The sequence below is a fragment of the Leptodactylus fuscus genome, chromosome 6 (assembly GCF_031893055.1).
Source record: "Leptodactylus fuscus isolate aLepFus1 chromosome 6, aLepFus1.hap2, whole genome shotgun sequence".
Lineage (NCBI taxonomy): Eukaryota > Metazoa > Chordata > Amphibia > Anura > Leptodactylidae > Leptodactylus > Leptodactylus fuscus.
In genome coordinates, this window is record NC_134270.1 from 14,811,846 (window position 1) to 14,883,934 (window position 72,089).

The 72,089-nt window shown below is 46.4% G+C and overlaps 1 protein-coding gene across 1 annotated transcript; it reads left to right on the plus strand.

The window, feature by feature from the left end:
* The first annotated feature begins 16,998 nt into the window (after positions 1-16,998).
* Positions 16,999-49,688, plus strand: ASPSCR1 (ASPSCR1 tether for SLC2A4, UBX domain containing). Its single transcript, XM_075279398.1, has 16 exons — positions 16,999-17,125; positions 20,825-20,880; positions 21,693-21,807; positions 24,095-24,198; positions 24,671-24,731; positions 27,546-27,619; positions 27,707-28,217; positions 29,347-29,486; positions 29,861-29,942; positions 33,614-33,680; positions 33,762-33,824; positions 35,105-35,157; positions 46,114-46,165; positions 49,050-49,119; positions 49,203-49,384; positions 49,500-49,688. The coding sequence occupies exons 1-16, from the start codon at positions 17,036-17,038 to the stop codon at positions 49,508-49,510; spliced, it is 1,731 nt and encodes a 576-aa protein (XP_075135499.1). The 5' UTR covers positions 16,999-17,035; the 3' UTR covers positions 49,511-49,688.
* Positions 49,689-72,089: the final 22,401 nt, after the last annotated feature.

Below are 72,089 nucleotides of genomic sequence, written 5' to 3' on the forward strand. Positions count from 1 at the left end.
AGCTACACAGGGTAATATCCAGCCAGTGACATTCCAGATGAGGACTATAGAAGGAGAGACAATCCTAGGAAGATCTCTATAGCCTGGTGCTGATCCTGAAGAAGTCCACCTTTGGGGGGCTGTGGTGGGTGTTAAGGCGACCTGTCCCTCTCTCCAGTGACCAGGACAATGCTCAAGTAATGTGGATGGAGCTGGAGGTGATGACTGGAGAAGCAGGAGAACCACAGTGAGCCTCACACACAGCACATCTACACATTTACAAACTGCAAGAAGGGAGGAGGAGGGGGCTTTAAATTAACCCTTTGTGACCTCCCCCTCCTGCCATTTCCTCATTATGGAGCCGCTAAAGTCATCAGGGTGCAGCCACTTATTGGTTTTTTGCGGGTAAATGGGAAGTAATTTGAGAGGAGATGAAAAAGTTTCAAAGGACTGAAGAGCTGGAGATTAGATCAGGGAGTCCCACATCCGTCCCGGGGATGGAGGGGAGGACTGCACAGGGTGGAGGGAGAGGAATACTGCTATAGTAGTACAGGAGGGTGCCATGTGGTCATATACACTGGGTGCTGGAGGATGAGGGTGCCATGTGATCATATATACTGGGGTGCTGGAGGAGGATGAGGGTGCCATGTGGTCATATACACTGGGGTGCTGGAGGAGGATGAGGGTGCCATGTGGTCATATACACTGGGGTGCTGGATGAGGATGAGGGTGCCATGTGGCCATATACACTGGGGTGCTGGAGGAGGGTGCCATGTGGTCATATACACTGGGGTGCTGGAGGATGAGGGTGCCATGTGGTCTATATACACTGGGGTGCTGGAGGAGGGTGCCATGTGGTCATATACACTGGGGTGCTGGAGGAGGATGAGGGTGCCATGTGGTCATATACACTGGGGTGCTGGAGGAGGATGAGGGTGCCATGTGGTCATATACACTGGGGTGCTGGAGGATGAGGGTGCCATGTGGCCATATACACTGGGGTGCTGGAGGAGGGTGCCATGTGGTCATATACACTGGGGTGCTGGAGGATGAGGGTGCCATGTGGCCATATATACTGGGGTGCTGGAGGAGGATGAGGGTGCCATGTGGTCATATACACTGGGGTGCTGGAGGATGAGGGTGCCATGTGGTCATATACACTGGGGTGCTGGAGGATGAGGGTGCCATGTGGCCATATACACTGGGGTGCTGGAGGAGGGTGCCATGTGGTCATATACACTGGGGTGCTGGAGGAGGATGAGGGTGCCATGTGGTCATATACACTGGGGTGCTGGAGGATGAGGGTGCCATGTGGTCATATACACTGGGGTGCTGGAGGATGAGGGTGACATGTGGCCATATACACTGGGGTGCTGGAGGAGGATGAGGGTGCCATTTGGTCATATACACTGGGGTGCTGGAGGATGAGGGTGCCATGTGGCCATATATACTGGGGTGCTGGAGGAGGATGAGGGTGCCATGTGGTCATATACACTGGGGTGCTGGAGGAGGATGAGGGTGCCATGTGGTCATATACACTGGGGTGCTGGAGGATGAAGGTGCCATGTGGTCATATACACTGGGGTGCTGGAGGATGAGGGTGTCATGTGGTCATATACACTGGGGTGCTGGAAGAGGATGAGGGTGCCATGTGGTCATATACACTGGGTGCTGGAGGATGAGGGTGCCATGTGGTCATATACACTGGGGTTCTGGAGGAAGAGGGTGCCATGTGGTCAAATACACTGGGTGCTGGAGGATGAGGGTGCCATGCGGTCAGATACACTGGGTGCTGGAGGATGAGGGTGCCATGTGGTCATATACACTGGGGTGCTGGAGGAGGATGAGGGTGCCATGTAGTCATATACACTGGGTGCTGGAGGATGAAGGTGCCATGTGGTCATATACACTGGGGTGCTGGAGGAGGATGAGGGTGTCATGTAGTCATATACACTGGGTGCTGGAGGAGGATGAGGGTGCCATGTAGTCATATACACTGGGTGCTGGAGGAGGATGAGGGTGCCGTGTGGCCATATACACTGGGGTGCTGGAGGAGGATGAGGGTGCCATGTGGTCATATACACTGGGGTGCTGGAGGAGGATGAGGGTGCCATGTGGTCATATACACTGGGTGCTGGAGGAGGATGAGGGTTCCGTGTGGCCATATACACTGGGGTGCTGGAGGAGGATGAGGGTGCCATGTGGTCATATACACTGGGTGCTGGAGGAGGATGAGGGTGCCGTGTGGCCATATACACTGGGGTGCTGGAGGAGGATGAGGGTGCCATGTGATCATATACACTGGGGTGCTGGAGGAGGATGAGGGTGCCATGTGGTCATATACACTGGGGTGCTGGAGGATGAGGGTGCCATGTGCTCCTATACACCGGGGTGCTGGAGGATGAGGGTGCCATGCGGTCAGATACACTGGGGTGCTGGAGGAGGATGAGGGTGCCATGTGGTCATATACACTGGGGTGCTGGAGGATGAGTTTGTCATGTGGTCATATACACTGGGGTGCTGGAGGAGGATGAGGGTGCCATGTGGTCATATACACTGGGGTGCTGGAGGATGAGGGTGCCATGTGATCATATACACTGGGGTGCTGGAGGATGAGGGTGCCATGTGGTCATATACACTGGGGTGCTGGAGGAGGATGAGGGTGCCATGTGGTCATATACACTGGGGTGCTGGAGGAAGATGAGGGTGCCATGTGATCATATACATTGGGCTGCTGGAGGAGGATGAGGGTGCCATGTGATCATATACACTGGGGTGCTGGAGGAGGATGAGGGTGCCATGTGGTCATATACACTGGGGTGCTGGAGGAGGATGAGGGTGCCATGTGGTCATATACACTGGGTGCTGGAGGATGAGGGTGCCATGTAGTCAAATACACTGGGGTGCTGGAGGATGAGGGTGCCATGTGATCATATACACTGGGGTGCTGGAGGAGGATGAGGGTGCAATGTGGTCATATACACTGGGGTGCTGGAGGAGGATGAGGGTGCCATGTGATCATATACATTGGGGTGCTGGAGGAGGATGAGGGTGCCATGTGGTCATATACACTGGGGTGCTGGAGGAAGATGAGGGTGCCATGTGGTCATATACACTGGGGTGCTGGAGGAGGATGAGGGTGCCATGTGGTTATATACACTGGGTGCTGGAGGATGAGGGTGCCATGTGGTCATATACACTGGGGTGCTGGAGGAGGATGAGGGTGCCATGTAGTCATATACACTGGGTGCTGGAGGATGAAGGTGCCATGTGGTCATATACACTGGGGTGCTGGAGGAGGATGAGGGTGTCATGTAGTCATATACACTGGGTGCTGGAGGAGGATGAGGGTGCCATGTAGTCATATACACTGGGTGCTGGAGGAGGATGAGGGTGCCGTGTGGCCATATACACTGGGGTGCTGGAGGAGGATGAGGGTGCCATGTGGTCATATACACTGGGGTGCTGGAGGAGGATGAGGGTGCCATGTGGTCATATACACTGGGTGCTGGAGGAGGATGAGGGTTCCGTGTGGCCATATACACTGGGGTGCTGGAGGAGGATGAGGGTGCCATGTGGTCATATACACTGGGTGCTGGAGGAGGATGAGGGTGCCGTGTGGCCATATACACTGGGGTGCTGGAGGAGGATGAGGGTGCCATGTGATCATATACACTGGGGTGCTGGAGGAGGATGAGGGTGCCATGTGGTCATATACACTGGGGTGCTGGAGGATGAGGGTGCCATGTGCTCCTATACACCGGGGTGCTGGAGGATGAGGGTGCCATGCGGTCAGATACACTGGGGTGCTGGAGGAGGATGAGGGTGCCATGTGGTCATATACACTGGGGTGCTGGAGGATGAGTTTGTCATGTGGTCATATACACTGGGGTGCTGGAGGAGGATGAGGGTGCCATGTGGTCATATACACTGGGGTGCTGGAGGATGAGGGTGCCATGTGATCATATACACTGGGGTGCTGGAGGATGAGGGTGCCATGTGGTCATATACACTGGGGTGCTGGAGGAGGATGAGGGTGCCATGTGGTCATATACACTGGGGTGCTGGAGGAAGATGAGGGTGCCATGTGATCATATACATTGGGCTGCTGGAGGAGGATGAGGGTGCCATGTGATCATATACACTGGGGTGCTGGAGGAGGATGAGGGTGCCATGTGGTCATATACACTGGGGTGCTGGAGGAGGATGAGGGTGCCATGTGGTCATATACACTGGGTGCTGGAGGATGAGGGTGCCATGTAGTCAAATACACTGGGGTGCTGGAGGATGAGGGTGCCATGTGATCATATACACTGGGGTGCTGGAGGAGGATGAGGGTGCAATGTGGTCATATACACTGGGGTGCTGGAGGAGGATGAGGGTGCCATGTGATCATATACATTGGGGTGCTGGAGGAGGATGAGGGTGCCATGTGGTCATATACACTGGGGTGCTGGAGGAAGATGAGGGTGCCATGTGGTCATATACACTGGGGTGCTGGAGGAGGATGAGGGTGCCATGTGGTTATATACACTGGGTGCTGGAGGATGAGGGTGCCATGTGGTCATATACACTGGGGTGCTGGAGGATGAGGGTGCCATGTGGTCACATACACTGGGTGCTGGAGGATGAAGGTGCCATGTGGTCATATACACTGGGGTGCTGGAGGAGGATGAGGGTGCCATGTAGTCATATACACTGGGTGTTGGAGGATGAGGGTGCCATGTGGTCATATACACTGGGTGCTGGAGGAGGATGAGGGTGCCATGTGGCCATATACACTGGGGTGCTGGAGGAGGATGAGGGTGCCATTTGGTCATATACACTGGGGTGCTGGAGGATGAGGGTGCCATGTGCTCCTATACACCGGGGTGCTGGAGAATGAGGGTGCCATGTGGTCATATACACTGGGGTGCTGGAGGATGAGGGTGCCATGTGATCATATACACTGGGGTGCTGGAGGAGGATGAGGGTGTCATGTGGTCATATACACTGGGGTGCTGGATGAGGATGAGGGTGCCATGTGGTCATATACACTGGGGTGCTGGAGGATGAGGGTGCCATGTGCTCCTATACACCGGGGTGCTGGAGAATGAGGGTGCCATGTGGTCATATACACTGGGGTGCTGGAGGATGAGGGTGCCATGTGATCATATACACTGGGGTGCTGGAGGAGGATTAGGGTGCCATGTGGTCATATACACTGGGGTGCTGGATGAGGATGAGGGTGCCATGTGGTCATATACACTGGGGTGCTGGAGGATGAGGGTGCCATGTGGTCATATACACTGGGGTGCTGGAGGATGAGGGTGCCATGTGGTCATATACACTGGGGTGCTGGAGGATGAGGGTGCCATGCGGTCAGATACACTGGGGTGCTGGATGAGGATGAGGGTGCCATGTGGTCATATACACTGGGGTGCTGGAGGATGAGGGTGCCATGTGCTCCTATACACCGGGGTGCTGGAGAATGAGGGTGCCATGTGGTCATATACACTGGGGTGCTGGAGGATGAGGGTGCCATGTGGTCATATACATTGGGGTGCTGGAGGATGAGGGTGCCATGTGGTCATATACACTGGGGTGCTGGAGGAGGATGAGGGTGCCATGTGGTCATATACACTGGGGTGCTGGAGGATGAGGGTGCCATGTGGTCATATACACTGGGGTGCTGGAGGATGAGGGTGCCATGTGGTCATATACACTGGGGTGCTGGAGGATGAGGGTGCCATGCGGTCAGATACACTGGGGTGCTGGAGGAGGATGAGGGTGCCATGTGGTCATATACACTGGGGTGCTGGAGGATGAGGGTGCCATGCGGTCAGATACACTGGGGTGCTGGAGGAGGATGAGGGTGCCATGTGGTCATATACACTGGGGTGCTGGAGGAGTATGATGGTGCCATGTGGTCATATACACTGGGGTGCTGGAGGAGGATGAAGGTGCCATGTGGTCATATACACTGGGGTGCTGGAGGAGGATGAGGGTGCCATGTGGTCATATACATTGGGGTGCTGGAGGATGAGGGTGCCATGTGGTCATATACACTGGGTGCTGGAGGAGTATGACAGTGCCGTGTGGTCACATACATTGGGGTGCTGGAGGATGAGGGTGCCATGTGACCATACACACTGGGTGCTGGAGGAGGATGAGGGTGCCATGTGGTCATATACACTGGGGTGCTGGAGGATGAGGGTGCCATGTGGTCATATACACTGGGGTGCTGGAGGAGGATGAGGGTGCCATGTGGTCAGATACACTGGGGTGCTGGAGGATGAGGGTGCCATGCGGTCAGATACGCTGGGGTGCTGGAGGAGGATGAGGGTGCCATGTGGTCATATACACTGGGGTGCTGGAGGATGAGGGTACCATGTGATCATATATACTGGGGTGCTGGAGGAGGATGAGGTTGCCATGTGACCATACACACTGGGTGCTGGAGGAGGATGAGGGTGCCATGTGGTCATATACACTGGGGTGCTGGAGGATGAGGGTGCCAAGTGGTCATATACACTGGGGTGCTGGAGGATGAGGGTGCCATGTGGTCATATATACTGGGGTGCTGGAGGAGGAGGGTGCCATGTGGTCATATATACTGGGGTTCAGGAGGATGAGGGTGCCATGTGGTCATATACACTGGGGTGCTGGAGGAGGATGAGGGTGCCATTTGGTCATACATACTGGGGTGCTGGAGGATGAGGGTGCCATGTGGTCATATAAACTGGGGTGCTGGAGGAGGATGAGGGTGCCATGTGGTCATATACACTGGGGTGCTGGAGGAGGATGAGGGTGCCATGTAGTCATATACACTGGGGTGCTGGAGGATGAGGGTGCCATGTGGTCATATACACTGGGGTGCTGGAGGATGAGGGTGCCATGTGGTCATATACACTGGGGTGCTGGAGGATGAGGGTGCCATGCGGTCAGATACACTGGGGTGCTGGAGGAGGATGAGGGTGCCATGTGGTCATATACACTGGGGTGCTGGAGGATGAGGGTGCCATGCGGTCAGATACACTGGGGTGCTGGAGGAGGATGAGGGTGCCATGTGGTCATATACACTGGGGTGCTGGAGGAGTATGATGGTGCCATGTGGTCATATACACTGGGGTGCTGGAGGAGGATGAAGGTGCCATGTGGTCATATACACTGGGGTGCTGGAGGAGGATGAGGGTGCCATGTGGTCATATACATTGGGGTGCTGGAGGATGAGGGTGCCATGTGGTCATATACACTGGGTGCTGGAGGAGTATGACAGTGCCGTGTGGTCACATACATTGGGGTGCTGGAGGATGAGGGTGCCATGTGACCATACACACTGGGTGCTGGAGGAGGATGAGGGTGCCATGTGGTCATATACACTGGGGTGCTGGAGGATGAGGGTGCCATGTGGTCATATACACTGGGGTGCTGGAGGAGGATGAGGGTGCCATGTGGTCAGATACACTGGGGTGCTGGAGGATGAGGGTGCCATGCGGTCAGATACACTGGGGTGCTGGAGGAGGATGAGGGTGCCATGTGGTCATATACACTGGGGTGCTGGAGGATGAGGGTACCATGTGATCATATATACTGGGGTGCTGGAGGAGGATGAGGTTGCCATGTGACCATACACACTGGGTGCTGGAGGAGGATGAGGGTGCCATGTGGTCATATACACTGGGGTGCTGGAGGATGAGGGTGCCAAGTGGTCATATACACTGGGGTGCTGGAGGATGAGGGTGCCATGTGGTCATATATACTGGGGTGCTGGAGGAGGAGGGTGCCATGTGGTCATATATACTGGGGTTCAGGAGGATGAGGGTGCCATGTGGTCATATACACTGGGGTGCTGGAGGAGGATGAGGGTGCCATTTGGTCATACATACTGGGGTGCTGGAGGATGAGGGTGCCATGTGGTCATATAAACTGGGGTGCTGGAGGAGGATGAGGGTGCCATGTGGTCATATACACTGGGGTGCTGGAGGAGGATGAGGGTGCCATGTAGTCATATACACTGGGGTGCTGGAGGATGAGGGTGCCATGTGGTCATATACACTGGGGTGCTGGAGGATGAGGGTGCCATGTGGTCATATACACTGGGGTGCTGGAGGATGAGGGTGCCATGCGGTCAGATACACTGGGGTGCTGGAGGAGGATGAGGGTGCCATGTGGTCATATACACTGGGGTGCTGGAGGATGAGGGTGCCATGCGGTCAGATACACTGGGGTGCTGGAGGAGGATGAGGGTGCCATGTGGTCATATACACTGGGGTGCTGGAGGAGTATGATGGTGCCATGTGGTCATATACACTGGGGTGCTGGAGGAGGATGAAGGTGCCATGTGGTCATATACACTGGGGTGCTGGAGGAGGATGAGGGTGCCATGTGGTCATATACATTGGGGTGCTGGAGGATGAGGGTGCCATGTGGTCATATACACTGGGTGCTGGAGGAGTATGACAGTGCCGTGTGGTCACATACATTGGGGTGCTGGAGGATGAGGGTGCCATGTGACCATACACACTGGGTGCTGGAGGAGGATGAGGGTGCCATGTGGTCATATACACTGGGGTGCTGGAGGATGAGGGTGCCATGTGGTCATATACACTGGGGTGCTGGAGGAGGATGAGGGTGCCATGTGGTCAGATACACTGGGGTGCTGGAGGATGAGGGTGCCATGCGGTCAGATACACTGGGGTGCTGGAGGAGGATGAGGGTGCCATGTGGTCATATACACTGGGGTGCTGGAGGATGAGGGTACCATGTGATCATATATACTGGGGTGCTGGAGGAGGATGAGGTTGCCATGTGACCATACACACTGGGTGCTGGAGGAGGATGAGGGTGCCATGTGGTCATATACACTGGGGTGCTGGAGGATGAGGGTGCCAAGTGGTCATATACACTGGGGTGCTGGAGGATGAGGGTGCCATGTGGTCATATATACTGGGGTGCTGGAGGAGGAGGGTGCCATGTGGTCATATATACTGGGGTTCAGGAGGATGAGGGTGCCATGTGGTCATATACACTGGGGTGCTGGAGGAGGATGAGGGTGCCATTTGGTCATACATACTGGGGTGCTGGAGGATGAGGGTGCCATGTGGTCATATAAACTGGGGTGCTGGAGGAGGATGAGGGTGCCATGTGGTCATATACACTGGGGTTCAGGAGGATGAGGGTGCCATGTGGTCATATACACTGGGGTGCTGGAGGAGGATGAGGGTGCCATGTGGTCATATACACTGGGGTGCTGGAGGAGGATGAGGGTGCCATGTGGTCATATACACTGGGGTTCTGGAGGATGAGGGTGCCATGTGGTCATATACACTGGGGTGCTGGAGGAGGATGAGGGTGCCATGTGGTCATATACACTGGGGTTCTGGAGGATGAGGGTGCCATGTGGTCATATACACCAGGGTGCTGGAGGAGGAGGGTGCCATGTGGTCATATACACTGGGGTGCTGGAGGATGAGGGTGCCTTGCGGTCAGATACACTGGGGTGCTGGAGGAGGATGAGGGTGCCATGTGGTCATATACACTGGGGTGCTGGAGGATGAGGGTGCCATGTGGTCATATACACTGGGGTGCTGGAGGAGGATGAGGGTGCCATGTGGTGATATACACTGTGGTGCTGGAGGATGAGGGTGTCGTGTGGTCATATACACTGGGGTGTTGGAGGATGAGGGTGCCATGTGGTCATATACACTGGGGTGCTGGAGGAGGATGAGGGTGCCATGTGGTCATATACACTGGGGTGTTGGAGGATGAGGGTGCCATGTGGTCATATACACTGGGGTGTTGGAGGATGAGGGTGCCATGTGGTCATATACACTGGGTGCTGGAGGATGAGGGTGCCATGTGGTCATAAATATAGTGGTGCTGGAGGATGAGGGTGCCATGTGAACATATACACTGGGGTGCTGGAGGAGGATGAGGGTGCCAAGTGGTCATATACATTGCCAGGCAGTGCCAGTCATATACCTTCATGGCTGTCAACAGCTATTTCTTCTAACCGCCCGGCATACACGTGCATGCTCAGTTTAGGAAGGATGAATGTGTTTTTAATCATGAGCGGGGAGATGCAATGTCAGACACCTCTGCCTGTGGTTTATCTCCCGTGAGAACAAAGGAACTGCATGATGAAATTTCACGTGCCTGATCCTTCGTTCGCCTGACATCATCTGTCAGGGAAAAGTTGGGACATTGGTAAACATTAGACGCTTAGCCATACCGGCTGCAGTACCCCGACATCACCACTATACAGTGGACAGAGCCATCTGCCTCCTACATCCGTCCTCTGTATAAGTTCTGGTTGAAACAGTTGGTAAATGGGTGTGATGGATATCAGGCCCCCCAAAATCTGATATTAATGCTCTATTCTAAGGGCAAGTCAATATACCTATGCCCCTAATACTTAAAGTGTAGCTCCAGCTGTTCATAAATGATTCTATAAGAAACTTTGTAATATATCTTATTAAAGAAATCTGTTTCCTTCTCCACTTATCAGACTGTTACTTTTTACCTAAAAATCTATGGAGAGGGGAGGGGGGAGTACACACAGTAACACAGGAGTCTATGATCAGGAACTTGGCCAGTGACTCTCGGGTGTTCATGGCCATCGGTTCAACAGCTTGTGATGTGTAATAACCAAGGGCGCACATTTCACATTGGAAACCACCAAATGCATCAGAATTTCATATGTTTTATCTCAGGAAGGACACTAACTTTTCATGGTGTGCCGTAGAAAGGGGTGACCTGGCCCCAAATGCACCTTTTTTCTATGCAGTGTCCAGTTGTCAGACCTGTGGAGAGGTCAATAGTATGAAACATGCATTTGGGGCCAGACCATCCCATAAAGGGGCTCTATCATTGGGCAAAGTCATTTTTAGCTAAGCACATACTTGCCTAGTCTTTAGAAAGGTTATTCCATGCCTACCTTTTGTATGTAAATCGCCTCAGTAGTTTTTGAATGAGCCCGTTTTTACTTTTTTCCCAATGATGGAGCCCCTTTAAGAAAGGCTACTTATCCCCTACCTTTAGAATTCTTCTCCGTGCTGCCGTTCCGTAGATATCCCGTTTTTCTCGGCATGTTAATGAGTCTCCTGACAGCACAGGGGGCGTTCCCTGTGCTGCTTGAAAACTCTCCAGCACTGCCTCCATCTTCTACAGCCATGCCTCTCTGACGCGTCCTCTGCCTTGTCTGCTTCCGGCGATCCTGTCTTCAGGATGTAAATCTGGCGCATGCGCTGTTGGGTCTGCCATCGGCCACTTACAGGAACAGTACGCTTGGCCACAGTAATATGGCCGAACAGACATGTGGAGTCGGCTCTGTCTGAAGCTCGATGGCAGAGTCAACGGCGCATGCGCCGGATTTACATCCTGAAGACAGGATCACCGGAAGCAGACAACGCAGAAGACACGGCGGAGCGAGACAAAAGGTGTCGGAAACGTATCGTGGTTTTACCTGCAGCCATGTCAGAGACAGCCAAGAGTCTGTGGACTGTGTGTGAGGGACTGAGGAAGGTAGAGCGGTCACAACTGCAGAGAGGATACGGGTGTGACCAAACCAAATTCCTGCCAATAAGAGATGGACATGAGAGAGGGTTTGTGTCTCGTAGAGTCCGCGACTGAGCTGATAGAGACTGTCCTAGACTGAGGTGGTGCTGAAGAACAAGCACAATGTCACAGACCAGCAACGTACCGCAAGTCTTAGTGTAAGCCAACCTCTGCCCTCATGTAAGAATAGTCTGAAACCAATCTAAAAAAAGTCGTAATCTAAAAACCAATCTAAAAAACAGTCGCTAGAACTTCCGAGAACTTTGTAACCACCAAACTCGTTGCCTCCTTGTGAATAAAGTTCTTCAACACACAGTTGTGTCTGCCTGAGGATCACTAGATCCCAATTGTTACAGGGTACAACCCATTCCAATCTATGGAGGGATCCTTTTACTATTCCAATATCCATAGGGTCATAGTTAGTCAAGATTAAAGGGGTTGTCCCATCACAAGGATCCTATCTATACTGCTTGTTAATGTGGATGTAAGACTTTTCCTAAATACATTGCTTCAGCAAAACTGCTTTGTTTGTCCACTATCTTACTTTATTCAATTCTTTGTGGCCACAGCCCTGACCTAGCTGCTCATGAGTCAAGTGATGTATCTGCTGCTGTCAGGGGGGAGGGAGGAGGGGCTAAGTGCACGGGAGCGAGCCTTTGTTTGTGGCTATTCCTGTGTCTACACCACGTGACCTAGCTTCCTACTATCAGATAGGGGAGAGGAGCTGCGTTTATTTCTGACCTGTCTTCTGTTCTCCCAGTTATCAGGCTAGCTAATACAATTGTGTTCATTATGGCAGAGACAGGCAGTCTCTGTATGTAACACAGAATGGAGTTGCTGCTGCCTGTACTTCATAGTCCAATATGAGTGGGCGGAGCTACACACTAATTGGGGGCGGAGCTAAACGGCAGGTTGCATGTGAAACCTCGCCCACCAAATGATGTAAGAAACCAGGAAGAAAGAAGATTTTATAGCAGTGAAGACAGGTGAGTATGCGACGTGGGAATACCCATTTAAAGTCACCAATATCCAACATGTGATCACTGAGATCGGTGATTATTTGTACACATCACTGGTACCCAACGTTTGACCACTGAGGCCTGTGATTGGCTGGGGCAATCGACTGAGCTTCTGAACTGGTGGCCAAGGGGGTGGCAGAACTGGAGTGAATGGGAGACCTGCCCCCTGGTTAATAGGTGAATATTGCCCCCTAGGGTTTTAGTTATCCTCACCAGAAAATGACCTATTTTTTAAATCATGTTCGATGTTAAACATATTTTTAAAGAATAATTGGTGAGGGTTAATCCTAAGAATTATGCAGTTCTGACCCTGACCACTAAGCCGAATAATATGCGGCTAATTCCTATTTTCTGTAGGAGGTTTCTTTGCAGCAGTCACCTCACTTACAGCACACTATCAATAATATGCGGCTAATTCCTATTTTCTTTGCAGCGGTCACCTCACTTACAGCACACTGATGATCCTAACTATCAAGTTAGATGTAGATAAGACACAGAATCCACCAGTCACAATAGTTCATGTCACATCTTATCTACTTCCCTCTCTGCAGGTCACAGAACATGCCCAGAAAACTCTCCCATACAACTCAGAAGGGTCTGCTCCAGAACATCGTGTCTATGGCCGTCTCCGGGAAACAAGAAATTGTAGATTGTGTTAGGCTTAGTGGCAAGAGTTGGAATTGCAAGATTTTTAGGATTAGCCTCTTAACTATTTTGGGGGTGTCTAATATTTTTTTAAGGCAGCTTCTTTGCTTGGACATGGGCAATGTCACCCTAGCCAACATAGCCAAACACCAAACATATGTCCCACCACCAGGGCTTATGGCAGATGTTTGTAGTTTGTCTGTGACACAGTATCTAAAAAGACACCGATTTCTGCAATATTATCATTGATGGGGGCGCCAACTCACAAAACTCCCAGCAAGCTGTACCCCTAAAGTAATACCACAACACTCCTGGTATACCTGGGCTGTTTATACCACTGGCGCCCCCTTCTTCAAGAATCCGAATGTGGAGGAAAATCCCTTCACAGAATTCTCCCTTGGAATCGTAGACGGTCCACCCACAATTTTGAGACATGAGCAACACATACGAGGCTCCGATGATGTCCTGTCATAGACGTATTCCCTGCTTCACTCCAACCCAAGATTTAGGTCAACATGAAACCCAGTCATTTGCTGAAAGCTTGACGGATCGGAGGAGTAAGGTAGAAAGAATTCATCTTTGCTAATTTATTGGCTGTCACTATAACCAAAACCAGAAACGTGAACCTCCATAATGTATCCCGCAGCTCGCGCAGATCACATATCACAGGCCTTGATCTTCAGGAAGATGAATCAGGATTATTTCACTAAATCCCTGCACAAAGACTTAGCGTCTCACATGGATGAGTGGAAATATGTAAGGCACCCTGATGACTGTTTCCTCTACTATTCATCTGTCTGGTGGAGCTGTCCCGTTCATATTCCTCGGAAGCCTGGAGAGGGCGCTAGTATCGCGGATTAAACCAACAGATATAGGGAACTAAAAGGGATCCTATCATTAGATTCCCTTTTTTCTGAATAACACGTAGGAATAGCTATTCGTCTCCTACCTTTAGATGTCTTCTCCGCGCCGCCGTTCGGTAAAAATCCTGGTTTTCTTTGGTATGCAAATGAGTTCTCTCGCAGCACTGGGGGCGGACCCCAGCGCTCAAACAGCACCGGGGGCATCCCCAATGCTGCCAGAGAACTCTCCAGTGCCGCCTCTATCTTCTTCAGGAACTGCACATACCCGGGCCACAAGAAAATGGCCACTTACACTAGCTTACTCTGTAAGCGGCCATTTTCTTGCGGCCCGGCATGCGCAGCTGGCTCTGCCCGAGGCCTAGAAGATTGAAACCCAGGACGGAAGAAGACACAGGGAGAGGGAGGTCCAGAAGAAGAAGAGGCGTCGCTGGAGAGTTCTCTGGCAGCATTGGGGACGCCCCCGGTGCTGTTTGAGCGCTAGGGACCGCCCCCAGTGCTGTGAGAGAACTCATTTGCATACCGAAGGAAACTGGGATTTCCACCAAACGGCGGCGCGGAGAACACATCTAAAGGTAGGAGAAGAATAGTCTTACTTAAGGCTATTCCTACGTGTGATCGAGAAAAAAAATATGATCCCTTTAAACAGTGCACAGAGCTGGGAGTAGACAGCTCCATCCACTATGTCATGGCCAATGCCAGCAGAGACGGACTTATGTCTTGGGGCTAGCTTTATCAAACCCCCTCCCCTTCTTTAAAGTATCCGCCCCCATTTCTAGGTAAAAAATTCTCCCTTTTCTTGGCCCCACACAATATCCCCCCCCCAATACAGTATACAGATGCCCTTTTTAGTCCCGATACATTATAATGCCCTCTTTATTGGCCTGCACACAGTATACTGCCTCTTTTTTTTTTTTGCCTGTATATAGTATATTGCACCCCTTTTTGGATTATTCCTCCACCATCCCGTCCAGGCCCGCCTCTGCTTTGATCTCCAGGGGGCGCTGCTCAGTATGCTCTGATGCTGAAGAATAGCTTGAGGTCCTCCAGAATCGGGGCATACTGCTCAGTGCCCCCTAAAGGCTGAAGCCCTCACAGTAAAACATAAGCTCCATGTTGGAATAATCCCATAGGCAGCAACTGATTAAAAAACAAAACAAAAATCCATGTAACACAACCCAGTAGGTGGAGCTGTCTACCATTAGATGCATTCGCTGTATATTAACCCCTTCCCCACATCTTCTGTACGTGAACAGTAGATGTCGCACAGATCACCTGCTCAGGGCTCCATCATATCCCCTTACTATACAGTGTACTGAGCCAGGAGCAGATAGCCCTGTACACACTACGGTGGCCCAGCGGCATTACTGCATCTCATATCCTATTGGTGTCAATATACTAGCTGCAAGTGGCATTTTTGTGCTGCCCTCGCCACTTTTCTGATAGTGAGCGGGACATGGACATCATCCAAGGTGGATTCTTGCTCATGCCATAGGCAGCCTTTAATACAAGCCAATGGATTTTACAATAACCCCATGTCCGAACCAAAACATGTGGTAGGAGGGGAAATCAAAATGGCTGAACTTACTTTTTTTTTGCTGTTTTGTCTCCGTCCAAAAATTTTACAAAAGTGATTAAAACATCAGACGATCCCCAAAATGGTGTAAGTAGTAACTACAGCTTCCCCCGCAAAAAACGACACCTTATACAGTTCCCTACAGAACATCGGGACCCAAAGAACTTTTGCAATGTGTGGAGGAGATTCATGAGATCTCAATCACGTTGCTGGTTCTGTAAAACATAGCGTTCTTCTCCATGGCGTCTCCGCAGACAATAATGCTGCATTTCTACCACGTGGGGTCTGCGCTTAGCTTTGGTATTGCAGAATACAGGTAAAATGCTAGTTTTGCTATACAGTGAAAAGTATATAATAACACCCATGATTGGTGCAAAAATACAGTAGCTTCTCTCTAATTCTACCCCATTCTACATTTGTTAGAGCTTCCCAGTACATTGTACAGGAGTTAAATTGATACCATTACAAAATAAGCCCCCTCCTTACAGCTCTGTCAGCAGCAAAAATAAAAATGTTATGGCTTTTGGAAGGCGGAGAGTGAAAAAATGAAAATGCAAAATGAGAAATTGCTGTGGAAGGAAAGGGGTGATATGTGGGTCCAGGGTACCATAACCTATCTATCTGCAGGGCTGGGGTGATATGCTGGGTCTGGTGACAGTAACCTATCTATCTGCAGGGCTGGGGTGATATGCTGGTTCTGGTGACACTAACCTATCTATCTGCAGGACTGGGGTGATATGCTGGTTCTGGTGACAGTAACCTATCTATCTGCAGGGCTGGGGTGATATGCTGGTTCTGGTGACTATAACCTATCTATCTGCAGGGCTGGGGTGATATGCTGGTTCTGGTGACACTAACCTATCTATCTGCAGGACTGGGGTGATATGCTGGGTCTGGTGACAGTAACCTATCTATCTGCAGGGCTGGGGTGATATGCTGGGTCTGGTGACAGTAACCTATCTATCTGCAGGGCTGGGGTGATATGCTGGGTCTGGTGACAGTAACCTATCTATCTGCAGGGCTGGGGTGATATGCTGGTTCTGGTGTCAGTAACCTATCTATCTGCAGGGCTGGGGTGATATGCTGGTTCTGGTGACAGTAACCTATCTATCTGCAGGGCTGGGGTGATATTTTGGGGTCTGGTGACTATTCCAGGTCTCCATATTTACCAGTACCTGTCTCTATTCTGTGCATTATTTATGACATCACACTTACAGAGGTCAGCTCTCTCGGGTACATACATACATTACATAGTGGTAATAAGAGATATATAAGGAGTAGTTATAGACTGAGGGCTGACAACTCCCCGCCATACACCCCTCAGCTCTAGGCAGACACTAATTCTCCTCAGAACAGGTTTTGTTCTGCCGATCGGGTTTCAATAAAGTTGGTTGAAAGATTCTCCGACGTCAGGCAAAATGGCAGCCAGCGGAGCTGTCGTGTCGGTTTTGGCTCCTAACGGGCGGCGGCAGACAGTGAAAGTGACCGCGGGGACCCCACTTCTCCAGGTGAGCCCCCGGCGGCACACACCCCCCGGCACACCCGCCCTCATCCCTGACAGGGGCTGCCAAACCCTACAGTCACCTGGCAGAAGCAGAGAGGGGGTCACGTGATGACAATGAGCGTCACGTGACCCGAGTTTCTCGTTATTTCTTGTCATTCTGTCAGATTTGACGTCTTCTGTGTAGAAGGACTACAACTCCCAGCGTGCCCTAGAGGGTGTGCCGGGGGGCGGGGCGTGCTGGGACGTGTAGTGCTAAGAGATGGAGGCCTGTGTGCAGTCTGTCACATGTAGCTGTGTCATGGTGTGCTCTGTAGCCTGAGAGCTATGGAGGGGGTTGTGGTGATGACTAGTAGTGTAATAGTGTGTCAGTGTAGTAGTAGTGTAGTTGTGTATTAACCCCTTCCCGCCGATGGCATTTTTTGCTTTTCATTTTTCGTTTTTGACTCCCCTCCTTCTAAACCCCATAACTTTTTTATTTCTCCGCTCCCAGAGCCATAAGAGGTCTTAATTTTTGCGGGACAAATTTTTCCTCATGATGCCAATAATTATTGTATATAATGTACTGGGAAGCTGGAAAAATGGGGTGGATTTGAAGAAAAAGTACATTATTGCGACTTTCTTACGGGCTTTGGTTTTACGGCGTTCACTGTGCACCCAAAATGACCTGTCCCCTGTATTCTGTGTTTCGGTACGATTCCAGGGATACCAAATTTATATGGTTTTATTTACAGTTTAACCCCTTAAAATAAATCCTAAACTGTGTTAAAAAATTTTTTTCTAAAAGTCGCCATATTCTGACAGCCGTAACTTTTTTATACGTGCGTGTATGGGGATGTATAGGGCGTCTTTTTTTGCGGGGCCGGGTGTACTTTTTAGTTCTACCGTTTTCAGGAAATGCTATTGCTTTGATTACTTCTTATTCTAATTTTTATCAGAATCAAAACAGTGAAAAAACGGTGGTTTGGCACTTTTGACTATTTTTCCTGCTACGGCGTTTACCGAACAGGAAAAATATTTTTATAGATTTGTAGAGCGGGCGATTTCGGACACGGGGATACCTAACGTGTATGTGTTTCACAGTGTTTAACTACTTTTATATGTGTTCTAGGGAAAGGGGGGTGATTTGAATTTTTAATACTTTTTTAAGTTTTTTTATTTTTTTTTTTACTTATTTTTTTTGCATTTATTAGACCCCCTAGGGGGTTTTGAACCCCAGGGGGTCTGATCACTAATGCAATGCATTACAATACTAATACATTGCAAAAAATCATCATTTATTTTGCAGGCTGCATAGATCAACCTGCAAAAGAAAGAGAGACATGGAAACATGACATCGGTCCTAGAGCTTGCTCCAGGCGCCGGCGATCACGGGCAAAATGGTGGCGCCTATGCGCCGCCGGGGAAATGGCGCCTCGATCGGAGGTATTAGCGCTGGCTGTCTACTGTGTAACACAGTAAACTTAAGAGAACATTAAAAAGAGAAATGAATAAATGACTTATCACTAGCTTAAAAAAAAAAAAAAAAAAAAATATTATACTGAAATTCTACATTAAAAGAAATGTCATCGGGTAAATACATCTTTGTTGACCAAGTAGGAGGTAGCATGGATGCACCAGTTAGTGAGAAACGCAACTGAAATAAAGACACATGGTGGCCGCTATAGTTAAACACCCGACATGCGCTGTCCTAGTATGGCGGATGTCGGGAAAGGGTTAATAGTGTAGTAGTAGTGTAAGAGTGTATTAAAGAGGACCGTAGCTCTTTACAGTCTGTCAGGAACGTTCTTCTGCACAGCACCGCCTATCGCGCTGTACAGTGAGAGCCGGGAGTAACGCCCCCTCCCTCTGCTCACAGTGCACGTACATAGACGAGTATTATAAGGAGGGAACGCCCTTCTGACTGTAAAGCCCTACGGTACCGGGACCGATAGCGCTTTACCCGGGGCACAGATCGGGAAAGCCGACAGTGCACTCAATTCAGAGCGCAGTCGGCTTTCCAGCTGTATATGGAACTGCATGTGCCCCAAATCATGAACGGTCCTCTTTAATAATGTAATAGTATAGTAGTAGTGGTGTAATAGTGTAGAGAGTGTTATAGTGTATTAGTAGTGTATAGGTGCGGTAGTGTATGTTCACACGAAATTTTTTGCAAGATGAAAAAATCTGCTTCAGGAATTAGGAAGCTTTTTTTGCCCCATTTTTTTACATAATGCGTTTTTTGAGGCGTTTTTAGCCTTTCGTTTTTTTTTTGTTTTTTTTTGGCCCACCATACTGTATGGACTTGGAAACTTCTGTTTAAAGAAAAAACGCTAGCAGTTTTTGCAAAAACCGCTTCAAACACAGCTTGCGATATGCACGGGCTGTCTTTTTCCCATAGGAATGCATTGACCAGCGTTGATTGGCCGAATGCCATACAGAGTACAGCATTCGGCCAATCAACGCTGCTTCTGCCGGAGGCTCGTCTGTGAGGAGGTGGAGTTTAAGATTGGACCAAAATGGAGACTGCTGTGGACCGATCTTAGACTCCGCCTCCTCCGGCAGAACCAGCGTTGATTGGCCGAATGCTGTACTCTGTATGGCATTCGGCCAATCAACGCTGGTCAATGCATTCCTATGCCGAAATGTAGCAGTGCTGGCCGTGCGCTCAGCTCGACTACTCCAGAGATGAAGCAGAGCTGAGTGTGCAGCAGGGTTCACATCTCCGGTGTAGCTCAGCTGAGCGCATGGCCAGCACTGCTACATCTCAGCATAGGAATGCATTGACCAGCGTTGATTGGCCGAATGCCATACAGAGTACAGCATTCGGCCAATCAACGCTGGTTCTGCCGGAGGAGGCGGAGTCTAAGATCGGTCCACAGCAGTCTCCATTCAGGTCCGATCTTAGATTCCGCCTCCTCCGGCAGAAGCAGCGTTGATTGGCCGAATGCTGTACACTGTATGGCATTCGGCCAATAAATGCTGGTCAATGCATTCCTATGGGAAAAAGTCAGCTCCCGCATATCGCAAGCTGACAGGGATCCCAACATAATACAGTGACTTGGGCTTGTTAGATGCCCCCAGACCTGCTTCCCCTACTGTCCCAGTTGCATTCCAGGTTGTTGGCATCATTTCCTGGGGTGTGATAGTGGACTTGGTGACCCTCCTGAGTCAAATAGTGGTTTCCCCCTAAACGAGTATTTATTCCCCATAGACTATAATGGTGTTCAATGTTCGATTGAACAGTCGAGTATTGAGCGGCTACTCAAATCGAATTTTGAACTTTGAACATTTCACTGTTCTCTCCTCTCTAGTTAGTATCTGATAGTCCAGACAACTATGAAGTTTCCCTAAGAGTACGAAGATGGCAAACCCGGGGTCTTCACTAGGCCCTGAGCTGCTGTGACACCCCTGCAGCGCCCCCTCACTCATATGTTGTGGTTATTGACCGTAGCATCTGAGGGGTTAAACCCATGGGTGTTATCCCTGATCCTGGACATTGCATATGGCCGCCTGCTGTATAATAGGGTAAAGGTATCTGATAAACCTCATCCCATATACCCTTAGCATATTACATGTGTATACATTAAATGTCATCAAGTGGAACTGGATCATTCCCTTTAAATGGGGTGCTGTTTGTGGCAGTCTGTGTTCATAGATATATATATATACAGTCATATTCTATACGCTGTGGATTTGCTCACTTTTGATGTGAATCTCTTTCCAGGTGCTGGAAGAAGTCTGCAAGAAACAGAATTTTAATCCCAGAGAATATAATCTAAGGTGAGTGTAAGGTCCGGTTGTTTTATTGTCCATCTCTAGTCTGCACTCTCCTGTCGTACGGTCTAATATTATCGCGGTACGGCGGCACGGAGTAAGGGACAAATGTAAGACGAGTATGACTACACGGGAATGAGTGTCCACGTTTGCATCGGAGCTGTAGAAACAATACACAAGGACATTTGTAATACAGACCTATTGACAATATGAAGGATTCCAGATTCTTCATTTTAGATGCACAATTGACCTTGGGGTCCAGTTGTTGGGGACCCCCCCTCCAGTCATGATAATGAGGGTCTCGTGCCCACTGCTGGAGCTCAGTTGCCGCCGAGTGCTTTGGCCCCATTGTTCACAAGATGGGCTGGACCACTGCCAGCCATAAAGTGATGCGTATCCTAGTGATATTCTTCACTTTAGAAGACGCGCACACCCCTTTAATTAATGAAATGGCCATTAGTCTAATTTAAAGGGGTTGTCTGCTTTAGAAATCCCTACTCAGGACTTGGTTCTGCTCGGACCCTCACCCTGGAGGACATGGTTGTGTAATACAGGTGGTCCTGCCCATCCTCAGACATCTTGCTAGCGGTCCCAGCAGACGATTCTAGGAAAAAAGACTTTAAAAAGCTTTTATTAAGAAAATAAGGGCAGAAGATGCGGCCTTACAAGGTGCGCGGTCACACGGCATGAAAGGAATTCCTTTCCCGTCACCATATGTTCCTTGTCTGTATTCCTCACAGGGTCTCGCTCTATCCGTCTGTGTTTGGATCATTTAGTCTGCAGTCATTAATAACGGGAGCGATTTTGTTCATCCCCAGGTTTCAGAGGACGGTGCTGGATCTCTCCCTGCAGTGGCGATTCGCCAACCTTCCCAATAATGCCAAATTGGAGATGGTGAGCTGCTCGCAACAGCGCGCCGGAGCAGAGAGCACGGTGAGACGTCTTCTAGCCGCTTCCAGGAATTGTGTCTTTATTTGCAGGTGATGAGGAATAGTTGTGGTTAAAGCGCACGTTGCATTTACAAGCACTTCCCTGGTCTGACACGGTTCTGTGCTGCGGCACGTGCGCACCCCGCAGAGCGCCTTTCCTTGATGTGCTGCCCGCCTGGTATCACACATGGATATGAGATCATCATGGATCTAAGAATAGCATGACGGAACTAATCACTCCTGAAATGTTATTCCTCTCCAGGTTCTGTATTGCACTTGGCGACATTTCTGCTTCTGTAAAGGCTGCCGGTGCTCGTGCTAATGGCGGACTGCTGCGGGCTGCTATGTACGGGCATTGAGCGTGAGCAGGCACCATGATATACGCTAGGTTCGGATTCGGATTTCCGTTCTTTGGTCCTGCTTGGGGACCCCAAAATATGGAAATCCTATCTGCTTATAAAGCCGTTAACCACGGAACCACTTTACATATTCTGAGCATAATGGGGGACAGAGTCTCCAAACGGTAACTCAAAGCTGGAGTGACCACAGCTTTACTTAGGCTGTGTTCACATAATGCACAGGGACATTGACTAAATGTATCCATAGGACCCATTTACCTCTTGGACGTCACGTCAGAGTGGTATATGGTGCAAAAAAGTGCTGCAGACAGAGGGCGCCACTGGAAATGCAGCCTGTGTGGTATACTTTATTTATTTATTTGCTTTAATTGGCTTTTCTAAGACTTTAATACTGATGACCGTTCCTAGATTATCAGTATCAGATCACTGGGGCTCTAATTCTTGGCACCCCTGCTGACCAGCTCTTTGAATGTCCCTCTCCATTACAACAGAATCTCCTGACTATATGACTAGTATTAGGATTAACACTAACTGTAACAAGCAATTGTATTGGTTCTTTAGTCCTCCAAGATCTTAAAGGGGTATTCCCATGACGCTTGTTCACTAACCTGCAGGCTGTTGTGCTCTCTTCACTTCCTGCTTTTCTCAGCACATTGGTGGGCGGGATTTCACTTGCACGGGATTGGTTGTAAATGAATTACCACAGTGTGAAGCTGATGTAGCAGAGCTGGATTTGAGTCAGTTTGCATTACATACAGAGGTAAGGGACTCCCTATCTCGGCCCTTATCAGCCAAATTCAATTAAACCGACGGATAAGAGCTCAGAAATCCCGGAGCTCTCACCTCCCCTATTTGAGAAGCTCCGCTACTTATCAGACACAAACAGCTCAGAGCTGCTCCCAGCCCCTCCCCCTCTGAGAGCAGGCAGCTAGATCACTTCACAAATGAGCAGATAATCCCAAGGGCCATAGAAACGAGTGTAAACAATGAAGTGAATAAATTAAGATAGCGGCCAAACAAAGCAGTTTTGATAAAACAATGCATTTAGGAAAAGTCTTAAATCCACATAAACTATCAGTATAGATAGGATCCTTGTGATGGGACAACCCCTTTAAAGGCTTTGCCTGCTGTCTCTTCTTTTCACTTCCTGTATTCCTTATCAAACAGTCAAAGCCGCCTCCCCTGAGCTCGCCGAAAAGGACACTATGAAGTATCTCAATACTTGTTATGATAACTAGAAATCTAATATAAATGCTGATCAAATAATATACAGGTGCTTGTAGGGAATGGACTCAGTGTTATCTGTGTGTTTACATAGAGACATAACCGACAGGGCTTTATCAGCAAAGTGCAATTAGCTATAGATAACAGTGAGAGCAGCGAGTGATGTCTTATCACACAGGTCCGACTTTATGGAAACGCTGTGTAAACAATGGGAGGAATAATTCCACATAGCAGGCAAACAAAGCAGCATTATAGTTAGGAAAACTCTTCAATTTACATAAACTATCAGAATATAAAGTCCATTTTTTTTTATTAATGACCTATCCTCATGTATAAGAGATCCATGGCGTTCTGATATCTGCGACCCCCACTGATCAGCTGTGTGCAAGGGCCACGGTGTGCGATGCAAAACCTCTTCATTGTTTACATTGTTCGCCTCCATGGGATGTCATTGCAGCCTCATCCTATAGAAGTGAATGGGACAAGACTGTAATTACATTGCAAGGTCACTATGAAACAAAGGTTTTGTGATGTCTTGGACCTCAAGGTTGTGAAGCCGGTAGGACAAACCTCTGACTCCTCTTTATTTTTTTTTTTCGAGGGAACAACTTCACAGTCCTCTAACCCCACTGATATCTTATTGGTGACCTATCCCGCGGAATGAATCGTTGAATGTCTAACCTCCATTTCTTGTAACCCCTGTCCTAGAAAGTTCGAGTAGCGTTGCAGCTGGAGGAAGGGGCAAGATTACAGGGCGAGTTCCTCTGCAACCAAAGCCTATGGGAAGTCCTGGGCCATTTTACACAGACTAGGTAAGAGCAGAATCCGTCGCTGTACTGTAATGTCCAGAGGAACAAGACTGTCACCATAACACTACAACCTTGCAGCGCTGGAGTCCTGGGTTCGTATCCTGCCATGGACAACATCTGTAAGGAGTTTGTATGTTCTCCTGGGTTTCTTTCGGGTACTCCGGTTGCCTGATGGGTTCTCTTTAATGAGGTCGTCCCTCAGATTAGGTGATCATGTGATCACTGGTGGTTCACCGATCATAGAATTGATTTCCTTTATTCATATGGCCCAGCGTATTGCGTAACACTGTAGGGATTGTCATCCGAATGTTACACAACGTGACGGAAGAGACGACTCCAGGGTTTATAGAAAGGAGTTTCCTCCAGGTTCTGTCCTGTCCGGGAGGTAGGATGGTTCTGGCGGGCGGCTCCGTACATGAGACAACCGTCTGCTTTTTAGGTTTAGTGTTAGTGAAGTTGTTTGTGTTTTTTTCAGGGCGTCTTTGGAAGGGATCGCTCCTGGAAGCGTCGCCGTGTGCATTTATATGCGGGATGAGGTAAGGAATCGCACAAGCAGGAGAATACAGACCCAGACAGCTCATTAACCACCAGTGATTCATTTACTCCTGTGTTTCCAGCTCGCACCTCTCTCTGTGTCCTCCAAACAGAGGGACTGATGTGCGGCGGTGGCCAGAGACAGTCCCATCAACAGGCTTTGATGTTCTAATAAAAGGGCATCATTAAAATGGGCTTAAAAGGAACACGGATGACTTCATTATATAGTTGGCACTGGACGGTGTGTGCCCAACGCCTCTTAACTGGCCATAGCGCAAGTTAGATCAGATGGGGAAAGCTGCTTGTTGGACATTCGGGTTATTACTGGAAAGCTGTAAAGCGTCCCTCCGATTATAAAACCACCTTACATAAGAGAATAGTACAGGTGGATGTAGGAAACATTGTCGTATATCTATATTAAAGAATTCTATCTGTTCCTTCTCCATTTATCAGGCTGCTCCCCTCCTCCTCCTCCTCCTTATCTTTACTCAGACTGTTTATATGTAAAAGAAAATACCTCTCCATACTCACATACAGAGGCCTATGGAGAAGGGAAGGGTGAGGAAGTTGTTAATTGACTTAAAGGGATCCTATCATTGGATATCCCTTTTTTCCTGACTAACATGTAGGAATAGCCTCCCTTTAAATGTCTTCTCCGCGCCGCCGTTCGGTAGAAATCCGGGTTTTCGTCTGCATGCAAATGAGTTCTCTTGCAGCACTGGGGGCGGTCCCCAATGCTGCGAGAGAAATCTCCAGCCACGCCTCCATCTTCTTCTGGTATTACCTCTCCCTGTGTCTTCTTCCGTGCTTGGTTTCAATCTTCTAGGCCTCGGCTGTGTAAGCGGCCACCAGAAAATGGCCATTTGTCTTGTAGCCGCTGGCATGTCGAGTCGTCTATGCCCAAGTCCCGAGGCCTAGAAGATTGAAACCCAGGATGGAAGAAGACGCGAAGAGAGACCGTTCCAGAAGAAGATAGAGGCGTTGCTGGAGAGTTCTCTCGCAGCATTGGGGATGCCCTCACTGCTGTTTGAGCGCTGAGGACCGCCCCCAGTGCTGCGAGAGAACTCATTTGCATACCGGAGAAAACTTGGATTTCTACTGAATGGCGGCGTGGAGAAGACATCTAAAGGTAGGAGAAGAATAGTCTTTCTTAAGGCTATTCCTACGTGTTAGGGAGAAAAAAAGGTATCCAATGATAGGATCCCTTTAATGCCTCATTCTATGCAGTGGTAGAATGGTATCTTGAAGATACTGTTATTGTTTGGGTGTCTTTTGCAGCCTCCTCCTTCCCCTCCCCTCTCCATAAACTTCTATGTAAAAAGTAACAGCTCGATAAATGGAGAGGGAAACAGATTTATTTATTCCGCTATATAACAAAGTCGCTTATTCATTTATGAAAAGTAGTTTTATAGTTGTAGGTTCACTTTAATGATCTGTTCCTGCCCTAATCACATGACTAGGGTGAGGCTGCAATACCCTGCACTAAGTATACAGTGCGCAGGTATACAGGGCTGTGTATACAGTGAAGAAACAAAAATATTATGTACATGAGAGTCAGTGTAAATTTGGATATAGACATGAAATTTTTGTTGGACAATCCACAAATTGTCTGTGTCGTCTGACTAGTGATTACGTGATAATCTGAAGGTATTCTGGATTATTTTCATGACCTGGGTTGGGGTAATAATAATAATAAATTTTATTTAAATAGCGCCAACATATTCCGCAGCGCTGTACAATTTGTAGGGTTCAAATACAGACAGAAAGATACATTACAAAGAAAGTCATTTCACACAATGGGACTGAGGGCCCTGCTCACAAGAGCTTACAATCTATGAGGTAGAGGGGGTGACACAAGAGGTAGCAGGGGCGGCATTGCTTATGCAGAGGTCAGACAGTCTTGTAATAGAGGTGACTGTCATTACACAAACATAAAACTGTATGAGCCGTCACCAGTCGTGTCCTTTAACATGTGGATGGAGCTTGGACAGATAAAGTTAGCATGAGATGACATCATATCATGTGGGGAAATGTGGGAGCTGGGACAGAGGAAGGTACAGAAGGGTTTACATTAGGAATTGTGATAGGCCTGTCTGATAAGATGCGTCTTTAGTTTGCCCTTGAAGCTGTAGAAATTGGGAGTTAATCTGATTGTCCGGGGTAGAGCATTCCAGAGAAGTGGTGCAAACCATGTTCTATGAGGAGCGGCTAAAAGAACTGGGACTGTTTAGTTTGCAGAAGAGAAGGCTGAGGGGAGATTTAATAGCAGTCTACAAATATCTGAAAGGTAGTCACAGTGCAGAGGGATCTCCCCTATTCTCATTAGCACAAGGAAGTACAAGAAGCAATGGGATGAAACTAAAGGGAAAGAGATACAGATTAGACATTAGGAAAAACTTTCTGACAGTGAGGGTAGTGAGAGAGTGGAATAGGCTGCCACGGGAGGTGGTGGGCGCTCCATCAATGGAAATCTTCAAGCGGAATCTGGATAAACATATAGCTGGGATGATTTAGGAAGACCTGCACTCGCAGGGGGTTGGACCCGATGGCCCTTGAGGTCCCTTCCAACTCTACCATAAGAAAGTACATAAGAAAGCTCGGGAGAAGTCTTGTATACGAGTGTGGGAGGTTCTGATAGTAGAGGATGTAAGTGTTAGGTCATTGAGTGAACAGAGAGCACGGGTTGGGCGGTAGACAGAGATGAGGGAGGAAATGTATGGAGGTGCGGCATTATGGAGAGCCTTGTGGAGGAGGGGGATAATGTTGGGGTAGACTGTACATGAGGATTATAGTCCTGGTCGTATAATGTCTTTCAGGTTTCGGGTGAGCAGTCTTTGAAACAAACAACCCTCCAGTCTTTGGGCCTTACAAGTGGAAGTGCCATCATCCGGTGAGCCATTTTGCATGGATTTATCTAATCTGTGATTAATATTCTCATTTGATATGTAATAACCTATAAGGCTATCCTCTCTACAAGGTTTGTCATCCGGAAGAGTGAGCCTTCTGGGTACAAACAGCCTGCGGTAGGTCAAGAGGAACCCAAAAAGCAGCGTACCCCTGTCCATAAGACCGAGATAGAAAGTCCTCCGGTAACGGAGAAGATAGCGGACAAGCCTTCTCCAGCGATTCAGAAAGTGCAACAGTCCAGTGACCCCGCTAACCAAGGGGAACCCAGCGCTCCTCATGTGAAGCCAGTGGATGTCAGGTTATCACCGGCGGGGTCTACCAGCCAGCGCCATGTCACAGATACAAGGCCAGATCCGGAGAGCGAGAAGCCTGGACCTTCCTCTGTGTGCTTAAGTGAAGCTTCCGCTCGGCCCCAGGCGCCTTCCTTTATGCCTTTCCAAGGAGGCGGCCATCGTCTAGGAGGTGCCAATGTCCCTACCGAGGCCAACATGTTATCTGCCACAGCCCAAGAGCCTGTCCAGAGTCCGGGCCCTTCAAAGCCAAAGAAATCCAAGACTGACGAAGAGAAGATCACTTCGGGGGTGAGCCTGGGTGACCCGTATTACATTAAGGGGGTGTGCACATGTAGGAATTTGATGCTGAATTAGATTTTTTTTTTCTGCTTGCCAAAAACTGAAGCAGATTATGACTTTGAATTTGAAGCAGAATTTGGAAAAGAGCGCCACTGTAGATGGCTTTCCAGTTTCCATGAGCGGATTTTGATAAAGGTGTATTATCCGCCTCCCCTTCATTGCAGTGGGAGCTCTGAAGTGGAATTCACCTATAGAACGAGCAGGACGCTTATTTTTTGTGCTAGCTTAAAGGGATTCTATCATTAAAATCACATTTTTTTCTTGATCACACGTAGGAATAACCTTAAGAAAGGCCATTCTTCTCCTACCTTTAGATGTCTTCTCCGCGCCGCCGTTCGGTATAAATCCCAGTTCTCGTCTGTATGCAAATGAGTTCCCTCGCAGCACTGGGGGCGGGCCCCTATACTGCGAGAGAACTTTCCAGCGACGCCTCCTTCTTCTTTAGGAACGGCCTCTCTGTGCATCTTCTTCCAGAGCTGGATTCAAACTTCTAGGCCTTGGGCAGAGCTGACTGCACATGCCTGGGCCACAGGAAAATGGCCACTGGTGTAAGCGGCCATTTTCTTGTGGCCTGTGGCCTAGAAGTTTGAAGCCAGTGCCGGAAGAAGACGCTTGGAGAAGCTGTTCTTGAAGAAGATGGAGGCGGCCCTGGAAAGTTCTCTTGCAGCATTGGGGAAGCCCCCAGTGCCGTTTGAGTGCTGAGGACCGCCCCCAGTGCTGCGAGAGAACTCATTTGCATACTGGCGAAAACCGAGATTTATACCGAACGGCGGCGCGGAGAAGACATCTAAAGGTAGGAGAAGAATAGCCTGTCTTAAGGCTATTCCTACATGTGATCGAGAAAAAATGTGATTTTAATGATAGGATCCCTTTAAAAAATCTTCTACTTCCTCCCATTGAAATCAATGGAAGGCAGATATCATGTGGAATTTGAGGCAGATTCCTCCTCAATTTGAGCATCAAATTCCTTCCTAACGGGGTTTTCCAGGACTACCATGCCCTATCCTTAGGTGGGGTGGGGTCTGACTCCTAGTACCTCCCAATTATTTGTTTTGTCCTTATTTTTTTTTTCTTTTAGCCACTGGACAGAGAGACCCTTGTGTGCCACTTGGATTTGGAGGAAGGTGGAAGTTTCGGTTCCCAGGAGCTCCCGGATGACTTTTTCGAGGTCACAGTGGATGATGTCAGGAGGAGATTTGCCGAACTCAGAAGTGAAAGGTGAACAAGTCACGTTTTCTTTTCTCTTTCTGTAAGGTCGCGGGTTCTTATATTAATGGTGCACTTATTAGGACATTGCGAATATTTTGATTGGTCTGGCTGCTGAAATGAAAGGGCAGACGCTTTCTGCCGAGCGCTGTGATTCTTTATTGCAGAGCAGGGACTCCCAAGACTTTCTTAATTCACCACTTGCTTGGATTTTCAAGGAATGCCGAGCAAGACTGATCATTGCCAAGGGCTCGTACCCATTCTGCGGTTGTTGGGGGTCTCTACAACCCTGATAATCAAAACCTGCATATTAAAAGTTTTATGTATTTTAAGATATTTGGTACCATTGGACTGTAATACTTCTTTACTATCATTTCCCTCAATAGAAAGCGGCTTGAGGAAGCTCCTTTGATGACCAAATCTCTGAGGGAGGCCCAGCTAAAGGAGAAACTGGAGAGGTACCCAAAGGTACGAATCTAAGAACGGGGGCCAAACCCCCCCCCAAAACATATGACTGACAAGTATGGGTGATCTCTGTGACAATGACTTTGCAGTGCCGGTGGTATATTCACCACAGGATCCTTTCTTAGTAAATTGCTACTTTAATAGTGTAGTGAATGAGAGTGAATGAGAAAGTACTATCTGTACCTCTATAATTCATAGGGTGAGACAAAACGCATTACTATCTACACCTATATCATTTATAGGAAGAAACAAGGAGGCAGTACTATCTGTACTTATATAATTTATAGGGAGGACTGGACTGTGTACAACTATATAATTCATAGGAAGAGGCAATGATACAGTGCTATCTGCAGCTGTATGATTTATAGAAAGATAGAATGTTACAGTACTATCTTTACCTATATAATTTATAGGGAGGGGTGAGGAAGCAGTGCTGTCTATAACTATATAGTTTATAGGAAGAGACAAGCGGACAGCACTATCTGTACCTATATCATTTAGAGGAATAGACAAGGAGGAAGTACTGTCTGTAGCTGTATAATTTATAGGAAGAGACAAGGAGGCAGTACTGTCTGTATCTGTATAATATATGGGACGAGACAAGGAGGCAGTACTGTCTGTATCTGTATAATATATGGGACGAGACAAGGAGGCAGTACTGTCTGTATCTGTATAATATATGGGACGAGACAAGGAGGCAGTACTGTCTGTATCTGTATAATTTATAAGAAGAGACAAGGAGGCAGTACTGTCTGTATCTGTATCCTTTATAGGAAGAGACAAGGAGGAAGTACTGTTTATATTTGTATGTGACGAGAGAGGGAGGCAGTACTGTTTATATCTGTATAATATATGGGACGAGACAAGGAGGCAGTACTGTCTGTAGCTGTATAATTTATAGGAAGAGACAAGGAGGCAGAACTGTCTGTATCTGTATAATTTATAGGTAAGGACAAGGAGGCAGTATTTTCTGTATAATATATGGGAAGAGACAAGGAGGCAGTACTGTCTGTATCTGTATAATATATGGGACGAGACAAGGAGGCAGTACTGTCTGTATCTGTATAATATATGGGACGAGACAAGAAGGCAGTACTGTCTGTATCTGTATAATATATGGGACGAGACAAGGAGGCAGTACTGTCTGTATTTGTATAATATATGGGACGAGACAAGGAGGCAGTACTGTCTGTATCTGTATAATATATGGGACGAGACAAGGAGGCAGTACTGTCTGTATTTGTATAATATATGGAATGAGACAAGGAGGCAGTACTGTCTGTATCTGTATAATATATGGGACGAGACAAGGAGGCAGTACTGTCTGTATCTGTATAATATATGGGACGAGACAAGGAGGCAGTACTGTCTGTATTTGTATAATATATGGGATGAGACAAGGAGGCAGAACTGTCTGTATTTGTATAATATATGGGATGAGACAAGGAGGCAGTACTGTCTGTATCTGTATAATACATGGGAAGAGAAAAGGAGGCAGTACTGTCTGTATCTGTATAATTTATAGGTAGAGACAAGGAGGCAGTACTGTCTGTATCTGTATAATATATGGGACGAGACAAGGAGGCAGTATTTTCTGTATAATATATGGGAAGAGACAAGGAGGCAGTACTGTCTGTATCTGTATAATACATGGGAAGAGAAAAGGAGGCAGTACTGTCTGTATAATTTATAGGTAGAGACAAGGAGGCAGTACTGTCTGTATCTGTATATTCACAATAGGAATTAATTGCAGTAAAACTTTACCACATCAGCTATTTTTATAGAAAATCTTGTTTGATATGTGGGGCTGTGTAGTTTTACCACCAATACCCCACGTGTATTATTTTTTATATAGCACCAGACTCCATAGACTGCTCTACTGATATATACCTGTGGAGGTCGTAGCACAGGTCCTGAGAATAACATTTAGGAGCCAAGTTTTACCGTACGTGTTTTGAAAAAGGAGGTCCCTACATTCAGTATGGCCCAGAGGTATCCAGCCCTTACCCCATCTTTGCCAATGTTTGTGTGTCACTTGGCTTCATCATTAGCTTGTGTACACAGACATAGGCCCCATTTCCCTTTTCTGCCCATTGAATGAAGCAGCTGAGGGATTAGCGACCCCCTGGGGTGAGAGGAATCCTCTCTGTGACTGACTGCTGACTATCTGGAGAGTCTTCAGTCTTGGTCCATTCTTATATTTCCACTCTTGACCTCATGTACTCGGCCCTTGTTCACTTGGGGATTGATCATCTCCAAAAACAGCTGCCGAGCAAAAATGGTGTCAAAAATAAAATATCACATGATTGTAGGTAATACTTGATCCTTTATTAGTAGGGGAAAACTCAGGACAGGTCCTATACGTGTCTGTTTTTTAGGCCCTAGCTCCCTGTAGAGTGAGATGAAGTGAAGGGGTCTTTGGGGAGATCCCTCGTGGTCTCCCGCACGTGGTCATTGGATGTGTAGTCATGTGCCGATCAGCGTTGTCTTCTTTCTTGTAGATTAATATATAGTGTAGGATCTCTGCCTTTACTGTATGTTCTAGAAGGTGGTATGATGGTCTCGGTGCTGGCGTACTACAAATACCACGCTTTCTTCAGCGCCGTGTTTCCATATATAGGATTTGCACCTGTTGGGTATCCGCTCCGTGCCAACATGAGGTACGAGAAAAAGGAGAAGGTTGAGGTCATCGCAAAAAAAAGATTTTCCATCCTCTTCTCCCCATACTTGGCGCAATTTGGAGCCAAATCTTTGCACACGACTGAAATAGCTCCTCACGTGGCCATCTTACAGGGTATCCCATATCCACAATGCCGTATTCCTGTCAGGCTGGTTTATAGCGTTGGGCTGTGAGTGTCGCCGTCAGATACAGATGTTTCCTCTATAAAGCGCTGGAATAAAAGCCGGCGGATATTAAGCCGCATATTATACAGAGTCAGATGAGCTCCGAGCGCCCATGCTAATAAACACAAGTGACCTGGTGGTAAGTGTGCACGGGGACCTCGCAAGCTGTCACTTTTATTTAACTCTTTAGATTCTGTGCGGTGGCGAAACATTTGCCGGTAACTGGATTCAGAATTCCCAAATGTTGCAACGGGTTTGATCAGGCAACAGGAGAGCGCGAGTGTCAGAGGGCGAAGACTCCGAGCGGACGGCTCTGCTTTGATCTGGAGTTAGGGGAAAGTTTGTCTTTACCTTCTAAGCACTTCCCATAACTCAGGTCGACACGTGAGACTCCTCAGGAGAAAGGTTATTTTAGGAAACAGTCAGAAAGGTGGCTGCTTAATGTAAGGCTCAGCGTCCTCCTGTTTACTTCTCCGGGACTCGAGAGGTTGCTGATGAGCGAGTCGGGGTCTCGTCGTTGCCTTTCGGGTGCTTTAGGTTTTTTGGGTCCTTCCATCACATGTTAAAACATGGTAAAAATAAATTTCCGATTGATCACTGAGAAAAGACGCAAAAATTATTCGAGTAACCCCAAGAAAAAAAAATAGCAAAAACTGGGAAACATGTCCGGTCCTGAATTGGGGAAAATCGCTCGGTCCTGAAGTGGTTAAAACGTCCATCTTCTGATCCTTCCATGTCGTATTTGCCGGCACATTGAGACTGAATTATGGCAACTAAACCTACCGGACTGGCTATGGCGCCCCCTGACTGTTCTGTGGTTACTTTCACAGGTCGTCCTCCGCGTCCTCTTCCAAGACCGCTATATCCTGCAGGGCTTTTTCCGTGTATCAGAAACAGGTACGTGACAGGATGTCTGGTTGTTTGTTCCTGGCTAATCCTTCCCCTACTGACATGCTGATTGTTTCCTTTCTTACACAGTGGGTGCAGTGCGGGAGTTTGTGGCGAAACATCTGGAAGAATCTGAGATTCCATTCTACCTATGTATGTCAATACCGTTATATGTTACCCCTAGTAGTACTAGCAGTCTGCCCCTGTACTGTTTATAGGGCAGTGATCTGACTTCTACCTATGTATGTCAATACCGTTATATGTTACCCCCCTGTAGTACTAGCAGTCCGCCCCTGTACTGTTTATAGGACAATCATCTGACTTCTACCTATATATGTTAATACCGTTATATGTTACCCCCCCCCCCCCGTAGTGCTAGCAGTCCGCCCCTGTACTGTTTATAAGGCAGTGATCTGACTTCTACCTACGTATGCCAGTACCATTACATGTTACCCCTAATAGTGGTAGCAGTCTTCCCCTGTACTGTTTATAGGGTACAGATCTAACATCTACCTATGTATGTCAATACCATTATATGTTGCCCCCTGTAGTACTAGCAGTCCGCCCCTGTAACTGTTTATAGGGTACGGATCTGACTTCCACCTATATATGTCAATATCGTTATATGTTACCCCTAGTAGTACTAGCAGTCCGCCCCTGTACTATTTATAGGACAATCATCTGACTTCTACATAAATATATGTCAATACCGTTATATGTTACCCCCCTATAGTGCTATCATTCTGCCCCTGTACTGTTTATAGGGCAGCGATCTAACTTCTACCTACATATGCCAGTACCATTACATGTTACCCCTAATAGTGGTAGCAGTCTTCCCCTGTACTGTTTATACGGTACGGATCTAACATCTACCTATGTATGTCAATACCATTATGTTACCCCCTATAGTATTAGCAGTCTGCCCCTGTACTGTTTATAGGACTTCTACCTACGTATGCCAATACCATTATATGTTACCCCTAATAGTGGTAGCAGTCTTCCCCTGTACTGTTTATAGGGTACAGATCTAACACCTACCTATGTATGCCAATACCATTATGTTACCCCCTGTAGTACTAGCAGTCCGCCCCTGTACTGTTTATAGGGTACGGATCTGTTTTCCACGTAGGGCTGGGCGATTAATCAAAAATTAACCGAAGCTCCACCAGGATATCCCATGTGACTTTGGCCATGTTGGTTATTTGGGTTCGGTTATTACAGTATTTACACTGTGGGGTTTCCTCAGACCCCCGAATATAACGATCAGAGACCTCGATGCAGCAAAATCTGCAACCAAAATGCAGCCTTTCTGCAGCATGTGAACTGAGCCTTACTGTACTTGTCTGTGACCTGTTCCTCCAGACTTAGGATGCCTGTAAGTATCGACCATCGTCCTAAGCGCTTTCTTCACGCCGTGTATGTTTTCGTTGCAGTCATTACTCCTCCAAGGACAGAGCTGAAGGACGACTCCCTCACCCTATTCCAAGTGAGTGGAACTTCACTTCTTACACTGTCCTTGTCGTAAAACTTTACAGGGGTTTGGCCACACACACCATGTTATGGGCTTGTCCACAACAGATATTAGAGGAGTTTTCCAGGTTGTCCAATTCTTAGGGTGGGGGTCCGACACCCAGGAACCCCGCTGATCAGCTGTCTGCAGCCTGTCTTCACATAGTGCTGAACAATTTGTAGGCACTGTGCTTAGTTTTTTCACACACATTGCTTACAGGCTATAGGATAAATAAATCTGCCCCCACCGTCCTGTGAAGTGGAGCTGGTCTGGGGGCAAATCGGTGGCTCAGTGGTTAGCACTGCAGCCTTGCAGTACTGGCGTCCTGGGTTCAACGGCTTTGCAAATAGCAACGTGTCCGCACTGCCATCTTTTCCGCAAAGTGGGGACTTTGCCTGCACTGTACGACGCCGTGATTTTTCCCGCAGCGTCTTCGCTGCGGGCAAATCGTGGCGTTTCCGGTCTGTGGGGCCCCGGCCTAAGCCACATGGGTGACTAAATGAGATCCATCCTTACATCAGTGCAGCATGATCATGTGGCTGTTAAAAGGGTTGTGCCTTTAAGGACACTTATCCCCCTATCCACAGGATCCCCAACAATTGAGCGAATGGGGGATGGAAAGTTTGAGTGAGCGACGTTCCATTCTCCACATCGGATATGGGACATACCGTATATACTCGAGTATAAGCCGAATTTTTCAGCACAGTTTTTGTGCTCTGCAGTGCTCCTGTTCCATCGGGAAGGGGTTAATAGGAGCACTGCAGATCCCCTATAGTCAGTCAGGCTGAGTTCCAAGTGGGGGAAAAAAAACCCAGTCCTCAAGCTCAGGGAAGGGGCAGACAGACAACCAAAACACCCCCTCCCCTTCCCCAGCAACTACTGCACCCAAAAACTCCGACCATTTTAATTTTTGAAATTTTCCAGTAGCTGCTGCATTTCCCCCCTAGGCTTATACTCGAGTCAATAAATTTTCCCAGTTTTTTGTGGTAGAGTTAGGGGCCTCGGCTTATATTCGGGTCGGCTTATACGGTAAGTGAAATCTAAATTGCATGAAGGTGCGACCTAGGTGACTAGTCTGGAATGTGACGGATTTCGGTAAGGATTATCATTGGCGATGGAAACAATGTATAACCTGCTGGAGTCTATGGGCGACATACATCATGGTATCCCTATATGGTGGGGCATGTCGCAGCCTTCACACATACAAAGTGCTGAGACTGAGGATTATTCTCTTCTTAGATATTTATGATCTATCCACATAACATGCCTGATAATCGTGGGCCCCCTGGACCACCCCTCTGGTGGCCATGGACATGTACACATCTCTCCATTGACTTTCAGGGAAACCAAGAAGACAACGGAAAGTGGCTGGCTATAGACGGGAATGACCTCTCCGTCCATTCTCTGCCTGGGTGCAGCGATTTGACTTCACCTCACCAGGTGCTATAGGGGGAATGGGTGGGGGGGACGTCGAAATCCCAGAGATGTTACCTATCATAGCACCGATTCTGTAGATGTCTAAGACGCGGATACCCCTGTCATGAGTGATATTGTAAGGTCCATATAAATACGGCCATACAGGGATGTCCTAGTGCGGTATATCCCATCGGCTCATATTATAGGATGCCTTTACACTTGCACCAGTTTACGTTTTTAGCCTCTTTAGTGTCTAGGTGCGGGGTCTTCCTTGAACGTCCCAGGCGAGACCCTACTGGCCCTTCTCCATATGACCGGTGTGCTGTGCGGGTCTTCCCATCCTCCCCTACAGTAGTAACCTGAGCCCCCTGCTTGTGTGTTCAGCCTGGAGTAGGTTCCTGGGAGGAGAGGGGGCTCTGAGCTCTTGGCAGCTTGTGAAGGGGTCTTTCTTCTCTGTAACGTTCCGGCAGCGGAGCCTCTCCTGCCTCAGACTTTCATCTTGCTGGCAGCCCTGTTATTCTTGGCTGGCTTTCCATGACTGCTGTTCCTAATAGAGGCGCTTCCACTGAACCTTAAACTACTCAATAAAAGTGTCACCGGTGGAGGGAGGTCCTTCCCCAGGGCTCAGAGGGCAATAAGACACATCCTGCCGTGATGAAGATTGTGTATGTTGGGGGAAGAGGGTACTTAGATCTGAAGGAGGACGGCGGCGGCAGTGTAGACTGACACGTGATTCCAGTCCCCCTGGTGCTCGCTGTTTATTTTTTCATGTGGAAAAGTTATCGGCCTCTTCAACATGTTCTCATCAAAAGGAGAAGAGTCCGAAAAATGTCCACAAAGCGGAAACCGAGGAGATACTTGTTATTACCGCTGTCACATATTTGCCTTGTGTAGACCTGAACTTCTAACTTTTTATAACCCGGGCCTCACCGGCCTATTCACAGCGACCCTGCGGCCAACTCAGCTGGCAAATGGTACCCTGCCGTGCCCATATTACCTCCATAGAGTCAAAAAATAGTACCCTGCCGTGCCCATATTACCTCCATAGCGGCAAAAAATACTACCATGCTGTGCCCATATTACCTCCATAGCGGCAAAAAATAGTACCCTGCCGTGCCCATATTACCTCCATAGCGGCAAAAAATACTACCCTGCCGTGCCCATATTACCTCCATAGCGGCAAAAAATAGTACCCTGCCGTGCCCATATTACCTCCATAGCGGCAAAAAATACTATCCTGCCGTGCCCATATTACCTCCATAGCGGCAAAAAATAGTACCCTGCCGTGCCCATATTACCTCCATAGCGGCAAAAAATAGTACCCTGCCGTGCCCATATTACCTCCATAGCGGCAAAAAATAGTACCCTGCCGTGCCCATATTACCTCCATAGCGGCAAAAAATAGTACCCTGCCGTGCCCATATTACCTCCATAGTGGCATAGAAATACTACCATGCTGTGCCCATATTACCTCCATAGCGGCATAGAAATACTACCCTGTCGTGCCCATATTACCTCCATAGCGGCATAGAAATACTACCATGCTGTGCCCATATTACCTCCATAGGGGCATAGAAATACTACCATGCTGTGCCCATATTACCTCCATTGGGGCATAGAAATACTACCCTGCCGTGCCCATATTACCTCCATTGGGGCATAGAAATACTACCCTGCCGTGCCCATATTACCTCCATAGCGGCAAAAAATAGTACCCTGCCGTGCCCATATTACCTCCATAGCGGCAAAAAATAGTACCCTGCCGTGCCCATATTACCTCCATAGCGGCAAAAAATAGTACCCTGCCGTGCCCATATTACCTCCATAGCGGCAAAAAATAGTACCCTGCCGTGCCCATATTACCTCCATAGTGGCATAGAAATACTACCCTGTCGTGCCCATATTACCTCCATAGTGGCATAGAAATACTACCATGCTGTGCCCATATTACCTCCATTGGGGCATAGAAATACTACCCTGCCGTGCCCATATTACCTCCATAGCGGCATAGAAATACTACCCTGCTGTGCCCATATTACCTCCATTGGGGCATAGAAATACTACCCTGCCGTGCCCATATTACCTCCATAGCGGCATAGAAATACTACCGTGCAGTGCCCATATTACCTCCATAGGGGCATAGAAATACTACCATGCCGTGCCCATATTACCTCCATAGGGGCATAGAAATACTACCGTGCAGTGCCCATATTACCTCCATAGGGGCATAGAAATACTACCATGCCGTGCCCATATTACCTCCATAGGGGCATAGAAATACTACCATGCAGTGCCCATATTACCTCCATAGTGGCATAGAAATACTACCCTGCCGTGCCCATATTACCTCCATAGTGGTAAAGAAATACTACCGTGCAGTGCCCATATATTACTTTCATAGCTGTGCCATAGAAGTATTACCGTGCAGTGCCCATATTACCACCAGATCCGTGCCAGATAGATACTACCATACAGCTAGAGTGGCAAATGGTTTCAAAGAGTGCCTGTCTCTCTGGAGGACCCGTCCCGTCCCGCTTTATTAAGACAAGCTATTGATTTGAATGGACATGGTGTAACACTTCATTTCCCCCGTGGTGGCGCTGTAGGGAAATAGAACTGTCAGGTTTCCCCGCAGATTACATCTGTTCACAGGTTGTGCAAACAGAAGGGACACCATGTTTGTATTTCCCATTTCAGGTTTGCGTAGACTTAATGCAATGCTCTATGGGAAAAAATATGCAAATTAGTTTACGTCTAAAGTCGCTGTCCGTCCCTCTGACGGTTTGCACTAATTTTCAGAAAAATCTCTGGTTTGCCTGAAATGATCTCATTTACATATATTCCTTCTCAAAACAACAGCCCTGTAGCATCCTTTCTGTTGTGACGCTCCTCTGTTGTTCTTCCTGGAAATCGATAAACAGATTGAAAACTAGGAGTGTGTCTGTATGTCCGTGAGTCACCAATGCTTGGCCATTGAATAAAGGTCACATGGCGCAGGACGTGTTTTCTGGGACTCCAATATTGACCTATCCTTGGGGTAGTTCATTAATATGGGACCCTTTCACTGAATACCAAGCACGTATTATTATCGGGGCTGGGTTTGGTATTACAGTACGGCCCCATTCAATTGACCATGTGACTGATGAACATGACGTCATCGGCACAGGGTAGAGGCCACAGCTGAATAGTGAGGGGGTCCCAGGTGTAGGACCACCATCAATCGCATATTGGCAACCTATCTTAAGGTATCATCCAAACCCTGAGAGTGCATCCCAAGACTCTTCTGAGGGAATACTCCATTGTGTTCCGATATAGCACAGATCTGTGACTACAGAACAGAACCCCTCATTGAAACCAATGGGGGACAGAAGACAACTGGATGATGTTATCTGAGTTCCTTCTGTACTTCGGCCCCAATACTTTTAGTGCAGATCCTATTTGGATCTGTCAGAGCAGACACATGGACCCAGAAAGCAGTCGGCTAGACTCTGGTCTCACACTTGGCCGTATGCATGAAGCTTAAAGGGATACTCTCGTTTTTTTTCTAACATGTTGGAATAGCCTTAAGAAAGGCTATTCGTCTCCTACCTTTCATTGTCTTCTCCGCGCCGCCGTTCGCCTAAAATCCGTTTTTTTTTGGTATGTAAATGAGTTCTTTGGCAGCACTGGGGGTGGACCCCAGTGCTCAAACAGCACTGGGGGCGGCCCCAATGCTGCGAGAGAACTCTTCTGCAGCGAGGTCTTCACCACATCTTCTTCAGGTTGCGTAACTTGTAACTTCTAGGGCAAGCTGACTGCACATGCCCACTGGCCACGAGAAAATGGCCGTCTACAATACTATGTAAGTGGCCATTTTTCTTGTGGCCGCGAGAATGCACAGTTGGCTTGCCCGAGGCCTAGAACTTACAAGCCGCCACCAGAGGAAGACGCGGTGAAGACCTCGCTGCAGAAGAAGAGGAGGCGGCGCTGAAGAGAGTTTTCTCGCAGCATTGGGGCCGCCCTCAGTGCTGTTTGAGCGCTGGGGCCTGCCCCCAGTGCTGCGAAAGAACTCATTTACATACCGAGAAAAATCGGGATTTTAGGCAAACAGCGGCGCAGAGAAGACAACGAAAGGTAGGAGACGAATAGCCTTTCTTAAGGCTGTTCCAACGTATTAGAAAAAAAGTGATTGAGTGATAGGATCCCTTTAAGAGTCCATGCACATGACAGAGGCCCAATTCACATCTGCGTTTGGTTTTCCGTTCAGGGAGTCCTGTAAGCAGCACTTTTTTCTCCGCGTGTTTCGTGCAGAAACCACATGGGCCCCATTATAGCCTATGGGGTCCGCAGGTTTTTCAGGTAACCACTTTTTATTATGTACAGGTTTCCGTTCTGGGGGGGCGCTAATGGGGTTGAGCCGATTTTGAGATTTCAGGATCGATTTTAAAATCCGATTTCCGATCATTTTCCAGCCGATCCCTATCGTGAAATTTACTCGATCGCCGATCGGAATCCGATCTTTCCCGATCGCTCAACCCTAGTCCCCAAGCGTCTGGAAACCCGAACACAGATGTGAATTGGGCCTGAGTGTGCATTTGAGTTGGGGGCTGAGATGGGAGTGACATGCAAATACTGTGTATTCCGTGATCCATTCTATGGGGTTTTTGGATCCATTCCCGTATCAAAGAGCAGAATAGGATCTGCGTTAATGGAATGGATCCGGAGGCCCGATCATGGAATGTCCTAATAATCTCGGCCCCCGACTCAGATGCCCACTCAGCTCTTAGGAAAGGTCACGAGTATACAAGTCCCGGTGACCCCTTCTCTTTGTTTCCAGTGGTCTCCGTCATGGCACCTCTCTCCGTGTCCTCCCTACATCACCACCACAGGAAGCTTTGGCCAAATCCTAGTAGTAGTTTTAATCATTAAAATAGTTTTGGTTTTTTTTGTCAAGGTCACCCTCGGATTCCCCCGGCCGGCCCGCAGACCCCGTAATTGTGGACGCTCGGGATTGTCGGCCGGTGGTTCCTTCCTGTCTGCGGTGTTTGATCTGCTCCCTGTGAAGACATCGCTCAAGCCTTAAAAAACGTCATTTCAATAAGCCCTCAGATCGTCCTCTGCCGCGGCAGCCGCGTCTCTAAATGTTTGCACTCCGGGTTCTGCCAGTCGCCCCCCTTTGAAGTTCGGCTCCCGCTTTCCATTGATCTTCAAACATCAAAACTAAACAGACCTGTGGCACTTTAATCTGCGACCGTCCCGGGGATGGAAGGAATGCTTGACACGCCACCAGCTCGGGGGGACCCTCCATTGTTATGTTCTTGGGGCTGTTTATGTCTGATTTGGTGACAGATGTACAGATTACCTCCGCTCGCCCCCTCCGTCTCCTCCGCCACACTCTTTCTTTTTTTTTGTTTTTTCCTTCCCCCTCTATTATTTATCTTTATACTTTATTCTTTGTGTATCTGTGGCTCAGTGTCGCCGAGCCCTGTTGTCTTCTTTGTGTTCCTATTGCCGGGTGTATGTGCGGCCTGTTCCTCCCTGCAATGAATTCTCTGTGACCCTCGGGGCCTTTTTCCTTCACGAAAGGCTTTGAAGTGTTTGCCCAGAGATTGACTGACAAGGAAGTTTTTAGTGGCGGCACCAGGGGGAATGGACAGAAAAAAAAAAAAAAGAAGGGACGTGCTTTGAACTAGAGATCTTTCAGTGGGGAGATGCTGGCTTTAGTTATCTCCTTCACTATGTTAATTATTCACCACGATAATTGGGGGGAAGAGTAAAGAGAAGAGAGGAGGTTATTAAAAAATTCCAGCACTAACACGCTACACAAACCTCATTTTCCAGCCTCCCGAGTGCATAAAAGAAATGTTGTGTTTAAAGGGGGCTAAGTGTGTTTCGAGGGGGAGCGAGGGGCCCTTTCTAAGCTGTCCTTTTCTCTAAATAGTGAAATCCCTACAGATGAAACATCAAAGCGCTGGCGAGTGTTCTCGCTCTGAGTTTTGACCATGTCTGGTACTCTGTAATTAAAGTTTACGGAAAGCTGTCTTTGTTTTCCCCATGGCATGCAACCTTACACAATACAGATTGGAAAGGAAATGTTAAAAAGCCCCATACTGTGTCCTGCCGCTGTCCTGCTTCATGTGCTGCTCCCGTCTGACCCGATAACATGGGCAGCACTCGGGCAGGAGTCCGCAGCACCCTGCCGTATCTCCCGACATGTTCCGTTCTTTGGGAGTCTGCAGCGCCCTGCCGTATCTCCCGACATACCCCATTCTTTGGGAGTCTGCAGCGCCCTGCCGTATCTCCCGACATACCCCATTCTTTGGGAGTCTGCAGCGCCCTCCTGTATCTCCCGACATGCTCCATTGTTTGGGAGTCTGCAGCACCCTGCCGTATCTCCCGACATGTTCCGTTCTTTGGGAGTCTGCAGCGCCCTGCCGTATCTCCCGACATACCCCATTCTTTGGGAGTCTGCAGCGCCCTGCCGTATCTCCCGACATACCTCATTCTTTGGGAGTCTGCAGCGCCCTGCCGTATCTCCCGACATGTTCCATTGTTTGGGAGTCTGCAGCACCCTGCCGTATCTCCCGACATGTTCCATTGTTTGGGAGTCCGCAGCGCCCTGCCATATCTCCTGACATGTTCCATTCTTTGGGAGTCCGCAGCACCTTACCGTATCTCCTGACATGCCCCATTCTTTGGAAGTCAGCAGCACCTTACCGTATCTCCTGACATGCCCCATTCTTTGGAAGTCAGCAGCACCCTGCCATATCTCTCGCCATACACTCATCAGCACACATTCTTTATTACATGCAGTGACATAGGCTTGGCTCCATCCTTGGGACGCTCCTAATATCGGTAGTAGTAGACAGACAATATCGTGGTCCATGGGCAGCATTCGGGTAGGAGTCCGCAGCACCCTGCCATATCCCCCCGCCATACACTCATCAGCACACGTTCTGTATTACATGCTCTATTCCTTGGGGACGGGTTATGCAGTGACATAGGCTTGGCTCCTTCCTTGGGGCGCGCCTAATATCGGTAGTAGTAGACAGACAAAATTGTGGTCCATGGGCAGCATTCGGGCAGGAGTCCGCAGCGCCCTGCCACATCTTCCACTATACTCCTCAGCATAGGTTTTGTATTACATGCTCCATTTCTTGGCTCAGTCCTTGTGATGCTCCGAATATGGGTAGTCGTAGGCAGACAATATTGTGGTCCATGGGCAGGACTTTGACAGGAGTCCGCAGCGCCCTGCTGCATCTCCGGCCATTTACATCAGCACACATTCTGTATTACATACTCCATTCCTGAGTAGGGGGTTATGCAATAACATAGGCCTTGCTCCATCCTTGTGATACTCCTAATATCAGTAAGTAGGGTCTACATGGCAACTTAGTTACATAGTAGATGAGATTGGATGAAGACATCAGTCCATCAAGTCCAACCTATAACCCTACAGTCCCTACAGTGTTGATCCAGGAGAAGGCAAAAATAACCCCATGAGGCTCCTGCCAATTGCCCCATTCCTTCCCACCTCCAATCTGACAGTCAGTATAAAAATTACATTGGAGTCGGATATCCTGACAATGGCGGCAGCAGTGTATGGACACCCTGACAGTCCAGCAGGCGGCCATAATCGGGTCAATCACTTAAAAGCCTCCGTTACATTGAGATTATATGTATTTCATTCCGCTTTCCTTAGATGTATTTTCTAGTCACTTTCCATCTTCTGATTTGCAGCTTAAAGGGAATGTGTCACTCAAAGTCCCCTTTTTTAAAAGTTTTATATTAAATATATATTTTTTTAGGAATTTTTTTTAAATTTTATTTTAAGTTTTCCATGACAATAATAATAATAATAATAATAATAATGACAGTATCATGCAATTTTCACTCTGGCCTCTAAGCCTAATAATAGACAGACAATTGCCAATTCTGTAAGGGCTTTATTTTGAACAGCAGTCACCTCATTTACTTCACAGACCTCTATAGAAAATACTCTGATCCATCATTACATCACTACTGACAATAGATGATGTCACCGCTTATCTCCTCCCCCTCCCTACTTGTTAACAGCAGAGGAGACGTTCAGGCAAGATGGCCGCCCCCATTATAACGTACAGAAAATAGAATTAAAAAAAATCTATAAAAGGGTTAGAAAAAAATGGTTTTAATAAATAAATTGAAAAAAATTGGCAGCACATCCCTTTTATAATCTGTGCTGATTTGCAGTGACGTCGCATGTCTATGGTTTTCAGTCACATCGCAGATGTACCATGTGGATACGGCCCAAGTATCAGGGCTAGGATCTATGAGTCCACCACATGATCGTGGGCAGATTTACTGTATATCCTCGAGTATAAGCCGACCCGAATATAAGCCGAGGCCCCTAATTTTACCACAAAAAACTGGGAAAACTTATTGACTCGAGGATAAGCCTAGGGGGGAAATGCAGCAGCTACTGGAAAAATTCAAAAATTAAAATGGTCGGAGTTTTTGGGTGCAGTAGGTGCTGGGAAAGGGGGGGGGGGTGTCTTGGTTGTCTGTCTGCCCCTTCCCTGAGCTTGAGGACTGAGTTTTTTTTTTTCCCCCCACTTGGAATTCAGCCTGGCTGACTATAGGCGATCTGCAGTGCTGCTAATAACCCCTTCCTGACGGAACAGGAGCACTGCAGATCCCCTATATTCAGTAGACCGGGCACTGTCAGACACAGGGAGACCTAATGTGTTTGTGTCTCACAGTCATTTCCTACTTTTATATGTATTCTAGGCAAAGGAGGGATTTACAACTTTTATTTACTTTATTTTTTTTTTATTATATTTTTTTTTAAAGCTTCTTTTTTTCACTATTTTATGGGAGATTCTATACATTACTATTGTGGCTGGTCATAGACCCCCCACCCCCTCCCCCCCCCAAAAAAAAATGATAATTTTTTTTTTTTTTTTTTGCTTGACTCGAGTATAAGCCGAACTGTGCTGAATAATTCGGCTTATACTCGAGTATATACACTGAGAGTAAATACTATATGTTTGCTGAAACTGGAGTATCCCTTTAAATAATATATCGTCAACACTTTGTTTTTGGCTGTTATCCGTCGGTGTTTTGCCCCTAGACAATCTGACTCTGTCCAGTCCGTGCTGACAAAGGGAATAGGAAATCCAGTTGTAAAATTATTCTTAATTTTTTTTTCTCTTACCAAACTTCAATCTGGCATTTTTACTGTTGAACTTTGGTCAAGGGAATATAACCCGGGCAGCGGCTCATCCAGCAGAGTCACTTCCTGGCCTACATCATTGTTAGGAATTAGAATGAAACCGGGGAGTCCCCCATGACCTCCCCGTCAATATTCACTGTACTGAAGTGACATGACAGCTGAGAGGGGGCCTGAAATCTGTGAGACCCCCCGGGAAAGCTGGGTGAGTGGACATGTCTTATTAACGTGGTTACCTATCCTGACATGTCTGTTGTAGTAGATTCTAATCTAACTCTATGTTCTGCAGTTCCTCTGATGCACTCTCTTGGTTGTGTCGCCCTCAGGCCCAGCTGTTTCCTGCTGCTGTTGTTCATTTTGGGTCTCCGATACATAGAGGTAAGATCTTACAAACATGACCTGTAATAATACATCGGCAGCCTGGTGCTGCCCATACTATAAGCAGGTCCCTGGGTCATTTGTGACAGGTGACAGCATCCACATGCCATTTAGGAAGATGTCTCTGCTCAAGTCTGTGATTGGCTGCATCAGTCACATGCCATTTGTGAAGAGGTCCCCACTAAGGACTGTGATTGGCTACAGCAGACACATTACATTTGTGAAGATGTCACTGCTCAGGTCTGTGATTGGCCGCAGCAGTCACATGCCGTTTGTAAAGAGATCACTTCTGAGGTCTGCTGACATCAGCCGGAGGATCTGTATACATAAGACCTGATAAGCTACAACTGCTGGAAATGAAGGATCACAACATAGACTGAGCTCCGGTACCTTCTGTATGTGAAACCAGGCAGCAGGGGGCACTGTACCTGTTGAATGACTGTAGATCTAGTAGTATACAGCACATTATATCTCACAGCATTGTTTACAGGGTGTTGCTGCTGACTTGTTTCAGTTAAAGGGATTTTCCCTGATTTTTTTTTTGTCCTGATGGTCTCCTGGAGCACTGGGGTTCTGCACAGATCAGGCGCTGTGCTATACAGTGTACTGAGCCAGAAGCAGATAGCTCTATACATTGCCTAGTGGCCGTGTGGTGTTACTGCACCTCAGCTCTTATAACGTAGGCAGTCATCTGTTTCCAGGCTCCATGTAACGTATAGTCCCGAACTGCTGATAGGCCATCAAAAAGTGTCCCCTGTCACTATGGAGGAGGCAAAGCAAATTTTCTTATGTGAGAATACAGGAAACCACTCATGCATCTTTTGATGGAAACAACTTTGCAGTCTTGATTATAAGGGGCCGATAACACGTAGATATTGGAGGCTGATTTAGGGGCAGATTCTGCCCAGATCATGCCTCCATTGTTTTCAATGGGAGGCAGAGTTCGCAGCCGAACACTGAAAACAATAAGTGTCCTGCTCGCTCTTGTTGCTGATGCCGTAGCTGATTTAGCAGCGGCGTCTCCGCCTCGAGACTCTCTGCTGGTTAGGCCCATTCATCTTCATTTGCTGCTGTGTGAACGGCCCCTAAGAGCCCTTTATCATGTCTACAGACTATCAGGACATGAAAGGTCCTCTTTAATAACCTATATCTTCTTGCCTCATCTTGCCGAGGTCTTGATGGATGTGGTTTCGCTTTCCTGGCAAATCCCACATGAGATACGGGAATGTGGAGGCCTAAGTCCATACCTTCTCATCTTTGTCATGTTCCTTAGACCTTTCATGAACAATTGTTTCTGAGGGGCATTATCCTGCTGTAAGAGGGCACTGCCATAAGGGTATACTAAGCCAGGGGGGTACGGTAAAATGTTTTGGTGGGTAGTACATGTCAAAGTATCAGGACCCAAGGTTTCTCAGTAGAACATTGCCTGGAGCATCACATGGCCTCTACCAGCTTGTCTTCTTCTCATAAATGTATCCTGGTGCCATCCTTTCTCCACACACCCACGGCCATCCATATAATGTCAAAGAAAATGGCATTATAGGAACGTCTTGGACGACCTCAAGCTACAATGCCTTGTATATACTGACACCATTCTATCATGGGCCAGCTCTAACATTTTCAGCAACCTCTGCCCCACTAGCTTTTTGTGGGTCCAAGCTGCAGCCTACAAAGAGCTCAGTGAACCCTGGTCACCCATGACCCCATCACTGGTTCACTAGCTGTCCTTCCTTGGAACACCCCATGAGACCTTCTCTTTTGGAGATGCTTTGCTTCAGTTGCTCTTATCATTTCACTTGCTTGTCGTTCCTGTTTCCAACACAACTCTTTCAGGAATCGACTGTTCCATTGCGGCCTTTTGTTTTAAAGGGATCCTATCATTGGATACCCTTTTTTTTCTCCCTAACACGTAGGAATAGCTTTAAGAAAGGCTATTCTTCTCCTACCTTTAGATGTCTTCTTCGCGCCACCATTCAGTAGAAATCCGGGTTTTAATGAGTTCTCTTGCAGCACTGGGGGCGGTCCCTAGCGCTCAAATAGAACTTTGGGGGCGTCCCCAATGCTGCGAGAGAATTCTCCAGTATTGCATCCATTTTCTTCTGGAAGGCACTCTCCCTGTGTCTTCTTTCGTCCTGGGTTTCAATCTTCTAGGCCTTGGGCCTTGAGCAGAGTCCACTGCGCATGCCCGGGCCACAAGTAAATGGCCGCTTACACAGTAAACTGGTGTAAGTGGCCATTTTCTTGTGGCCCGGGCATGCGCAGTCGGCTCTGCCCGAGGCCTAGAAGATTGAAACCCAGGACGGAAGAAGACACAATGAGAGGGCGTTCCAGAAGAAGATGGAGGCAATACTGGAGAATTCTCTCGCAGGATTGGGGACGCCCCCAGTGCTGTTTGAGTGCTACGGACCGCCCCCAGTGCTGTGAAAAACCGGGATTTATACCGAATGGCGGCGTGGAGAAGACATCTAGGAGAAGAATAGCCTTTCCGAAGGCTATTTCTGTGTGATAGAGACAAAAAAAGGGAATCCAATGATAGGATCCCTTTAATGCGATGGGTGATCAGTGTATGGATATGCAGTTTTGTACAGGTTTTGTCTGTAGAGGCAACTTGTAGTGTGTACGAGGACCTAATAATAGGTCACCTATAAGATGGTATTACACGATCTACTTATGGTAAGGGCATCCACTTGCATTCATTTGACATAGACTTTTGTGATAGAAAACATACATGTCCGTCCAGATTCTGCCTGCAAGAAAACGGACAGAGGAGAATATCGCAGTCCATATAAAACAGATGCAAATGGAGGCCAAGATTCCAGCAGAGTCACGTGATATATAGTAACAATGTTTTGTGAACCTAACTGGTATCTTCTTATGTTTACAGAGCACTACCTGCGGCACGAGCTCGTGAGCGAACCAATGTCCCCTTCCCAAGCAGATGTCGTCGTTGCCAGGTAATCAAGGCCCCAAATTGAAATGGTACGGCGCAACGTGCTGCTGTTCGTGTCTGTTCAGGAATCCCTTTGTACCTCGACAGGGCCATGCCACGTGTCACAGCCGCGTCTCCAGCACCTGCAATGGAAGAGCATCCAGAGGCCGGCGCGGCGGCGGCAACTCACAGAGCACCAGAGGATTACGAAGAGCAGGCTGGAATCCCTGACTCTCATCAGCAAGTTCAAAGGGAGCAAAGCAAAGTCCCCAAATGGCTGAAACTACCAGGTAATGAGCGCACATGGCCGGCCGCGCCACACCTGCTCTGCATTTAGCCCAAAGATAGCCCCTCCAGCCTGTCGTACCTTCACATCCTAATCTCCGATGCTTCTTATTTCTCCAGGAAAGAAGTGAGTGCCATTCCCTGCGTTTGATGCCTTCCCAGGTCTGGTTCGCAGTCACTGCAAGTTCTTCTCTGCGTGTTCTGAATTGTGGACTGATTGATGACGGGACCTTGAACTTCCACAGATGTGAATTGTGCTCTGCGCCGTTTCATCTCTTGCCTCAGCGGCGCTGAACCCGGGCCCCGCACAAGGAAACTTGTTTGCATCATTAAAGTAATTCAATTAAAATTGTTTTCTTTTTTTTTTTTTTTTGCTTCGCCTCTTTTTTTCCCCCCTTTATTTTTATGTTCCACACAACCTTAACCTTTTACTAAGAACACGTGAATCCGGCGCGTTCGACGTTAGGCACGGTGCGACGGCTCTTGTCTAGATTGATGGTAATGTTCTCTAAGTGGAAAAAATAACTTTTTAATGGATGAACATGTCCTTTTGGAAGTTGTTTTCTAACCGCCTCGGATAATGATCCAAAATGATGCCTCGGACGGCACAACACGGCCTTGTGCGGACGACGCAGGAGACTACTTAAAATGTCCAGATGCCTTTGAAGTCAGCTCCTTGGCTCTGATCTCTTTCCACTTCTCCATATTGACTTTGCTAATTACTCATCCTCCGACAACAAGGAACCCGAAGCTGAAAAGCTCCTTTTTACCTCGAGTTTGTCTGCACTCCCCGGTTTCCTCCGCCCCGTGCTTTCCTTGGCTGGGTTGAAATTGTCCTTTGTTGGCACGGCTTCCCCCGGTGAGGTTGCGTCTGAGCCACACATGAGATGCCGGTGCTGATAAAAGGGACAATCCTTGGCATTTAGACCCAGCGAGGGAATAAAAGGCGCTCAGTGTTCCTCCTAATCTTTTGCGTCACCCTCTTTCGACGACGACCGGACGACACACCCGCATCTATAAAGAGGCTCCTTCGGCCTTTGAGCTCATTGCGACTTGGCCCATGTGGAAAGTTAATTCCGGGCCCCGCACCTTTCCATTGGTGACTGTCACCGCTCCCCTCCCTACGCACACGGCTTAATTTCAATTGACCGAGCATCAAAGCAACACCTGTCTTTGTCTCAAGTCAGGGAATGTTTTCCTTCATGCCTAATGACTTCCAAATGCTCGGAGCGGAGGGAGGGGGGCGGGTGGACGGCAGAGGTATGGTTTTAGCAGACGCAAAGGGACGGCTGGGTATTTGGAGACAGATCGAGTTGAAAGAATATAGGGGATGTTTTGCAAAAAAACTCGCCGGACGGAGAGGAGTCACGACGTCTGAAGAGCTCGGTCTGTTTTCGGAAGTGTTTCTCAAGATGGTCATGAATTTTTTTTTTGTTTTTTTTCCCAATTTGCTCCATAAAATGCTTTGAAGAGAGGCCAAAATTGCAAATGATGAGCAGTATGTTCTAGGAGATGAGATAAGCGACTTGTGATCCGGCTGCAGATTCATCGGATGAGAATGAATACATGTGGTTAGATCGTGTCTCGTGCGGGGCGCAGAGAACAACTTCTTCTCCATCCTCTTCTATCAAGATTAGAACTCTAGTTAGCTTTTTCTTAGATGTATCTGGGACGGACGGGTGACGTTCTGCATCGCTGCCGTTAGGGAGCCCTCACGGATTAGGAAAGGGGTGCGCGTTTTTGCATTGAAGTGAATGGGAATAATCTAAAACGTGGGGTCAATTTTTGTGTAGGATACTCACTTTGGACTGATAGCCAACAACGAGCCGTATGAAATAAACAGCACAGCCGATCAGGACTGTGAGAAAGCTGGACGATAGCCTTTCCAGGAGCAGTCATGGTCACATCTATGTTATGGCTTCTGTGGCGATGATATATATATGCCAGCTTATCAGATTTTGGTCATATCTCACCAGCGACGGTAACGACGCATTTCTATAAAGTGAGATCGCTGGCCTAAGGTGGGACAGGTTTGTATAATGCAAAAAAAAAAAAAAGTGGGGCATATCATAATAAAATCCATCGGGTCCTCTGTTTGGTCACGTGATCTACAAACTGACCTGATTGACACAACCTTCTAGACTTATATAGGATAAGTGAGTTCTGTCTGAAGAGGCCGCGGTGCGTGTGAGCGTGATGGCGATTTGTCTTTGCTGATGATGTCACGTTCGTCAGTCACATGGTACAGCAGCAGTTCAGTCCCATTAAGGTGAATGGGGCTGAGCTACATTACCAAGCCCCTATGATCGGTAAAACTCAATACTTAGTGAAGAGTCGGAGCCTTAAAGAGAACCTTTCGCTAACTTCGGTTACCCAGTTTCCTCCCACACTCCAGAGACGTAGATTGTGAGCCCTATGTGGGACAGTGACTGACAATGTATGTAAAGCACTGTGGTATATGTTGGCGCTATACAAGTAAGCAAAATAAATAATAACTCCAACTCTTTGCATCCTTATTAAAATGACTGCTGGCGCCAGTACACACAATGCATCGCGGTATGTCACCTATAAGTGCAGACTCTGTATAGCGCCCCCAATCACCTCCTTATTGAAAACAGCTGTAAGGACCAATGCGAACATCAGAAGTGGACAATGAAGCAAAGGAACGAAGAGGACTGATCTGACAAACCATGTTTATGTGTAGGCGGCCAGGGGTCTGTGTACCCTGATATTATGGGGGCACACAAGCCACTAGAGCTGGTCTGATGATAGGAAACCTGGGACATTCGTGCGGTTGTTACTGTGACACATACAGCCTACCTGAAGATCGTGAATTGTATCCCTGAAACAAATGGCTGATGTCAGGTGGAGCAATGGATCACTGCAGGATGCAGACAGGCCCAAATGTTATAAAGTGGAGGCTGCAAAGGGGAACGGATGAAGCAAACACGTACCTACACCCTGTGAAGGGGAGGATGCACGCAAGTAAAGCTTATATATATGATAATATGGGGTGCACGAACCTGGAGCCCATACTATAAGATTGGGCGGACAGGTCAGTACCTATATACATGCACCCCACTAATAGCAGCACCCCATATCACGGAGATTGCAGGGGCAGGGCTGTGCTCTGGAAACATTGGGTCCTGGCATGCATGTGAATGTTACTTTGACACGGATTACCTACGTGAACATTGCACCCACCTTCATGGCCGTGACCTCTTTTAGCAGATTTCCGCTCCTGCCACACTGCAAAACTGGTTGAGGAAGGGTCTGAGGAACACGTGATAGAGTTTAAGGTGCAGAGATGTTCTCCAAATTCCCAGGTATCAGTCCCATCCAGCAACTGATTCTTGGAGGCCTCACCTCACAATTTAAAGGGTTTTCCCAGGACTTCTATACAGACGACCTGTCCTTAGGATAGTCATGAGTATGTAATTGGAGGGGGTCAGATACCTGGTACCCCCACAGATCAGCTGCTTGAAGAGAACACAGCCTATGGGTGGTGCTGCAGCCTCTTCGCTAGTACCAAGCACAGCGCCATACGTAGAGTGGTTGTGTTTGGTATTGCAGCTCAGTTGTAATCACTTGAATAGGACTGAATTGCTGATTGATGAGAGGCCGCGACACTCACAATCTGATCAGTGGGGGTCTCAGAAGATCCCTTTAAAGGATCTGTTACTGATAGCCAGATACCGAGAACCTCTCCAGGGGTCTTGTGGAGTCCACAACATATTAATAATTCTCCGTGTATATAAATGTTCAATATATTGTCATACAGATCTATATTATTGGTTTTATTTTCAATGTATTTCCACCTCTAATATTCCATCAGTATCACCGACCGATTTGGCCAGAGCTCCAGCTCTTTACTAATACAATAGACTACCGCCATCTACTGGTGGGATTATATAGCGCATACAATGGCTGCTCCTGGACCAATCCCGCACCGTACCCTGGCATGTCAGTCCATAGGCTTTGCAGGTTACGGACCAGCAGCCCGGTGCGTATAAGGTAGTCAGATGGGTGACAACCAGACTCCTCCAGGGATGTTGGTCTTGGCAGGAGCGGAGATGAGCTGACGGAAAAGGCACAGACATGGTAATGGCGTGTTTATGACTAGATCCAGGGTGGTGTTGGTGAGAAGTTGGGAAAACTTATGACAAGGTATTAGCTCTTGGCCGACGGCTCTAATAAACGGCTCTGAAAGGTTTGCGGTTTCTAAAAAATTGGAACAACTCTTAGCTGGAGCTTTTTTCTTGAAAAGCGATGTCCGAATGGTCATGCCCCTGAGGCTAGAATATTAATGCAAGGCTCAATATAGACCGAACCAAAGTTTTTGGTCCATGTGGGATATATTGCAGTGCACACTATGTTTGTCTCTAAACCTCCTGCTCCGTCTTCTCCATTCGCTTACAGACTGAGTTCATGTAGGAAAAATTGTCCAATTGTTGGAAATGTAAGATTCTCATGGCGGAAGATAAAGGGAAATTTATTCGGCCGCGGTGGAGGCGGGACATCGGCGTTCCGAATTGCAGGTGAATTGCAACACTAATGCATCTAATGTGTTATAATATCACAGTGCAGAGAGCGGCCTGTAATAGAAGTGTATGCCAGACAAGCCTTCCATAGGCTACTATAGGTTTTTCTCACAACGCGTTTTTATCTGCGGTCCGCTACATGGGGCCTTAGCTCATGCACACACTATTGAAATCCTGCACACTTTTATAAACTCTCTTGCACAATTTTGTATACATGTATATATTTAAAAATTCTTGTCTATGTATACTCATGCACACATGTATGAATTCATGTGCAAACTCATACCTTCCAGCACACATTTAGACAATGGTGCACATTTGTAAACTCAGCCATGTGTGTATCCACTCGTGCATTCATTTCTGCAGCCTTGCACATGTTTATAAACTCGTACTCATTTATTTACTCATGCGCACATTTCTATACTTGTGCATGCGCATTCATATAGTCGTGCACACATTTATATACTTGTGCACACACATTCATAGTCGCGCACACATTTATATACTTGTGCACACACATTCATATAGTCGCGCACACATTTATATACTTGTGCACACACATTCATATAGTCGCGCACACATTTCTATACTTGTGCACACACATTCATAGTCGCGCACACATTTCTATACTTGTGCACACACATTCATAGTCGCGCACACATTTATATACTTGTGCACACACATTCATATAGTCGCGCACACATTTATATACTTGTGCACACACATTCATATAGTCGCGCACACATTTCTATACTTGTGCACACACATTCATATAGTCGCGCACACATTTCTATACTTGTGCACACACATTCATATAGTCACGCACACATTTCTATACTTGTGCACACACATTCATATAGTCACGCACACATTTATATACTTGTGCACACACATTCATATAGTCGCGCACACTTTTATATACTTGTGCACACACATTCATATAGTCGCGCACACATTTCTATACTTGTGCACACACATTCATATAGTCGCGCACACATTTCTATACTTGTGCACACACATTCATATAGTCACGCACACTTTTATATACTTGTGCACACACATTCATATAGTCACGCACACTTTTATATACAGTCCTATGAAAAAGTTTGGGCACCCCTATTAATCTTAATCATTTTTAGTTCTAAATATTTTGGTGTTTGCAGCAGCCATTTCAGTTTGATATATCTAATAACTGATGGACACAGTAATATTTCAGGATTGAAATGAGGTTTATTGTACTAACAGAAAACGTGCAATATGCATTAAACCAAAATTTGACCGGTGCAAAAGTATGGGCACCTCAACAGAAAAGTGACATTAATATTTAGTAGATCCTCCTTTTGCAAAGATAACAGCCTCTAGTCGCTTCCTGTAGCTTTTAATCAGTTCCTGGATCCTGGATAAAGGTATTTTGGACAAACAATTCATGTTCAGTTAAGTTAGATGGTCGCCGAGCATGGACAGCCCGCTTCCAATCATCCCACAGATGTTCAATGATATTCAGGTCTGGGGACTGGGATGGCCATTCCAGAACATTGTAATTGTTCCTCTGCATGAATGCCTGAGGATTTGGAGCGGTGTTTTGGATCATTGTCTTGCTGAAATATTCATCCCCGGCATAACTTCAACTTCGTCACTGATTCTTGAACATTATTCTCAAGAATCTGCTGATACTGAGTGGAATCCATGCGACCCTCAACTTTAACAAGATTCCCGATGCCGGCATTGGCCACACAGCCCCAAAGCATGATGGAACCTCCACCAAATTTTACAGTGGGTAGCATGTGTTTTTCTTGTAATGCTGTTTCTTTTTGGACGCCACGCATAACGTCTTTTTTTTTATAACCAAACAACTCAATTTTTGTTTCCAAAATGAAGCTGCCTTGTCCAAATGTGCTTTTTCATACCTCAGGCAACTCTATTTGTGGCGTACGTGCAGAAATGGCTTCTTTCTCATCACTCTCCCATACAGCTTCTATTTGTGCAAAGTGCCCTGTATAGTTGACCGATGCACAGTGACACCATCTGCAGCAAGATGATGCTGCAGCTCTTTGGAGGTGGTCTGTGGATTGTCCTTGACTGTTCTCACCATTCTTCTTCTCTGCCTTTCTGATATTTTTCTTGGCCTGCCACTTCTGGGCTTAACAAGAACTGTCCCTGTGGTCTTCCATTTCCTTACTATGTTCCTCACAGTGGAAACTGACAGGTTAAATCTCTGAGACAACTTTTTGTATCCTTGCCCTGAACAACTATGTTGAACAATCTTTGTTTTCAGATCATTTGAGAGTTGTTTTGAGTAGCCCATGATGCCACTCTTCAGAGGAGATTCAAATAGGAGATCAACTTGCAATTGGCCACCTTAAATACCTTTTCTTATGATTGGATACATCTGGCTATGAAGTTCAAAGCTCACTGAGGTTACAAAACCAATTTTGTGCTTCAGTAAGTCAGTAAAAAGTAGTTAGGGGAATTCAAATCAATAAAATGATAAGGGTGCCCATACTTTTGCACCGGTCAAATTTTGGTTTAATGCATATTGCACATTTTCTGTTAGTACAATAAACCTCATTTCAATCCTGAAATATTACTGTGTCCATCAGTTATTAGATATATCAAACTGAAATGGCTGTTGCAAACACCAAAATATTTAGAACAAAAAATGATTAAGATTAATAGGGGTGCCCAAACTTTTTCATAGGACTGTACTTGTGCACACACATTTATATGGTCGCGCACACATTTCTATACTTGTGCACACACATTCATATAGTCGCGCACACATTTCTATACTTGTGCACACACATTCATATAGTCACGCACACATTTATATACTTGTGCACACACATTCATATAGTCACGCACACATTTCTATACTTGTGCACACACATTCATATAGTCGCGCACACATTTCTATACTTGTGCACACACATTCATATAGTCACGCACACATTTATATACTTGTGCACACACATTCATATAGTCGCGCACACTTTTATATACTTGTGCCCACACATTCATATAGTTGCGCACACATTTCTATACTTGTGCACACATTCATATAGTCACGCACACATTTATATACTTGTGCACACACATTCATATAATCGCGCACACATTTCTATACTTGTGCACACGCATTCATATAGTCGCACACATTCATATACTTGTACACACTTATATACTAGTGCACACTGTACTAGATGAAAGACTGCATGATTTTATATACTTGTACATTTTATAGCTCATACAAACAGTAATAAATACAAGCAGACATTTATACACTTGTGCAAGCATTTATACACATATACACACTTACTCATGTGGTGTGCAGTTGTTTTTATTCTTCAACTGTGCACTGGTATTGTATATCTGTTTAATATGTATGTATGTATTTACGGTCTGTTGTAGGAGCGTGTTATTATTTTCCCTGAATTCTTTTTCCTTTCCTGTATTTGATGAATTTTTTTTATCAATAAAAACTAAATTAAAAATAAATATACACATATACACACATATACACATTTAGGATCTAATTTTTCCATTTTTACTTACACACACATGTACAAACTCATACAACGTTTATGCAGCCTGTCATACAAATGCTGATATTTTTCAATGCATTAGCATTGCAATGCATGCCATTAGTGGTTCAAGACCCCAGAGGGTCTAATAAATACAATGTAAATTTTTTTTTTTTAAATAATTAAAATTAAAAAATTAAAAATTTGATATCACCCTCTTTTTTTTTTTTAGAATGCACATAAAAGCAAACAATTGCTATGAAAATGAATGTGGACTTAATGGGGGCGGAATTGCAGCATCGCCCAGCTTCTGCCGCTGCTGGCTTCCTGCAGCGGCAGGAGCGTGACGATGCTGCGGGCCCCGACACCAAAACCCTCCCCGGCATCCGTCGTTCTTTTACAGCAGATGCCGGGTCTGTAAGTATAACGGCGGCCACTTTGTTGCAGAGCGGTCGCCGTAGCAAAGACCTCTCCCCCCACCAAAGTTAAAAAATAGCCCCTTTAAAGTTGCAGGCCGGCTCCTGCACGGCGAGGTCGCTGGAGCCGACCTGTTCTGGTGACTACCAGGAGCCTAATGAAGTCTCCCAGGCCTGTCATAGCAGTATTACTATTGTGGCTGCTCTATGACTAGCCGCAATAGTAATATACAGAAATTCCTATAGAGTTGTATTGCTGTCTATGGAACTTGCAATCAAATGAATAGTAAAAAAATTTTTAAAAAATATAATAAAAAAATAAAATAAATAAAAGTTCTAAATCCCTCCTTTCCCTAGAATACATATAAAAGTAGAAAATTACCATGAAACACAAACACATTAGGTATCCCTGTGTCTGAAAATGCCCAGTGCACATACGTATAAAAATATTTTTCCCGTATGGTGAACACTGTAACAAGAAAAAAAAATAGAAAATTTGCTGAACCGTCATTTTTTTTATTTTTTATTGACAATTTCAATAAAAAGTGATCAAAACAATAAACATTCCCAAAAATGGTATAACTAGAAATTACACCTGGTGCCGCAAAAAAGAGACACCCTATACACCCCTGCACATGGAAGTATACAACCGTTATGGGTGTCACAATATGGGGACTTTAAAGGGATTCTACCATTAAAAACTTTTTTTTGTAGATAAGACGTCGGAATAGTCTTTAGAAAGGCTTTTCGTCTCTTACTTTTAGATGTAATCTCCGCCGCGCCGTTCCTTACAAATACCGTTTTTTACCGGTATGTAAATTAGTTCTCTCACAGCGATGGGGGTGAGCCCCAGTGCTGGAAATGCGATGAGGGTGTCCCCACTGCTGCTCGAGAACATGATCCTGCGACGCCTCTATCTTCTGCTGGATCCTCCCGTTCTGTCTTCGTCTTTCTTCAGCGCCAACTCCAACGCCTGCGCAGTTGGCTCTGCCAGTGAGACACTAGTAGAGCTGACTGCGCATGCGCACAATTGTGACGTCGGAACTATGGCCGCGGACATGCGCAGTCGGCTCTACTAGTGTCTCACTGGCAGAGCCAACTGGGCAGGCGTCAGAGGTGACACCGAAGAAAGAAGGGGAGGATCCAGCAGAAGATAGAGGCGTCGCTGGAGCCTGTTTTCGAGCAGCAGTGGGGACGCCCCCATCGCTGCCAGAGAACCAATTTGCATACCGGTAAAAACTGGTATTTCTAAGGAACGGCATGGCGGAGATCACATCTAAAGGTAAGAGACGAATAGACTTTCTAAAGACTATTCCGACGTCTTATCTACAAAAAATGAGGTTTTAATGGTAGAATGCCGTTAAGAATTTTTTTTTTTTTGCAAAGTTTTGGATTTTTGTTAAGGGGTTAAAATATAGCCAAATTTTGTTTAGATTTGTAACATTTGTATCAATTTAGTATCCTCGGAATCGTACCAAAACATAGAATACAATTGACATGTCATTTTGGCTTCAGAACAAACGCCGTAAAAACAAAGCCCGTAAGAAAGTCGTACAAATGCAGTTTTTTTTTCCATTTTCACCCCATTCTGAATTTTTTTCCAGCTTCCCCGTACATTGTACAGAATAATAAATGGGACGGTTATAAAGTAAAATGCGTCCTGCAAACTTTAAGCGCTCATATGGCTCTGTGAACGGAAAAATAAAAAAAAGTTATGGGGGGGTTCAAAAACGAAAATCGAAAAAAAATATCAGACGGGGTTAATAGAGGCATTTCTGGGTGGTTCTGGGCAGTCCAGTGTAGGGTGCTCCAATATGTGGTGCTGCTGGAACGTCATTCCATATTTTTGTGTAGAGATTAGTATGACCACTAGAGGTCAGTGCTGACTAGCCTGTATACTCCTCCAGCGAGGCGCGAGCGCCGTATATCCTTAGCATCTCCTTATCTATCCCCAAGCACTGAGTACGGCCAATAGATACTTACAGTCATTATAACATCATTGTATTAGATATTCATCCCTCAGATAACATCCTCATGATATCAGAATCCTCAAAATTGCGGGATTATATCCATAGGCTATACCTTACAGGTCTGACAGATACAAGTCCATCATCTGAAGAATGGAGGGGGGTCTCCGAACTAACCTGGTACATTGTAGAAGTCGATATTAAAGGATGTGACTTTACTTCTCCCACAACACTGCAGAGGATACCGTTGGAAAAGTTGAATGGCCACGAAGAATTTTCCATCCAAATTTGCAGCAGAAAATTTGCAAAAAATCTCATCCATGTAATGCAGGAAAAAAATTGCAGCTGGAATTTCGGAGTGGAATGAAAATCTTAAAATATCAATTTTCACCAAGGCATCCAAGGCAAAGCCGATGCAAAATCCAAGGCTCAGCCTCATGCAATATTATGTAGATTATGTTTTTTGCAGGTTCAGCCTAGAAAATTATTTTGTCTGATTTATTAACTTGCAAAATATCTGAAAATTGGGCTAAAGTTGTAGAGATGAGGAAACAAGATTGTTACAGAATTTTACACAATTTTGGTTCGCTTAAACCCAAACTTTTTGAAGATTATTACCCACAAATCATTAATATCCTCTGAGGTCTCTTCTATAAGAATCAGAGATGTGCAAAAATACAAAAACTCTCACTCTCTCCTTTGTTCACCTCTGTCCTGTGTTCTTTTCCAGACACCTCAATGACGTGGGAAGTTGCGTTATGATATTTGGATCTTAGTCCAGTCCATAATGAACAGGAGCAGAGATCGGTAAGTAAGGTCGTTGGTCTGCAGCAGGAATATTTGTTGGGCAAATACTGCTCTGGGGTCAGAAAAAAATGATCAGAGGGCCCGGGGAGGTGACAGACATAAAAATCAGTGTTATACTCACCTCTCCTGGGCTCCAGCATGACTACCTGCAGTCTTTGGGCCTCTTTAGTGAAATCACGTGGGCCAGGCCGATATTGCGACGCATGATGACAGTGGTGTAACTCACATATGTGTCAACATTGAAGAGGTTCAAGAACAGCAGGGAGAGGTGAGTACCACTGATTTTTACATTTATCACTTCCCCTGGGACTCCGGTCATTATACTCTGGGTAGTCCACTATGGGGCACAATACTGTGTGGAGGGGCCACTTTGGGTTATTATAGTGTATGGAGGGGCCGCCATAGGACATAATACTGTGTGCAGGGGCCACTATGGGGACATAATACTGTGTACTGGGGCCACTATGGGGCATAATACTGTGTGCAGGGGCCACTATGGGACATAATACTGTGTGCAGGGGCCACTATGGGACATAATACTATGTGCAGGGGCCACTATGGGACATAATACTATGTGCAGGGGCCACTATGGGACATAATACTGTGTGCAGGGGCCACTATGGGGCATTATACTGTGCAGGGGCCACTATGGGGGATAATACTATGTGCAGGGGCCACTATGGGGCATAATACTGTGTGCAGGGGCCACTATAGGGGATAATACTGTGTGTAGGGGCCACTTTGGGTTATTATAGTGTATGGAGGGGCCGCCATAGGACATAATACTGTGTGCAGGGGCCACTATGGGGACATAATACTGTGTACTGGGGCCACTATGGGGCATAATACTGTGTGCAGGGGCCACTATGGGGGATAATACTATGTGCAGGGGCCACTATGGGACATAATACTGTGTGCAGGGGCCACTATGGGACATAATACTGTGTACAGGGGCCACTATGGGGGATAATACTATGTGCAGGGGCCACTATGGGACATAATACTGTGTGCAGGGGCCACTATGGGGCATTATACTGTGCAGGGGCCACTCTGGGGGATAATACTATGTGCAGGGGCCACTATGGGGCATAATACTGTGTGCAGGGGCCACTATAGGGGATAATACTGTGTGTAGGGGCCACTATGGGGCATTATACTGTGTTCAGGGGCCACTATGGGGCATAATACTGTGTGCAGGGGCCACTATGGGACATAATACTGTGTGCAGGGGACACTATGGGGGATAATACTGTGTGCAGGGGCCACTATGGGACATAATACTGTGTGCAGGGGCCACTATGGGGGATAATACTGTGTGCAGGGGCCACTATGGGGCATAATACTGTGTGCAGGGGCCACTATGGGGTATAATACTGTGTGCAGGGGCCATTATGGGGGATAATACTGTGTGCAGGGGCCACTATGGGGTACAATACTGTGTGCAGGGGCCACTATGGGGGATAATACTGTGTGCAGGGGCCACTATGGGGCATAATACTGTGTGCAGGGGCCACTATGGGGCATAATACTGTGTGCAGGGGCCACTATGGGGGATAATACTGTGTGCAGGGGCCACTATGGGGCATAATACTTTGTGCAGGGGCCACTATGGGACATTATACTGTGTGCAGGGGCCACTATGGGACATTATACTGTGTGCAGGGGCCACTATGGGACATTATACTGTGTGCAGGGGCCACTATGAGGCATAATACTGTGTGCAGGGGCCACTATGGGGTATAATACTGTGTGCAGGGGCCACTATGGGGGATAATACTGTGTGCAGGGCTTACTAAGGGACATAATACTGTGTACAGGGGCCACTATGGGGCATAATACTGTGTGGGGTCTACGTTCGGTCACATGACTGACAACGTTGTCCCGTATATGCGATCAGAATTTTCCAATTATTCCAATGTAAAGTTGCCTCTAAACTTTTCTTTTCTAGTAAGTCTCCAGGTTGCGATATACAGGAACCTGCAGATATATTTTTATATAGGTGTCTTCTCACGTAATCGCAGCTCGCGGCCGTGTTAACAAGTTCACATTTACGCAGGTTTAATCAGGTCAATGTAATGATTGTGAGTGACATAACCACCGTTTATCACAATGAACTATATTCCGGCGCTGTGTACGCGGCACTAACCTAGATTCAGGCTTCTCGGAGTATTACTGTGTTCCCGATATTGCGGATTAAGCCGGCACTCCACGAAATCAATATCTTTTACTGTAATATTAGGCTAATATGGCGTAAGAAGTAACTACAATAGTAAGTGGCCAACATTTTTCTCAAATTTTGTTCTATAGAACCCAAATACAGTCTACAGTGCGCTTGCGTTTCAGAAGCTGCAGATATTTCTGGGTTTGTATGCGGGATACGTGATGTCCATCTTATTGTGTCCCCTGTATTGGTTCCATGGTTGGCTTTTTACATTTCAAAGAATGGGACGTCATCAGGGATGTAATGTAATGTAATACAGGTGGGAAAGTCTGATCTGTGGGTAAAGCATCCCGCGCATGCGCAGAAGAAGAGGAAAGTTTGCTCAATCCCCAATCGGAATCCGATCTTTTCGGATCCCAATTGCTCAACCCTAGTCAATGCTTCTCTACGGGAAAAATCACTTTTGGGGTTGAGCCGATCTTGAGATAACCTCCGACCTCGATCCCGCTGGAAAAGATCGGGATCGGAATTCCGATTGCGATCATGAAACTTACTCGATCACTGATCGGAATCCGATCTTTTCCGATCCCGATCGCTCAACCCTAGTGCTGATGTAGACCTGCATTAGAGAGCCATATGGCACCTGTTAGATGTAGGGTATTATGATTATTTTAGGCTGTAACCTCATGGTTTGGCCGCCCCAGAAACACTGCGGGAAAAAAGCGCAGCATTTTACGGTGTCCTAGTGAATCCCATTCACACGTTGCGGATAAATAAACACAGTGGACACGCTGTGGCTTCCAAAACCATTTTTGTAAATCACAGCGGGTCAATTATACCTGTGGACCCCGGCGGTTTCCCTATAGGTATAATGGAAGCAGAAAGTCCGCAGAGTAAACCTTCAGACTTTCTGTGAAAAGCGTTGCAAGAAAAACCACAATGCGTTACCTCCGCGGGTTTTCCCACTGCACTTTTTTTGTTGTAGACTTAGCAGTCCTTTCATGGACTATGTCAAATTTGACAAAGGTCTTTGTTCTGTGTATGGACTTTGTTCTGTATATACTGCCCCTATAGTGCCCACTGTACCAGTTGTCTTGATAACCACTAAGCCAGTTGCCTCCAGTAACCATCATGCCAGTTGCTTCTGTGTGAGTCCATTTGCTGCGTCCAGCTGTGTGTTTGTGCCATCCTTAGGTGACCATATACAGGTGTTGTCTGATCCCCACATTTCCCAATTTGCCCCACAGACGGGGATCGGTATATGGGGAAAACTGCTGATCCCTACGGCACAGGACCAAAGATCCCTGGGAAAACTGAGAAACTGGCATCACAAAGCAGACAAACTGGGAAAATGAAGACAAATCTCCAGATTGGTCCCTGACCTTTGACTCTCCAACTACTGTGAACCTGCTCCTAGCATAATAGCTGCAAAGTCACAGATTGGAGACAACTCGTGCAGGAGTTCAGTCTCATGTTTTGTAGAGCTAAACATTTTACTTTGCAAAAGTGAGATATTTTGAGGTGGCCGCCCATTCATGAGCTTGAAAACAAGGTGCAAGTCAATACCTTCAGCAGGTTCCTTGTAGGGATCAGAAAATCTCGGGAGATTTGTTTTGCAAATTTCCGAGGTTCAAGCACAAGTTTTGTTGCGGTTCAAATTTCTACGATTATACTCACATCTTCGTGTCTCATGTTTTTATCTCCTAGGTGAAAGAATCGTAATGTTGAAGTCCCCCCATATGAATGCTGAGGCCCAATCACAGACCTGTGGATGGCCCGGGGCCACTGACTTGACATAGGAGAATGGAAGAGACAATAAGACGCCCAGGAGAAGACACCGGTTGTTGTGAGGAACTTCAGGACAGTTGAGGAAAGGTGAGTATGAGTGTTTATTATGCTTACTCACCTCTCCTGGGCCTCCACTTATAAAACTCTGGGGACTGAATTGACCTTAGACCAGGGGTAGGCAACCTTCGACACTCCAACTATTGTAAAGCTACAACTCTCAGCATGCATATTTCCTCTTCTGTTCTTGGAACTCCCATTGAAGTGAATGGAGCATGTTGGGAGTTGTAGTTTCACAGCAGCTGGCGTGCTAAAGGTTGCTGACCCCTGCCCTGGACTATACCAATTATTTTTGGATCATGAAAAATTGGGGTCTGGCCAAACCTCAAGTTTTTGGAGAGTTGGCAACAGCTCATGTTACTCATGCTCCCATTCATTTGGTAAGACAAAATTTTTGAGATTTGTTCACATAGTGCGGTGCTGCATGGTGTCTGCCATTGCGGTGGTGCTGGGTCTGTGGGATGTTGTGGCCCAGAACCTGGGGGCATAACCTGGTAGCAGGGTGCTGTTAGACAGCTGGGTTACACCCTCTGTGCTGCAGTGGTGTCGGTTGCGATGTGGCATCATACCCAATAAAGCAGGGACTCCTTATAGAGAGGTGACAAGTGGGCTTATATATTTTGATCAAAGTGTATGCTAAGAACCTCATGTTTAATTTTTGTAGACTTTGCTGAGAACCTGAGATCAGTGATAATACTGGGATGTGTGAGCCCTGTTTTTTTTCCCTAAAAATTTGGTGACCTTACATATTTTGTCTCCCTCTTTTTGTTTTGTACGAGTGCTCTGCGCATTTGCTCCAGGTGTTAGCAGGAGGCATCTATCTACTAGCTCTCAGTCCTTTGACCGAGACCACATAGTAAGGTCAACTTTTTGAGATCTGTTGACTTTGTGCATGTTTGGCTCTTTTTTGTTCCATTTGTGCGCCTCAAGCCTTGTTTCACACCAAGTTTATCACATAAGTTTATCACATACTACAAATAATCTGCAAAACTGGGCAAAGGCAAAACCCCAGAAAATAAATGCAGTATGCAAATGAACGTATTATAATCATCACAAGGGTATGCTCACATGTGACAGTTTGACTGCAGAAAATTCTCAGGTTCCAAATCTGATCCATATGTTGCAATCAGTTCCTTTCTGCAGCACGTGCATGTGATTTTATGCCACAATGTGTGGATGGGATTAGCCTGAATCCTATACACTTTGCAGGTACTGCAATATGTAGAGTTTTTTGTCGCAACGTTTCTGCCACAGCCAAAACACCACAAATTTGCAACGCGGGGCCCCAGCCTAAAAGACTTGTACAGATATCATGGTACACACCTCTCCGCGCCTGTCCATATGGTAGGACTCCTACACCCTCAGCTGCTGACCGCTCACTTGTGAACCACCAGACCTGAGGAAGCCACATGCAACAAAAATAGATCCTGGTTGGAGACTCTCAAAATTCTGCTGTAAAATCTGACTTTAATTTTTTGGTTTTTACTTTGAATTTGAAATTCATCAAATTATCTGCAGATTAGTGGCGAGTATTTTTTGTTGTATTTTTTTAATTCCCCTGACATGTATTTTCACAGAGGGCAGCAGTCACTTCATTGACGTACATGATGTTATTGCTATAGAACCATTAAGAGATGGAACAGCGATGCTGGAGAATGGAATATTAAAGCAATGCACGATATTTCTTAAACAATCTTATCTTTCCTGACCAATTTTTTAAAAAATCACGAAACACTCTTTTAACTCCATTCTTCCTCAACATACTTACATAGTTAATAAGGTTGAAAAGGGATGCAGGACCATCAGGATCAACCAATATCCTTACTGTATTTATCCAGAGGAAGGCAAAAATCCCTACAAAGAGGACGTTATATTAGGGGCAAATCTGTAATAAACTGTTCCCTATAATAATAGTGTATGACACTGTCAGGGCTCCTAGGAACCTATCTATAAAACACAGTGTAGAATACTGTCAGGGCTCCTAGGAACCTATCTATAAAACATAGTGTATAACACTGTCAGGGCTCCTAGGAACCTATCTATAAAACATAGTGTATGCCACTGTCAGGGCTCCTAGGAACCTATCTACAAAACATAGTGTATGCCACTGTCAGGGCTCCTAGGAACCTATCTACAAAACATAGTGTAGAACACTGTCAGGGCCCCTAGGAACCTACCTATAAAACATAGTGTATAACACTGTCAGGGCTCCTAGGAACCTATCTACAAAACATAGTGTAGAACACTGTCAGGGCCCCTAGGAACCTACCTATAAAACATAGTGTATGACACTGTCAGGGCCCCTAGGAACCTACCTATAAAACATAGTGTATGACACTGTCAGGGCTCCTAGGAACCTATCTATAAAACATAGTGTATAACACTGTCAGGGCTCCTAGGAACCTATCTATAAAACATAGTATATGACACTGTCAGGGCTCCTAGGAACCTATCTATAAAACATAGTGTATGACACTGTCAGGGCTCCTAGGAACCTATCTATAAAACATAGTGTATGACACTGTCAGGGCTCCTAGGAACCTATCTATAATACATAGTGTATAACACTGTCAGGGCTCCTAGGAACCTATCTATAAAACATAGTGTAGAACACTGTCAGGACTCCTAGGAACCTATTTATATTTCTAGCTGTATAAGGCAAATACAATCAAAGTTATGTTATAGTGAATGTGAGATTTATATCTATGGCCAAGTAAATGGGTTAGCAGACGGTACAAACTGAAATTCCATACACTGTGCTGACACTCGCTTTTACACATTTAAACATAAAAAACATTCAAAAAAATTGAAAAAGTGCTTGCCCATGGTTTTTTAGACACACATGGCTGTGATATTGCAAAAATCAATGGTTTTGTAGAAATATTTCCTTATTTTGATGGCTTGTAAGTGCTACAGGATTATTGTCATTTGGGAGACAAGTTCATGGCTGTGAGACGAGTTGCAAAGTGATGAAGAATTGCCTTTTCCAAAAAGAAAAAATAAAATTCTCCAAAAATGATTCCTTTAAAGGAACAGATGTGACATCAAAATAGTTTTGGTAGAGTGGGATGTGATGGAGGACCAGGGTGCAGGGTGCATATCTGGCTGAATGGTAACAGTGGTGATGGCTGTGGCAGTTCAGATCCCTTTAAATAACAAAAATTTTTTTTTTTTTGATTAACACATATGGAATCAGTGTTTTGCTAATAGAACAGCATTTTGTATCTATTTAATGGAAAAAAAGTTAACTTTTTCTCAAACGCTTAAAAAAAAGATCCTTCACCAACATGACTTAGTTTTCATTGACTGTTAATGCGTAGACAGATGAAACTGCTGTATTGCAAAACAGACAGATAAAATTAGATTATTAGCAATGAAAGAGTTAACTACCCTTTGTCTGTATTACTGCTGCAGAGATCTTCTTCCTCACTCCTATGGTTCTATCACTAATCTGCTTGTAATTGATCAAACCTGACTAAACTGTGTTATAATTCTCCTGCTCCTCACTGTATTGCAAGCTTTGCAGCACTCTGTATCAGGCAGTGACAAATAGTACATCCATAACCTACTTCCACCATCATTGATATGCTTAGTGTTCCAGGCCATACAATCTTATATAGTGTATATAACATCAGCACTATAAGGTGTCCACCTACCTCTGACTATTGTCTGAGATCAGGGGATAATCGTACACATTAGGGAGAGTGTGTGCCTACATAGGCGTACAGAGACTTACAAGTCATTCCTGCTCCGCTAGGGATTCTGGGTAAAAATATGCAAATCTATTCTCCAGGATGTAATTAGGAGAACAGTGCACTCTGTATGCCGCCCTCTAGAGGGCAGCCTCCTTAACATCATGCATGACTCCGTTAATAAGCCTACTATCATCATGCGGATTTAATTGCCAAATTAGTATTTCTATTCCAAAATCCCCTTAGCCTGATCTATAGTGTCTCACTCTGTCAAATCAGTATCCCTGCGCTGAGCTGAAGAGGTCCAAAAGACCGAAAGAGCGCTGTCCATAGCTGGGAATCTGTTCCTTTTGGAATAGAAATACTAATTTGGCAATTAAATCTGCATCATGTTAGTAGGCTTATTAACTGAGTCATGCATGATGTTAAGGAGGCTGCCCTCTAGAGGGCGGCGTACAGAGTGCACTGTTCTCCTAATTACATCCTGGAGAATAGATTTGCATATTATTGGCTGAGAGACTGTCAGGTGGCGCAGTAAATCACCAATGTCCCTCCTGTATTCTTATCATGCAATAAACGTGTGGCCGCCCATTTTAATTAGTCTCAGATAAATCACTATTTATTTGTTTTTTTAAAAAAACAAAAAACAAATTTGCAATATGCAGGTCGAATAAGTTTCATGATGAATCAGCTCCCGCATCTCAAATAAAAACATCTTGCTTCTCCACTTCGCCAGGGTCTCTCTCAGTATAACCACCCCTTTGTCTAGTCCTGTCCCACATGCTCCAGTCTTTTTAACCCTCTTCTGAGCACTTAAAGGGGTGGTCTGTTCCTAAATTGATTTTTCATACTGGTGACCTGTCTGCAGATTTATTTGTTTGGCGTTGAGTGCTGCGGTTTTATTTATAGTGATTTTCGGCCATCTGTTTTGAGAAAGTTTTCTTCGTAGACAAAGAACTACCGTGATAAATCTCTGTCTGTCCGCACATGCCATATTACTTATTCAATAGATACCTTTTTATTCGGACATTGCCTATAAAAGATATCCTGTGGCTAGGGTTGAGCCGATCTTGAGATTTCAGGATCGATTTTAAAATCCGATTTCCGATAATTTTCCAGCTGATCCCGATCGTGAAATTTGCTCGATCACCGATCGGAATCCGATTTTTTCCGATTCCGATCGCTCAACCCTTGTCAATGCTTCTCTATGGGAAGAGTCACTTTTAGGGTTGAGACGATCTTGAGATTTCAAAATCCGATTTCCGATCATTTTCCAGCCAATCCCGATCGTAAAATTTGCTCGATCGCCGATCGGGATCCAATCTTTTCCGATCCCGGTCGCTCAACCCTACCTGGGGCTTCTTTATGTATTCATACAGATGAGTGAATTGGTTCATTACAAGCCGGGATTGTTACAAATTTTCCAAAAATATTGGGCCAGCTCCACTCCAAATTTATGGGGTTTGCTGTCCACTAATCATTACTATACTCTTGGGTCTCTCTTCATACCCTGGACTATAAGGGTAAGTTCACATAGGTTTTTTGGGGCTGGATTTTGATGCGGAATCCACTACACTTTCATGGTGCGGATTCCGCAGCGTCCAGGGCGCCGCACTCCCTCCCGACTAGGCTCATTCATTTGGGCCTAATCTGGAGCAGAATTCTACGACTGGATGCTGATGCACTACTCCAGCATCCAATAGCGACTAGCCATTTTTTGGACCGGATTCTGAGGCGGCCTCTGCGTCAAAATCCGGTCTAAAAAACCCTGTGTGAACTCACCCTAATGAGAATAGGAGTAAAGACACCAGCGATGGAGAAGTGGATGCCGAGAGCAAGCTCAGGAGAGGTGAAGGAAGCTATGATGGGTTATTATTTTTCTGCACCTCCTCTAGGCCTCTGATTATTATTTTTCTGTAGAGACTCCAGAGTATAAGTACAGCCTCTTTAGTTGAGATCAGACACGTTTGGTCTAAAATTAACTCGGCGGGGAAACCTCACAAATATTTGTGAGGTTCACCCATGCTTTTGTTAAAGGGAACCTTTCACCACCTCCCACAAATCAAGTTCTTAGCATCTGTTAATAGTGGCTACTCCACTGATTCCAAAACAGTAAGAATTTTCTCTCTAGTCTCCACCATTCCTGAGCCTTAAGTGCAATTAGTTTTGGTGCCTGATGTACCAGATATAAGCTCTGTAATGTCAGGAGGGCGGTGTTAGTCAGGGGTGTGTGATTCAGGGCTCCAATCAGAAGTAGCCAGTGTCAGAGTTCAGAATCACACCCCATATCTGCTCCTGTCTGATACCGTCCTCCTAGCATATCAGGCACCTTAAATGGAGCCTATCACTGGAATTTTTGAGTTTTAACTGACACCACGTAAGAATAGCATTTATAAAGGCTGTTCATCTCCTACTTTATTTGCACTGTCCTTGCCGCCGTTTTTACGTCATTCCTGGTTTTCGATTTATGCAAATGAGGTTGAGAGAGCACAAAGAGAACACAGAGCTCAGCTTTGTCTGCCCCGCAACGCCCCGCCTACTCCTTTTGTCCAGCCCCTTTGCTCGTCATGACCCAACGTTATTATCTCCAAAAATCAAAATCCCACACATCTGCAGCCGCCTCTGTCTCTTTGGGTTTGGGTAAAGGTGACAGCGCATGCTCCACCCGCCATCTTGCTTTCATAACTACATGAGTGTACTGCGCAGGCCATTCATATACTGTATTTGTACATTGTAACTAGATCGCCCTAATCTGGGCTTCCCTAAACACTAATGGCGTCCATGAGACGTGTCCATAAGATGGCGGTTTATGACAACTCCTTCCCTTCGCATATTAATTACTTCTTTTATCAGGTTTTTCAGCTTTATGATCAATAATTTCTTTCATGTCTTAATTAATGAGGAAGAAAAATTAAGTCCGTCTTGTGTCTGTAAATAGGGAACCATTGATCGGCGCCATGTAGTTAAAGCTCAAAATAAAAAGAGAAATTAACCCCTTCCCACTTCAGCCAATTTTCAATTTCTATTTTTTACTCCCTACATAACTTTTCCTTATAGGGCTTAGTTTTTGCAGGACAATTTATACTTTGTAATGGTACCATATAATATTATAGTATATTATAGTTAATAATGGTATTGTATTAATATTATACTTAATATAATACTATTCACTATGCGGCCAAAAATTTCATCTGAATTCTATAGGTCGTTACATTGATATCAAATTTATGTAGGTTTTATTTGTTTTAACCCCCAAAATCCAAAGCTTTGCAAAAAAACTGGTGACTTTTAAAAAAAATATTTCAGTATAGCGGGTGCATAAGGTGTCTTTTTTTTTTTTGCAGGACCAGATGTACTTTTTATTTATACAATTTGGAGGAATGTCTATTGGTTTGATTACTTTTTATCCAAATTTTTGTCAGAAGTGAAACAGCAAAAAAAAAAAAAAAAAGTCAGTTTGGATCTTTTGATTTTTTTTCCCCCATGGTATTTTCAGATGTGGAGATAGCTAATGTGGTTAATTAATTAATCAATTAATTCACTTACTTTTATATGTGTTTTAGGAAAAGGGGGGGAGGGTAATTTAAAGGGATCCTATCATTAAAAGTAATTTTTTTTTGTCCCTAACATGTTGGAATAGCCTTAAGAAAGGCTATTCTTCTCCTACCTTTAGATGTCTTCTCCGCGCCGCCGTTCGGTATATAATCCGGTTTTCGACGGTATGCAAATGAGTTCTTGCGCAGCACTGGGGGCGGACCCC

Coding starts and splice junctions, on each gene's coding strand:
- ASPSCR1 (XM_075279398.1), top strand. CDS start 17,036: ATGGCAGCCAGCGGAGCTGTCGTGTCGGTTTTGGCTCCTAACGGGCGG. Junction 28,218..29,346: donor AAGAGAAGATCACTTCGGGG/GTGAGCCTGGGT, acceptor TTTTTCTTTTAG/CCACTGGACAGAGAGACCCT. Junction 33,681..33,761: donor TTTCCGTGTATCAGAAACAG/GTACGTGACAGG, acceptor TTTCTTACACAG/TGGGTGCAGTGCGGGAGTTT.